Source organism: Thermobia domestica, chromosome 8 (assembly GCF_964235325.1).
Source record: "Thermobia domestica chromosome 8, izTheDome1.hap1.1, whole genome shotgun sequence".
NCBI lineage: Eukaryota > Metazoa > Arthropoda > Insecta > Zygentoma > Lepismatidae > Thermobia > Thermobia domestica.
Genome location: NC_137461.1, coordinates 91,163,614 through 91,235,702, shown reverse-complemented (window position 1 = coordinate 91,235,702; position 72,089 = coordinate 91,163,614).

Genomic DNA, 72,089 nt, shown 5'->3' with positions numbered 1-72,089 from the left:
GCCCTTCCTCAATGACAGATTTTGCATAATCGGATTTTGGAAAAACGCCAGCTTTTCGTTACATGCAACAATCCTTTCCACGGAATTTATATCACATGGTTTTGGTAGCATTTTTCGGCACACATTCACTCTCTTCTGGGCCTGAGTTTAAGTCAACTCATGTAGCACAATGCGGCAGCTCTTGGTAGCTTTACCGAATTCGTGAAGGACGTACACTACATTGGAGTTGGTTTGGCAACTGTTATTGGTGGATGGATTTTCCTCAATGCCGTGTCGCATTACCTCAGAACATGTTGCCCTGGGACCCTGGCTGGTCTTCGTCATTTTTACACCTAGACGAAATTTCTAGAATAAACGAGTTGCTGTGCAGTGGTTAACTGTACCTTACCTTTTCGCATGACAAACGTTTTTAGTTGCTTCCGCAACGTTATATCCGAGTTCAAACTCATTCAGTAATAATTCACGTATCTGACTCATTGACAGTGTCACTAAAAACTGACTGAAGATGTTGACATAGTGGCTGCCTCCATAGTAAATAGTCCGCTATACACACTACTTTCGGCCAGTTTGACTTAGGACATTTTCGGAAGATCACGGCATATGCACGCACCTACTGTTTGAGTTACGGAAGCACTGCAAGACTTATGACTCATAATAATATTGTATAATTTGTAATGCAGAAACGCACATATGAAAAATTGCTAGTACTAAATATTAATTTATTGTGTAATATATAAAAGAAGGGGACAGAAAGCCAAACATACTGCCCTTAGCGCCAACCCACTCAGCGTATGCATCAGTGACGACACCAGAATTAATTTCTTTTAAGAGCACGAGGCAGATACATTTTGGAGGTGACAACTATTTTTTGAATACTAAAAAGAATAGTTTTATGTTACTTGACCTTCATTAAAATACATGTCTTGGGGTAGTCCGGGCGGACGATGCCACTGGGAGGCACCCGCTCCCTTGCCCCTTCTACCATCGTCACTGCTATGCACTAATCCAGACCTGTTTGGATCTCCGTCCGTAAATAAGTTGTAGAACACCCTGTATATAACGTCAGAATTACGGAAAAACATGAAAATAAGGGAAAATGTGAACAGTCAGTCAGCTGAAAAGAGCGTGTGCTTTCAATATATATATATGGAGAAGAAGCGGAAACTGCAGTAGAAACAGAGAGAGATAGGATTCGTGAATGGGAGGAGGACTCATGCGTCACGGTAACAAGATCTTTCCAAGAAGTTAACCTTCTAGCATCTTTACATTATTTTGTGAAATATACACATATCAACTTTTGAAAACAATGTTATAACAACAGAGCTATTGCAAAAGTAAAACCCAAGGTGGCTCTCTCAATTCTACATTTTTTTCTTGATATTGCACCAAATTATGAAGAAATATTGAATCTACTAAAGGTGAGATTAGTGCACAAATTTATCAAAATTCTAACAGATGTGTCAATTTAACCTATTACATTAAAATTCTCTATCTTTTTTTCTTTTAATTACAGGAATAAATTGTTGTGAAGGCTTCCTAACTTTATCCACTTCTTCAAACTAGTATTTATTGAAAGTGGTGTTATTCTAATTTTGGGGGATAGATAGATATAACTCTCTTAGGAAACAAACCACACAACATAGACAAAAGCAAATTTTTTACTGCATATTACAAATGACAAGTTGAAAGCTACAGAGCATGCCAATACAAGGTGGTGTCACCAAATTAAGTAGCACTGCCAATATCTTGGAAACGAATTATCCAAGATAGATGCTTGTCAAAAAGTATTGGAAATACCTTAATTCAGCAATGGATCAACAATTGTTGATAATGGTATATGTATGTTTCAAAAATAAATAACCCACACCGCTACACTCATGTGATCCTAGTTCTCATTCTTGATATCTGAGCATTTGAGATTAAGAAATAAACGTTTATAGGGTAAACCATACAGTGATTGGCACTTTAAGGATTTTTAAAATATAGCTGACTACATCTTTCATCTTTTAAAATAGATTCTCTTGATTTTTTCTCTAAATATACATTAATACATATTGATTACGGAGAACGTGTATTTTTTACGTATTTCAAAAGCAGAAAATGTTTATAGAGCTTACAGTGAACACAAGTATAAAACTATAGTGATTGGCACTGAAAAATACAGTAATTGGCACTTATTCCTATAGTGATTGGCACTGTTAGTAATCTACAACTCAAATGGTTTTTATTTATGGCTTTTATTTAACATAGTTTTACATTATGTGCTGAAATATAATACTATCAGGCTACTCTTTGACCAATAATTAGAATAAATCACTTAAAATTGTTTATAACGTTCTACGAACAATAACATTTAAATTCAGCAAAATGACCAATCTTTTTTAAACCTCTATCTTAATAAATCTTTGAATATGAAAGAAGGAAACGAGGAACAAGGGTCGCACGATTTGCATTACAGAGGCTGAATGATATTACTCACTATCATTATAACCTGGTGTCATGGACGCCCAAGGAAAGATTTCTAGGGGGCTCAAATCCCTGGTTGCTATATTATGTTTTTATTTTTAAATTTTTTATTTGTATTAAGAAATTAACACTGAATTTAATTCATATTCATGATCCTGGAGGGCTCGGGCCCCACCTTGCCCCTCCCCCCTTCGCGCATCCATGCCTGGTATATCTATATCTTCGCTGTCATCGTCCAGAACGTATAGCAAATATAGCACATAAAATCATCATCTTGGAGGTCTTCTGGAATATGTATCTTGTGATCTCTAGGAATGCAATATAAATGAAAACTATTCGTACACAAAGAACGCGTTATCATGTTGTAAGCGTTTAACACATTTTCGACCTGATTTATTGGAGTTCTCACTGACATCCGTTGGACACAGAACAAATTTCTCTTTACAGTTTGTTCCTGTTTTGAATTCTGAGGAGAAATGCTTCCGGTTCTGGCGCTACTCTCACCTATTTCTGGTTCCTCTCTGGCTGTACAATCTTTCGATTCATTTCTGGCTGTACAATCTTTATATCCTATTTTGCTGGCATTTTCCTTCCATTTTCTGCCTTAGATTCCTATCTCTTTCTTTTCCGCTTAGCTTTTTCTTCTTCAGTTTGCTTCTTCCGGGCTTCCTTCTCTCTTATCATTTCTTGCTATGTCTCTGAAGTGACAACAAACGGTAAGCGGTCTATAATGTATTTCTCTTTGCGCTTTGGTGTCTCTGGTCAGTGCAGGATCAGCAAATGACACATGATTTAAATTGTCATTTTTCAACTATCTGCTTGAGCCTTTACTCATCTCACCACTTTCTGAACACGACGCACTCACTTCATTCTCAAATGTCTCTACATTTGCACTCCCAGAAAATAATGGTGGTCTAACATTGTTGGAATTATTTTAATCAGAGCATTTACGTTTGGTTCTTGTTCGTATATGGCGGCGCCTGATGTTTCTTCTGTTTAATAGACTGACGGGTCCTCTGCTAAAGAATTTTGAAGAACATTTGCATTAATTCCCTTTCCTAATGAATATAGGTTACTGCTTTGTGTAGATGTTTTGAAATGTCTCCACAAAAAATATAAGGCTGACTTTCCACACTACGATTCTTTTTCGAGTCTTTCTCCACTTTAGTGCTTTCCATCTTCTCCTACAATGTCTGAGAACTACTCAGCTGTTAAGATAATAGTTTCGTTTGTTTCCGCACAAGAATGTTGAGCAAAAATTGGTGAGGACGTAGATGTGTTCCCAATGCATTTACTATTTACCATAGTCCATACTATTTGGGTCAAAGGGAAACAAGTCAAAGGAGGCAAAGCCATTCTTAATAGTAAATGGGAAAAATATAATTATCCACTACTTCTTTAAGAAGAGGAGCATAATTCCGCTTATTCACATTTCAACGGGATGGTTGTGCCTCCAATTCCGAACCACTTTTCTCCACCCCTTCTTTATAGGTCGAAATGCTGCAACATTTGCTGTTTGAAGTATACGAGTTGCATTTGGATACAAAGCAATAAATTCTATTCGTAATTCACAGCATAGCTCGACTGGCGACTTGACTGGCAGGATACAGGGAGTGATCTTAAATATAAACAATACTGTTATTGAATCTTTAGCTTTAACTTCGTACACATTTTGGCACTCTTTTCAGCTAGAACACTTACTGTATCTTTTTCACTTATATAGGTTCTTTTTACAAAATTAGAGTAGGACCGAACTCATCTCTGCAACTAGGATTTTTTTAACGGAATTACGATGTAGATCTAGGTACACCGTACATCTTTGAGGCTGTTATGATTCCCATGCCTTCTGAAACTGATTGGAGAGCATCTTCAAGCCTTTGCTTATAATATTTAAGAGTTCGAATTATTGGCATATTGCAATATTGGGCTAGATCTCTAACCAAGAGGAACTACTCCAGTACAAGATATAAAAGTTAACATTAACACAACGTGCCGCCATAAATTGAATCGATGAGTTTGAAAAGCAGTCATCCCCACTTTTGGACAAAATTGAGATTCTTGCACGTTCCGGCTCAACTGATGTGGGAACACCACTTAAGCTAAAAACAAGTCATCTCCTCCCACTGTTTGTAGAAAATGTTGAGCATTGAAATTTTTATTTAATTTGAAAACATTCCATGTCCTAGAAAGACTTATTTCGATGGAGATGACAGGTCTTTAAACTCAATGATTCAATTGAAAAAACAAGAAAAATGGACAGTGTTTAGCATAAATAGGCAAAGTGCCACTCCTTAGAATTTTTGTTTTATGGCATACTCTATTTGGAAAGTCATGCAAGTAAAAATTACTACCAATTCTTAGCAGTGCTTGCCTACAAATAATTTTAATGACTAAGCACCAGTTTACTTATATGTGATTCACTTTGAAAACTTTAGACTTAATTATCTCATAATGAGATTCTGGTGCTTGGTCTAGTGTTATATAATACTATACTAATATGCCATGACTTCTGATTCACGCGATCGAAACTAAGAGTTCAAGTGATTAACTTTTTTTCAATTTGATTATTTTTGAATTACAGTGATTGGCACCACAATATAGAGTAATTGGCAGGGGTGCCATTAACTAGAAAGAGTTAACGTAGAAACACGAGAATTTAGAACATTTGTATTTTCCCTAATTGAAAGCTTTTAAAAGCCTTATATCATAATCATATACAAAATATTAATTTGATAGTTATTGGCAGGGGTATGCCAATTACTATCTAGGCACATACTTCTTCATACAGTGATTGGCATCCCCATTGTTTCAACAATGCAGAGATGGATTACAAGGTTGCTTGAAGGGAAAGCACATTTTGATACTTCCTGATCTGCAATGCCAATAAACCAAAACGTAAGAAACATTTAATAAGTCGGCACGATGGTAAATATTCTTTAAACATCCTTAACAAATTCATAAGCAATAAGACCATATTTAATTTTAGGAAAATATATCCACCTATTCCATAAACTACTTCACTCTAATACTAAAATAGTACGAAAGAAACTTTACAGAATATGGAAGAAAAGACCAGTACTGATATTTGTTAGTGAATACCTTCAAAAAACTGATTTGTTTTCTTATTATTTAAATATTAGCTGGAAAACTGCCAATTACTGTCTTGGTGCCAATCACTGTATGGTTTACCCTACCTTGTTCTGAGAGATCAACGTTTAACCTTGTAGCTGTAAGGATTTCTGAAAACAAAGATACTTAAACTAAAATTTACTGATCTTGGGTATAACAGAGTAAAATTTACTGTCATGTCTGGATATAACAAACGGTTCTGCGAACTGGAAATATTTTAACAACTGGTTGTATCGAACCAGTGCGAACTGGCTGAATAGCACCACTGCTTATTGCATATCGCTATCCAGGGGTATGCCAATTACTATCTAGGCACATACTTGTTTACCCGTGTGCCTCCTTCACTTTCTCTGTCTTTCTAGCCTGCAGTTTGTCTTCTCTGAAAAGTTTTGACTCTCATAGAAGTAAATATACTAATCCACTCAAAGCTTAAGTGCCCAACAATGTATATTTACATCGCTAACTTTTAAGATTTTAAATTTAATTCTGGGCAAATTTAATTAATTTAATGTTGCCATTATCACTTGATATGACTTCAGTCACTTATTTTCAACATATCTCTACTTGTATTTCAAAGACACAAGGACATCTAGCTCAAATTGATTTTTCGAAAGAGTTTTGCATTAAATAAATATCGGTAGTTTTTAAAAACAAAAAAATTCTCAAATATGGCCAGAAGTAGGGGATATAAACAGAGCGAAGTCTTAAAGTATTCTAAGTTATCAATGTCAGTAGTTCCTGGATCAATAGTAAACTTGTAGATCTCTTCAAGAGTCGAAACCGGGACCAGCTTGTGTTTCATCAAAGGAAATTAGTTGTTGTAAAAAAAAATGAAATGATATTCTTTTTTAGTTTAATGTCCATTAGGCTAAAGGAGACGCATGATTAATAAAAGTAAATTTTTTTAGAGCTCTTCCACAGGGAATCAAACCCAGGATCGCGTATGTCAAAGGTGGACGCGTTAGCCATTAGACGAGTGGGGAATACGTCCTTGTTGGATGGGAGTCACTTTGAACACAAATAATAATTTGATTTTCTAAAGAAACTCTTCGTAACATAAAATTTAATATGAATTATCGATTTCACTGCCCATTAATTGCGTTATCTGTGTTAATGAACCAAATCAACATTTGTTCAAAGAAGCACAAAGAAAAGCAAACACTGTCATAGTAAAAAAAAAAAAAATATATCAGTGATCAATGTCGGCTCTTGAGGAAAGTACATCAGTAAAAACTAGAATTTTACCTGTAGAAACTAAGGGAAGAAAACTTACCTATGTAATATTTCAATACATCAGGTAAATTAAGATTGAGAGCTATATGTCATTTCAGAAATTACTGGCGATCTACTCATCTACGAAGGAATCATAAAACAAGGATTAATACAGACAGGACCACTTGAGCTATCTCTCGTGACTTGCTGGTTGACTACTAGATCGCAAGCGACGTGTTGGTCATCTCTGTGATAAACATTATACATATCTTATTTATCAAAACAATATTTTATCAATAGATTTGATAAAAAAGAAAAAGAAAAGCGAAAAAAAAACAATTTGAAAGTCAAGCTTGTAATATTTAACGTGAAATATTCTCATCAACATAACCAACTCTATTAAGAACCTGGTGTGACATCATTCATCCAGGACTAATCATCGTCACTATATGTAACCTAGAGCTTTCTTCCCAATTGGCTGTGGTATCTATGGGATATGCTGACAAAGACTTCAGAAAAAACTTATTTGTATCATCCTTTACTGAGTGAAGTGATAAAACATTGTAAATCGGTATCCATTATACAGGGTAAGGCCGAAAAGGACGGACGTTTTTAAAATCAATAAAACTCTTCACTAGATGCAGTGATAGATATGCGGAAGGTGCCATTAGGTTAGTGAAGTCCTAACATTTTTCCTTTATTTTCAGATTAAGTCATGGAGCCGTGGACAATAGATCACCGTGTTTTTGTCTATGACAATTTTGTCAAGAATAACGAATCTATTCCTCAGTTTTTCCCATAGTTTCGCCGTCATTTCAATATCCATAGAAATCAAGCTGTTTCCACTCGTAACACTAGTCTACGTCGGGTTAAAGCACTTCGTACACGTACACTAGTGAACGAAAAAACCCAGGAGCCACATGAACTGCACGTACCACCGAAAATGTGCAAAGAGCAAGACGAGACACTACACAGTCCATATCAATCCACTTGGAGGCATGAATTTGGGTTGAGCATTCGTTCGATCAGACGTATTTTCCATTTACACCTATATTTTCACCCATACAAATTGATCGTTGTGCAACAGCTGAAACTTGATGTTTACACATAGCGACTTAACTGCACACACGAGATTGAAGCTATTTTTTAAAAAGCAAAGTGGCATGAGTAATAAAACTCATTTTCTTCTCAATGACATAATGAACCAAGAGAACTGTTGTTATTAGGCGTCTGAAAATCCCAAAGTAGTACATGAAAGCCCACTGCACAGTTCTAAAGTGACGGTTTGATGTGCTATAAGCAAAACTGCTGTCATAAGTTTTTACTTTTTCGACAATGATGATGAAAATATTGTTATACGGTGAATTCAGAGTGCAATATCGAGATGATCAACAAATTCTTTTCATCTGACTTATGGCAAAAATATTCCAATTCAACGTGTGTGGTTTCAACAGGATGGGACGACAGCCCACACAGCTAGAATATCAATGTCCGTTCTTCGCCCGCTCTTCCTTCGCCTTGTTTCCGGATTTGAGAACATTCATTAGCCTTCTTGGTCCCCTGACCTATCAAAGTGCAGTTATTTATTGTGGGGTTACCTCAAGTTACGTGTTTACAAGCATATGCCCCATACGTTTTAAGACATGAAGAATGTTATTCGCGTGGAAGTCGCCCAAATCGACAGAGATATGTTGGAAAGAGTGGATGCCAACTTCGAAGAACTTCTTCAGAAATGCATCTGAGATAAAAGATGCCACATATCACATGTTTTTCAGACTTGATTTTGTAAAATTCTATTTCAATATCTGTCAATAAATTTTTGTTTTGCAAAATAAATAAATAAATAAATAAATGCATAAAATAACGATTTTATGATTTTTTTAAAACGCCCGTTCTTTTTGACCCACCTTGTGCAAGCTGTTCAAAAGTTATCCAACAAGAACTTAATGTGAAGTAGGAACATATCACAAAATATTAATCTCCTGAGCTTTTTAATTCCAAGGAAAGTAGTATTAAAGTAATATTACTATCTTGAGAAATGATTGTCAATGATGTCTATGAACATTTCAAAAACTATTCTAATCAGCATAGCCACATTAGAAATCTATGAGCAGACACCAACTTCACAGTTGTAAGATTTTTACTTCTTGATTTTCATGCACATCTAACGTTATTGGATGGCAGTATTTAAAAATGGCTGCTTCTTGTAGTCAAGTACACGCCTTACATGTCTAAATAAATCAATTAAGTGACCTCTAAAATTCATAAATAGACATTGTTTTTTATCGTACTAGTTTAAATTCACTCGACACGTTACGGAGAGGCCATATTGAAAAATGGAACGTACTGGCACTCAAGTTTGCGTAAGATAGGTTTTTAGAATTATTCCAATCAACTCAGTAATCTCGAAAACATTTAGACATCAATATTGCTTCTGTTAGATATTTTGTACCTGATTTACACCAACACATAAAATTGCCGAGCCTATCTTGTAAAATGGGTGACACACACACACAGCCATAGTAAATCTTGTATCCTGGTTATTTTCGATTTCTCAAGACCCATACTTACTGCCCTGAAAAAGGATAGACTGTATCCGGAAGTGAAATATTTTCTTAATTTTAGAGGTTTATATATCTCACTATACTGGCGGGCCAAGAACTTGACATACTTGTTCTATAATAATAATAATAATAATAATAATAATAATAATAATAATAATAATAATAATAATAATAATAATAATAATAATAATAATAATAATAATAATAATAATAAAAGTCCCATCTTAGCTAAGCCCTTTGGTGTGAGAGACCGGAGTTCGATTCCCGGCAGGAGCTCCTGTGGTTCGGATTCCACGTTAAGCCGTAGGTAAACGTCTCATATAGTTTCGCTGCTGGAAGGACGCTAAACTAAAAACAAGTCAAGTCAAAATCTAGATATTAATATAAATAACGATAAGGATTTACAGGAAACAAAGTAGTACAACTTTGTTTACGTACTATTATACATAAAATGTATAGTTGGCACGTTAGTGTACACAAAATGTTAAAGGTCGGACATATGTACACAAAAATAAAATCCCTGAAGGTAAAGGCACAAAAAGGTATATCCCACAAGCCAGACATATTTTAGATAAATGATGTGTAATAATCAAATCGATTCAATCTTTTATTAGTATGCGGTTTCTATTCAGAAGTTCATTGTTTTTCCTTAATTCATGTACATCTCTCGAATTGTCTCCTAATATGATGGATCAACATCACAAACTCTGTTCGTTTACTTAAAAAAAAATCAAGAGCCATACACACTTAAAACATTTCATTTACTATATAGCATTCTAGCATCAATTCTAGCATCTAGCTTCGCTGGGTTAAATTAAGTAAAAGTAGTAAGATGTTCCGTTAGTCAGTCACTTTTTACTATTACTAAAGCGCTCTTTGATATCGGTCATTTTCGATCATTTTTATATCTATCCCCTTCCTCTCTCCATGTTGCAGGACACGGTATCGGAAGTGTCATTGTTAATCTCAGCGACCGCGAAAACTGTGAATTCGACACTGATATTGGCAATTTCGATCATATATATATATATATATACCCCCTTCCCCCAACTTACGGGGATAATTTGGAATTTAAACGGCATCAGAAGTGTCACTGTTCAACCCAGCGACCTGAAAATCTATAGATTCGGCACTAATATCGGACATTTTAGATCATTTTATATATCGCCCCTCCCTCTCTGCCAACCTGCGCGGCTGAATTTGGATTTAAATAGCATCGAAAGTGTCACTGTTCCCTACAGTGATCCCAGAAACTATAGATTCCACATATATCGGTCATTTTCGAACATTTTTAAATATCTCCCCCTCTCTTAAGTTACAACGTCGGTTTGAACTTCACCTAGGTTGAAAATTTGATCGAGATCGGTCTGGTGGTTCAAGACTTATTAACATTTATTTATTTATTATGTATTTTCTTCCATCCCCCTCCCATAAGTTCTACCATCAAAGCGAAATGCCAGAAACATCTCAGGACAGAACTTCATTTGTTAAAAACTTGATCGAGATTGATCGTTTGGTCCAAGACTTAAGTTTTATTTATTTTCATTAATTCCTCCTTTCTCATCCCCAAAGTTCTATCGTCAAAGTAAATAGATAATACAATTCTTGGCCCGAGCCTCATCTATGTTGAAGATTTCATCCAGATTAATAGAGTAACTCAAGAGTGATGAAGTCACAAAGACAGTCCCTTTCATTTATATATCTATATCTATATCTATATCTATATCTATATCTATATCTATATCTATATCTATATCTATATCTATATCTATATCTATATCTATATCTATATATCTATCTATATCTATATCTATATCTATATATCTATATCTATATCTATATCTATCTCTCTATCTATCCATCTAAATATATATATATATATCCTCCCCCTCCCATAAGTTGCTCTGTCAAGTGAAATGATAAAGATCATTCCAGGCACCAACCTCTCTATGTTGAAAATTTGATCGAGATTGGTGGTTTGGTTCAAGAGTTATTAAGTTTTATTTATTTTTTTTTTCTATTTGCCCCAACTCCGCTGCCCCTAAGTTCTGCCGTAGCTGAAAACACTCCCAGGCCAAAACCTCATGAATGTTAAAAATTTGATAGAGATCTGTTGGGTGGTTCAAGAGATTAAGAGTCACAAACATACGTCACTTTCAATTTTAGAATATATATTTTAAAACGGGATTCGAGTTCCGGTGTAGTCATTGAAGCCAGATCTATATTTACACTCATATTGTAGGAAGAAAGGTAGCAATTAGAGGAAAGTATGATTCTGATACAAAGGTTCCAAGGTTCGATCTTACATAATGTAATTTTCTAGTAAAATTATTTAACATCCAAGGATTTCTTGAGAGTTCTCTTACTGCCTTCCACTATCGTTATTTCCCAGTTATACGGTGCCTTAGTGATAGTGCAGATCATTTCTGGGACGAAGGGTTCTTGGTTCGATCCCTGTTATGTAAGCTTGTTATCGACAACATCGTGACTGTACGTTTTCCTGTTTCTTACCACATTCTCATTCCACCAATTCCTTCATCATTCGTTTTCATTAATCACCCGAATGATTTAGCTAGTCTTATCCACGAGGCGAGAAGTACATTTTTAAAAATCGAGACGAGACGAGAAACAATAATTCTGGTTTCGTTTTAATACAAGATTTGAGTAGAAAAATTTCACGAGAGCAACACTAGTTCGCCAAAGTCTTAAAGATCTCAAACATTTTTTTATTGTTACATTGATCATAGTTTAAAAGCTATACATTGATAAAGTGTTTCTACAAACACGATGATGAACATTTATCAACGTTTAAAGATGCATGTCATTACATAAAATATTCCAATAATAAACATGATTTAAATGTTAATATACCCTTTCACTCCCTTTGTAAACCTGTAGTGTCGTGAAAACAATCTGATAACTTCTAGGTGTAGGGATGCGCACGAGACAAGATTTGTGGCTGTCTAGTTTCGAAAATGTGCTGTAAAAGTGATGTCTCGACTCGAAAAATGTATATTTTTTTTACTGGAAGAACCGTGTCTCGACTCGAATTTTGTCAGGAAAATCCTGTCTCGACTCGTCTCGTGCGCATCCCTATCTAGGTGAAATGAAGAACAAAATCAGGTCATAGATTTTGTACGTAAATATACAAAACGAGAAGAGTAAGGCTTTTTCTAGAATCGACATTCTAGGTGAGACGAGAAAGAATCTTTGAGAAACAAAAAGAGACGAGATTTCTATAAAATTTTTACAAAGACGAGACGAAAAATGGTATTTCTTGTATCATGGGAACACAATCTTTAGGTTAAAGAGCATAAACATGAAACGTAAAACTAGTTGATTTCGTTTCAGTTTTTGAGATATCCTCGAGACGCCCCACTGACTTTCAATGGAAATCCAAATGTCCGCTCATGTTTCGAGAACGGGATTTCCTATGAGACATTTCAGGACATTTTGTGGGATTATCGCACGAGAAGTTTTATATATATTGTCCTGTGATAGGTACATTCCACTGAGACAAGTACCGTGGATATTTTCATTTCTCAATTTGTAGCGCGATTTGATTTTGATTTTTAGTTCAGCGTCCCTTGCAGCAGCGAGACTGTATGAGACGTGGATCTATAGCTTAACTCCTTAACGCCCAAGAGTAATGTACTTGAGATATTTTAACGAAACTTTGTGTATATATATTAAGAACATTATAATTTGAGCATATTTATTTATTCAGGATAATATCTTATACCCTTTCGGAGATACAGATGCGTACCTTAAAAGGTACACTGGGCTTTTTAATGTGACATTTTTAATATTACATACGTACTTTAAAAAGTTATTCTACTTTGTGTGAAGTTCTTCGAAACAGTCTCTTTCCTGGCACAGGTATACATCACATTTTTGCATTGCCAGACAGTTCTCATATAACACAGGACGCACCTGCAACGATTTGCAAATTTGGCGTCAAAGTGCCCAAATGGGCTAAGGGGCACAGATTGTGGAATATTTCCTGGCAATTTGCTCCGCCCACCTCCATATGTTGCTTGGCGTTTCCTTGTTTATTTTTACATGAAGATCCTCATCCAGAGACCAATATTGCCTTTCCTTCTTCAACGTATGATATTCCGATAAGAGTAAAATAAAAATTAAATTCCTAATCAAGTCAGCAGTAACATCGAACTCATGATTGTTTTTCTGCTGAGTGTACACATTTGTCTGCTCGGCAATATGTTCAAATACTTTATCGGTCAAAAACAAACAAAATATTTCATAGGACGAAAGATTTTCAGGTTCTCCCTTCATCTTCTGAAACCTTTCTTCAGCTCCATTTCTACATTTACCTTCCCAATTACTCGCATAGACAATATCTCCTTTCTTCCACTTTGAGAGAAATTCACTTTGTGAAGTTTTATTCTTATGTTTTGGAACGACCTCTGTGTTCTTTGAATCATTCGTCGTCATCTCCTTCTTCATCTGTGAGCACACCAGCATTAGGCGGCAGGAAAGTGGGGATGCGGCACAGGATCGACACGGCATACGACCGACAATTCAGCTCAGAAACCTGTTTCGGTCCTGTGCCGTGTCGATCCTGTGCCGTTTCGGTCCTATGCCGTGTCGATCCTATGCCGTGTCGGCCCTACGCCGTGTCGGTCCTGTGCATGTAACCCAGGAAAGTCACATCAATTGTATCACACTCATTATCCACAGACACGATTTCTAATTCATCTAAAACTTCTTGCAATGATAGGAAGCGACGCTGGTGAGAAACTCGGCTTGTGCTAGACATTATAAAACATCATCCAATGCGTTATCAAACTGCTGTTAGTGCTAGTAATAGTGTACACAATATGCTCTCACATATATATTACAAAGAGAGAAACCTCAAGCTGATATCGTTAGTGACCAGTGTACCTTTCGAGGGACAACTTTATTTCTCGCCATTCCACTAGCATACAGCACAAGTGAATACTGCACTAACACAACTAATACCACTACAGAGACGTTACACACATATCTTCAATATTTAAAAAAAATGTTCTTATCTTTTTACAAAGTTATTGTAAATTTTCTAAAACAAGATGGCAAAATGGAAAAAGATTGACTGTTAAGGAGAAAGTGTCGTTTATTCAAAAGTTTAAAACCCAAATATTTATTTATTTATTTAAGAAGAAGAACACAACGGGTTATTCTACCCAATTACGAGGTTCATATCAGAGTTACATAGAATAATTGTAATATATTTGCGAAATCTATTCTGACTCATACTGTATATATCCAGAACTTTTTTACAGTTAGTCAGTTTGTTGTACACTGCACCCAAAAGAAATTTCCATTGCCCACACGTATGTTTCCATTGGGTACCCTTAGATGAAAGGCAGAGACCAAATCCTTACTATTTAATTTGTTATTTAATATTTTGTACAAGAATATCATGTCATTTAATACTCTTCTGTGATTGAGAGACATTGTGTTAAAATTTTCATTAAGAGAAGTACTATTTTCATATGTGGGGAAGATGCCTGTTCTCTTGTACACCAGAAACCACAGAAATTTATTTAGAACTCTTTCTATTCTAATAGAGTCTTTCTTCGTGTGGGAGTTCCATATAATAGACGCATATTCTAATTTTGTTCTAACAAATGAAAAATATAATTTCAGTAAAACATTCGACTTATTAAATTCCCTTCCCATTCTCAAAACGAATCCAAGATTTCTGTTTGCGTCATTTACAATTTGATTTATATGATGCTCAAACGATAGTTTGTTATCATATATTACACCCAAATCATTGACAGTTTGTTCCCCATTTAATTGTTTACCATCTATCTTATATTGAAATTTAACAACATTCCGTTTCTTAGTGAAGGACACGGTTTTGCATTTATCTGAATTTATGTTTAAAAAGTTGCTCTTGCACCATTCATTTACTCTGTCTAGATCCTCCTGCAAACTGACACAGTCCTGTGCTGTTGTAATTCTCCTATATAATTTTAGATCGTCTGCATAGAGTAGTTTATGTGATGTTTTAATACAATTAGGAAGGCCATTAATGAATATTATAAAAAGTAACGGCCCTAAATTAGATCCTTGTGGGACTCCAGAAAATTGAATGTATTCAAATGATCTACAGGATTTATAAACCACATATTGTTTTCTGTCCATCAAATATGACTTCATAAGAGCAATTAACTCATCAGAAAAGTTGATAAATTTAAGTTTATTCACTAACAACGTGTGGTTTACCTTATCAAATGCTTTCGCAATATCTGTATAAACTACATCTATTTGAATATGAGACCACATTGAACGGATATTGTATTCCGTTTAACAATGAGACCACAGTGATCTCATTTACGAGATTTTCTAAGGCGGCGACCACTATGGAACACTCTGTGAACCAAAAGATAACTGTACCTTGAAAGGTACACTGGGCGTTAACGAGTTAGTGTGGGATTCAAACCACATGACCTTCCGCCGGAAATTGAACCCGGGTCTCCCACGCCAAAGGCGCGTATGCTAACCGCTTAGCCAGGAGGGGGTTCCAATTTCTAGTGCGATCTTAATTGTCTCAGAAGGTGTACAGTCAGCAACAAAAGTTCCTCCCGTTTGTTGAAATTAGTTTCATAAATAACTTTAGAATGGAAGGACACTTTGAATACAATTTTCAGTAAATAAAAAATAATGTAATTTTCTGTACTTTCCAGCTATACCAACGTTATTTACCAATAAATTTTAAAACATGGAAATAACTTTTGTCGCTGACTGTACAATTTGGGTTTTGTGGGTTACTTTCTCCAATGATTTTCAATTCCTAACTCTTCTATTATGCTTTACTTACATTTTTACTATCCTTTTTTATTATCGGGAAGATCATAAGCGTGGGATGTTCTGGTTTTAATTTTATTTTTTATTAAATTCAAAGTTAATTTCACTGTATACTGTACAAATAATCAAATATTTTGTTATTCAATACTTGATATACTTTTCAACACTTTTCAAGTCCAACCAATCTAAACAATCCTTTATACACATTCCTCCTCACACATTTAACGTTCTGCTTTTCTAGACCTTCTTGAATACTTAAGAAAAGCATCCAATCAGATTTGTGAGGTGTTTCCTCAAGGAAGAGAGAAAGGAAGAAAAACAAAAAAAAAAAAAAAAATAGAAAACAACACACGCCATGATATAAATTAATTACTTGGCCACTTCACATGTCGAGAAAAGTGCCGAGTAACTGGGCTCTTAACATGTCGAGTCACCATGGACGAATTGCCTCTGCATGGCTGTGGACGAAAAACACTGAAAACAAAAGGGCGTTCTCGACCCCCGTAAAAAGAAACAAAAACAAAATACCTCAACAACAACGAGGATGCAAAACAAGAAAGAGTGGAAAATAACAATAAAAAGTCAAAAAGATAAGAAAAAAATCAAAGTACATTCTCCTTGTCCCCTACGACAGACAAGTACAAAGTCAAATTCACTGATAAACTTTTGATAAACAATGTTTAACTTTGAAACAAGCACCAAACCAAGCACCTGTAGCGTCGCTTCACTTACACCCTCTCAACAGGGTTTTTTTTTTTTTTTAGGATAAAGGTCATTTCTCTTATTGGCTGGGGGGTTGACATTGTTTCCTGCCTGACATCAAGGTCATTGCATTTAATGAAAGCTTGATTGGCGGATGAACTAATGACAATTCTTTACTTTTCTTCTCAATACTGTAGGTAGCCATAAAGAGTATTTGGTAACAAGTTCACGACTGAAATTTTTGAAGTCCAAGTTAGTTAGGAAATTTTATAAATATTTTTGCCTTTTAAACCATTTTATAAAATTATATGTGTAGCCAATATTGACGAGTATTCGCTAGGCTCACCTCCCACTAGTGAACGGCTTAAAACAACGAATATATGTGAAGTGAATTCTATTTAACGAACTAATACAGTTGTTTCAAAAATATCGGTGCTGGTATAGTTTTGGCGCAGCACATTTTGGAAGATTTACAGGTGAAATTGAATACTTTGAATGAAAAGTTATATCCATAAGGAACATATTTCTGTAGCTGACAAAATTTTATACAAAATAATACAGCTGTATTTCAGGTTTACAAGTGTAGGGTTGCTAGTGTAAAATCATTACAAGTGCTTTACGGTGGATAAAATAAGTGAATGCATATAAAAGATGACTATTAGATGTTATTTTCTGCCGGCGGTGCATTTCTGCACAGTGTACAGAAGCTGTATTTTATGTTTACAAGTGGAACGTTACTAGTGTAAAGTCATGACAAGTGCTATTGAAACTCGCATATTTGCTAAAATCCACTTCTTTCTCCCTGTTCTCGCTTACGCGTATACCCACGATCGCTGACGTGTCTGGCCTTTCGTACGCCCCCACCCCGCTTGCCCATCAGCTTCGCCCTACCCTGACTTGGATAGATAGTATTCGTGCTTTTTAGTGTCCACCTAGCACAGATTGGTTTGTGTTTTTGCACTGTAGTTCTTATGCCGTATATCCGGAAACCATGTTTATACGCAACTCGGAAAAGAATTGTAATTTTTCAACAATTATCTCTGGTGCCCCCCTTGAATTTTATCTATGACAAGTGAGATATTTTCATGTCGCCCAGCGCAAATCTTTTTGGAGACAATAAGAAGTGAATTAGTGAAAGAATTACAATTATTTCTAGTGGTGCACCAAAACTACACCTGCACAAAAATATATTTCATATAGTGCAGAAATTTGAGTTCAAAGCAATTGAATGTCATTAGTGAAACCAATGATAACCCACACTGAAAACTGACGAACTTCAGTATAGAAAAACTATGATAACATTCATGCGAACTAAGTGAGCTGAACTGTGCAAAGAGTGCAAATTGCAAATAACAGCGTTGTTTCTAACTTGAATTGTTTCCGCAGTTCAGTTCGAATACTTGTAAGCAGAGTTGGCGTGGGTCAATGAAAACTTGACCCACGACCCACTGACCCACCACCCACCGTGACCCACGACCCACATGATCCACTCTGACCCACCACCCACCATGACCCACTGTAACCCATCACCCACCGTGACCCACTATGACCCACCACCCACCGTGACCTACTCTGACCCACCGTGACCCACCACCCACCATGAACCACTCTCATCCACTTTGACCTACTCTGACTCACAAAAATCCATCGTCATCAACTCTGAACACGATCCACGGCCTCTTCTGAACTGACTAAAGAGTTTATACTTGTAATAAAACAAGACTGAAATTGTCACTAATCGGAGTTTGAATTTCTAGTCAATCGCTCAAGCACCACTCTGTTACAATAACGGTGGATCTGACCTTTACGATATAAAATGGTAAAGTGCTTGTCAGTGAGGAAATTGAAACAGTTCGAGGTGGGGGGAAATTAGTGTGTGCCTAAAATATACTTGTACTAAGAGAGTATTCTTGCAAGTGTTAATTTCTGAACGCATTCCCCAAGAAACTTCTATTCGCAGGAAAATACCCCTGTACAATATGGATAAGGTTATGGTTTCTCAGTTCACAGTATTTTTCTCACAAAAGACTTGAAAAATCAGTTTTTCATAGCTTATAAAGGTGCTTGGGTACCCTATGTGAGAGCATCTCCATAAAATATGCTCATAATTGTAATTTGTACAATCACTAAAACACCACGTTAAATTTAAGTCACAAATATGCATAATTGCAATTATTATGAATATTTATTCAAAGTAGTTTATCTAAAGCATAGAAGAGACTTACTAAAAAATAGGTACAAAGTTGAATAACACAAATAAGCCATTACTAATACAAGTATACATTTTCTATAACTCGTAATTTTCCACCTTAAAACAAATCTGAAATCGGGTTTATTTCCTGTTGGTAACTTTTTCTTGGTAAATCATCCACAGCAGAATGATGTCCATCCTTCAGCCAAGAAATAACTAGCTCGTCTACTTTGAGCTTGTCTAGCGGTGAGCCATTAACATTGATGAGCAACAAGTTAGACAATGTTTGAGCACTTAACCTATTTCTAATATCGGTCATCTGTAAATTCATAAGTGGAAATCCCCGTTCGCACTCTGTTGTGGAAATTGATAATACTTCTACCCGATTTTTGCAACTTCTCATCGGCAATCTGCTTAAGTCTGATAACGATTTTTCTTGGTCAGGTTTGAAATACTCAGCAAGAGGTATCATCTCTCTATCACCATACAACATCTTTTCCATATCGACCGTGTCAGTTGGCAATGTCGACCCATGTAGAACAGAAAGTTTATCTATCACGCCTTTGATAGGAAATCTTGTGAATAAATTATCAATTAAAGCCTGATAAACTGATGATTTCTTATTTGTTTATAAATTTATTTTTTGTAATTACACATGAAGGTTTGATACCACTACTAAGTTCCCTCCCCCGTCTAGAAAGCGAAATGGAACGAGGTTTCTGGAAAGTATTCAGAGGTAAATGGGAATTTCCCTCTTTCTTCAACTTCAGTTACCACACTGCTGTTTGCCATGTGCCAAATTACGATGAATTTCAATTAAATTATCATAGTATAATTATTTCCTTGTTGAATTATCAATACTTCTCAGTGGAAAAAAGGATGAAATTTCAAAGTTCCAAATCAAAGTAAGTAGACCAACGTAAAGGAAAAAAAGGGTAAAATTTTCCATACAATTATGCGTACAATCCAAACGTCAAATTTCCGTGTAATTAAGCTTACAGTACAAACTATATGCCTGTTTTTCTCAGAACTTTATGGGTTGATTGCCCTGTGATGTGAGCGCTCCATATAATAAAAAAATAAGCTTCAGCAATTATTATAGCAGAAAGCAATGGATATACGGAGCCCAGCACTGTATTTTTTGTTTCTGATTTTTTTCTTAAATAACATCGATCGTTTTCGATCATTTTTACAAACCAACTCATTACCAATTTTCCATATATAGAAAGTGCCTCCCCCGCATAAAGGAGAATTTTTTAAAAAAAAAATGCTAGGACACATTCTGTTTATTTTCAATAAAGAGTTAATACACTGAATTTCAGCTCTGTAAGTTTAACTGCTTGCGAGATACTCATTTTTTTTCGCAAAAATTCGGATCCTCACTGCCTCCTTAGGATATTATGTATTATAATAAAAGCAATATAACATCCCAATTTGGATTAAGGCCTAACTATATACCAAAAGTAATTTCATTTGACTTTGCAATTGACCGTGATGATCAGATACACATAGTTACATTCAATTTTTTATAAATAATTTATATATTACAGTGATTCAAAAATGTATTTTTTCCAGTAGTTAGCTCTAAAAACCCACAGGTCTCGAAAGCCAAGTTGTAGTGTAAGTCCTATTGCTATTATTACAATTAAAAATATCAATATCCAAAAGTCCTGAAGTTCTTTTTTCACTTGGTTAGATATACTCACCTCAGGTAAGTAGACAGAAACAAGTGGAAAGGAAAGGGAAATGAAGGTCTTGAAAGTAAAACGGAGACAAATTTACCAGTCTTCAGAAGATACTCTCTACAATCCAGTGAGCAGAGAGGTTCGGTAGATCATACTAAATCGGTGGGTCGCAGTGGGTGGTGGGTCGCAGTGAGTCACTGTGGGTGGTGGGTCGCAGTGGGTCATGGTGGGTGATGGGTCGCAGTGGGTCACAGTGGGTAACATGATGTTGACCCACAACCCACTGACCCACTCAGAAAATTTGACCCATTGAGCCACCGACCCACTGACCCACTCCATCTCTGCTTGTAAGTATTCTCGTCGTTTTTCCGTACTCAACTCATTCGTCTTTTAAATGCAGATTACTATTAATACGTTGAATAGTGTGTGGGCGTGTGCACATGTTTGTATCGGGACGAATTAACGAAAACCTATTCATTGCATGTTGAATCCATACCAAAAGTAGTTTCTCGCTATCTCTTGCAATGGCTAGTTCTTACTATCTTCTTCTGTTTGTATAGAATCATAAAGCTGAGATGAGATCTACTCTTGGGATTCAAAATCCACACAAAAGACCATATGATGTCTTCTATTGCCGTTTTCGTTCTGTGTGAAATAATATTATAACCAGAAGTAATATCCTAGTCGATTTCTAACGCTTTCGGTTGTAACAGAGGAATAAAAACTGAGATGAAACCAATTTTTGCGGTACCAATCCTTATCATAAGAAAAAGCTGTTTATCGTTAACTATTACCGTCTTTGGTGATCAGTGTTGAAACTTGATGCCGTAGGTTTCCACCACCTTCGGCTTAATTAAAATTATGAAGGTCGAGATGACATTCATTCTTGGGACACCATATCAAAAAGGCGTTTGTCCCTTTTCTTCCTGTTTGTGCTCTTCGAAAATTACTATTGAAACATGAAATGCTATATAGCATATTCATCTAATTTTATTACCTCTGCTTTCAATACAAATACGGGAAATGATGAATCCTTCAGATGATGAATAGATATTTTTAAAAATAAATAAAGGTAAAATTCATTGTTCGAAAGCAGAGAGATTCAATTTAAAGAAATTAGAAGAGAGACAGGTAAGAGAGAAACACTAGATTGAAGTTTCGAATAGATTCTCGGCTTTAGAATATTCGGAGTGCACTAGTGTTGAGGATACCTGGATTGAAATTAGAGATAGCATTAAAATTTCAGCAAAAGAAAAATTGGGACACGCGGAAATATGTAGGAACAAACCATGGTTCGACCAGGAATGCATAAACCTAGCAAAGAAGAGAAAACAGGCAAAATTACGCTGGCTACAAAATCCGAATGAAATAACTACACAAAATTTCACAGATATCAGGCGGGAAACTTCCAAAACTTTTAGAACAAAGAAACGCGATTTTCTGAAAGCTAAAATTAAGGAACTTGAAGATAATAGTAAAAATAAAAACATCCGGGACATGTATAAGGAAATCAACGAATTTAAGAAAGGCTATCAACCTCGTGCGTATATATTAAAGAAATCTGACTGTACAGTTCTCACTGACACGGATAGCATCTTAAATAGATGGAAAGATTTCTTTGACGATTTGCTTAACACGCAACCAAAAACTAGTGTGCGTGGAGAAAAGGAGATACACATCGCAGAACCGTATATTCCAGAACCCAACCGAATAGAAGTGGAAACCGCTATAAAGAAATTAAAGAAACACAAATCTCCGGGTGTAGATGAAATTCCGGCTGAGTTAATTTTAGCTGGAGGCGAAAAATTGTGGAACAAGATACACAAACTCATTCTCCTTATCTGGAACAAGGAAGAATTGCCACAAGAGTGGAAAGAATCAATCATTGTTCCAATTCACAAGAAAGGCGACAAAACTGACTGTAATAGTTATCGAGGCATTTCTCTTCTGTCAACATCCTATAAAATCCTTTCGAATATTCTATTAGCAAGACTGACCCCATACGCAGATGAAATTATTGGAGATTATCAGTGCGGATTTAGGCGAAATCGATCAACTATCCACCAAATATTTACCATTCGCCAAATACTCGAAAAAAAGTGGGAATACAATACCTCTGTACATCAACTATTTATTGATTTTAGAAAGGCGTACGACTCGGTTAGGAGAGAAACATTATACAACGTTCTTACAGAACTTGGAATACTGAGAAAGCTAATTAGATTAATTAAGATATGTTTAAATGAGTCCCAAAGTAAAGTCCGGGTAGGAAAATTTTTGTCCACGAGTTTTCACGTCGAAAATGGCCTGAAACAAGGAGATGCGTTGTCGCCATTATTATTTAACTTTGTTCTGGAATACGCTATAAGGAAAATCAAAGATAGCAGCCAGCGCCTAGAGTTGAACGGTATTCACCAGGTTATGGCATATGCTGATGATGTAAATTTAATAGGGGATAATAGGAGAACAATAGAAAGAAATGCAGAGATCTTATTAAACGCTTGCAGGGACATGGGTTTAGAAGTAAATGCAGAGAAAACTAAATACATGGAAGTGCGTCGGGACCGGAATACAGCAAGTTATAAATACGTTAAAATATTAAATAATACTTTTGATAAAGTGGATAGTTTCAAATATCTAGGATCAATATTAACAGAGGAAAATCATATTCATGGAGAAATTAAATGTCGACTAAAAGCAGGGAATTCGTGTTACTATTCGGTTCAAAATCTCTTGTCGTCGCGAATTCTGTCGAGGAATTTGAAGCTTAAAATATACAAAACGATAATCATGCCTGTTGTTTTGTGTGGCTGCGAAACATGGTCACTTACTCTGCGGGAAGAACATAGACTGAAAGTATTTGAGAACAAGATCCTGAGACGAATATTCGGACCCAAGAGGAACGGGAATGGGGAATGGCGGAAACTTCATAACGAGGAACTACATAATTTATATGGTTTACCCAACATTGTTAGAGTCGTCAAGTCTAGGAGGCTTAGATGGGCGGGTCATGTAGCTAGAATGGAAGAAAGTAGAAACGCTTTCAAAGTCTTGACTGAAAGACCAATCGGAAAACGACCATTAGGAAGACCTAGGCGCAGATGGGAGGACAATATTAAGATGGATCTCGCAGAGATACAAAGTAGAAACTGGATGCAGTTAGCTAAGGATAGAAGTCAGTGGAGAGCTTTTGTGAACGCGGCATTGAACCTCCGGGTTCCATAGGCCATAGAATTAGTTAGTTAGTTAGTTAGCTTGTCGCTATATGTAACCATTTTCGATATATGACAATCAATGATTATCAATGAAACCGAAAATGATTAACTTTTATTATTTCCAGTTTGAATAGAAGATTAGTCGCAAAGATGAAAATTATTCTTGGGATGCTCAATAGATTAAAAAAAAAAGTTTTCGATATCTCTTAACGTTTTGGCTCTGATACCTGTCGACCTAGCCCTCCTAGGAGACTTCTAAATTGGGTACAAATTAATGAGAACTTTTAAGCTTTCTGTTATTCGTGAAATTTACGGCGTTGAAACAAATGTAGTAGTTGCAGATATTTGCAACACAAAATGGACAATTTTTGTCTTGCCTAACCGTTCATTAACTGACAATTTTAAAATAATGAACATCTTTAAATAAAATCTTACAATAAGGATATGCATATTCAAGAGGTCTATTTTACGTTAGTTTGATTATTAAATAGTTTACCTAAAACTTTTGGAAATTTTTTGAATAAATTCTTACGGAATTTTAGTTAAATTTCTTAATTAAATTTTTACAAGAATGCAAATTTGATTAAATTTCTTGCAAAAGTACAAGAAAACAGAAAATTATTATCGAATTTCAACTAAATTTCTTGTAAAATTACAAGAAAATAGTAAATACTTATGTAAGTTTAATATAATTTCTTGTAAAAGTACAAGAAAACAAAATTCTTATCGAATTTTAACTCAGTTTGTGGTCAAATTGCATTGAACACTATAAATTCTTATAAAAATTTAATTTATGTTTTGAAAAATTACTAGGAAACTAAATTCTTATGGGATCTTAGCTTTTTTTCTAAAATACAAGAAAATAGTAAATTCCTATGGATTTAACCAAACTCCTTGTAAAATTTAAAAAGAACATTAAATTCTGGAACTAAAATCTTTTTTTTAAAAAAAAATAGTAGTATTAAACGAATTCAACGAAGGTGCTAAAAAGCAGAAAATAATAATAATAATAATAATAATAATAATAATAATAATAATAATAATAATAATAATAATAATAATAATAATAATAAAGCGATTGAAATCAGAAAATAATTTATTACTGTTATCTATTAAAAATTTGAAGTTTGTGCCAAGCCAAACAAATTAATACCTAATATGAAATTTGTTTCGATGATAACTTTATGAGGCACTAACTTGTTTGGCTTGGCACACACTTCATTTTTTTTTAAAAAAAAATAGATAATATTAATGAATTATTTTCTACTTTTAAGCCCTTTATTATTATTATTTTCTACCTTTTAACACGGTTATTATTTTCTACTTTTTAGCGCTTTTGTTAAAGTCGGTTAATATTATTTATATTACAATACTAGCAGCGTTCACCCCGCTTCGCTGCGGTCACCCCGGAACGCAATAAACTTTGTTACTTAGATAATTTTTACTTTTTCGCTTTCAAGTGATATGATAAAAACCATAGAAGATTGCAGTAAATGTTAACATTATATCGCCTGTCATTTATGTTAACCCGCCCCGCTTCGCTGCGGTCACCCCGGAAGTTTTCGCTTTCAAGTGATATGATAAAAACAATAGTATATTGCAGTAAATGTTAACATTATATCGCCTGTCATTTATGTTAACCCGCCGAGTTACACGGTCATGCGGGTTGCATATAAATAGGTTTATTTTTACCTATGATGAACTAACAAAGGATTTGTACGTTATGGACACTTGAATGGTCAATTATCTCAAGACACTGGTAATTAAAAATTAAAGTGATATGATAAAAACCATCTAGGGTCCAAATCCTAATAACCCCCCAAAAATAAAAGAAATTGGTTCAGCCGTATTAGCGTGATGAGGTAACAAAGGATTTGTGCGTTCTCTTTTATATATATAGATAACTATTTTCTGATTCGTAATTCATTATTCAAGCCGGCTATTTTTCTTCGTTACCCTAGTAGTTTAGTTAGATCCTAACTAAAGGAAGGGCAATAACTTCTATAAAGTGGGTCGTTCTCTAAAACATACATGACTATATATATGTTGGAATTACACGTAAATATAATCATGATATTAACACTACTATCTATTAAGAAGTTCCATGATCTAACTCCAAGGACTAATCAGATCATTATAAAATTAGTTGGGATCATGATAAAGATTAATCAGATCATGATAAAGTATAATCTTTAAAACTAAAGAAGTAGCAATATCACGTGTGCATTATGTAAAGGAACTATTTTAGGGTGTGATACATTCTCAATTATTATTTAAACCGGAAAATGTTGTACACTGAATGCCACTTCCGGTTTCAGTAGAGAGATTAGAGTGAAGATGTAATTTATATATTCTTAGGACGCTTAATTGAGTGCAAAAATCAGTTTCTCACTATCTGGTACCGTTCTGAGTCTATCATGATCTACATTAAAACCGGAAGTAGTTGATTTCTGTCACTTCTGATGTTAGTACAGAAATTGGAGTGCAAATGAAATATATTCTTATGACGCTTAATCAATTGCAGAAAACCGCAATTCTCACTAGTTATTACCGCTTCTACTCTATATCGGCCAAAGTTAACACTTTCAATCCTACTGTAATTCTCGAACGACAGGCAAGGTCTCATTCCGGCAAAATTAAAATACCGCTAATTTTACAGAAATTATGTGATATCTTCAAATATATAGAAGACAATCGAAATGTGGAACAAGAGCGCCCTAGACAATATTATTTTACGTGAGGTAATTTAAATTAGCGGTATTTTAATTTCGCCGGGATGAGGCCTCTTAAATCCGAGTGCCGTCCGGGAACGACACGACCATTTAAAATTTAAAATACCAATCAAAAATGAATTTTGTATGTTCATTTATTTGAGAAAGTAATTTTGAGTGCTTTGTGGATTGTCTACTGGCAAACCTGATACCAAGAATGCCTTTCAGTAATTGTAAAAAGAGAACTAAAGAAGGTATAACATTAACACTCAAGCATTATTACTTTGCAAGGAATAAAGTTATTATTTGCAATCATTAGCCACATATGTCTTGTACGGAAACAGGTATCTTCTAGTAGATTGTTATTTTTACTTTTATTTCTGAAAGTTTCAACCGCTTAGATTAAAAATTTAGGAAGATACGATTTTTTTTAAAAATAACCCTTATTTTCTCCAAGACACAGGACTTCGTCAATTTATTTACCCCCTAGGATTGAAAGTGTTAAAACCAGAAGTGGTTGATTTGCGATATTTCTGTTTTTTTATTTAAAAGTTTTACGTCCTACGGTTATGCCGGCTAGGCTAAGGAAGCCGGTGATGATGAGCAATGAATGAGATGGTGGAATAAAGAAAGTGGGAGGAAACGGGGGAACCCCGAGGAAACCCACACACACGGTGTTCGTCCACCACAAGGTTCACTTGGCGGGGTTTGAACTCGGGACTCCATGCACCAGAGGTGAACTCTCTATTACTGAGCCACCGCGGCCCCCATTTCTGGTTTTAGTAGACAGGTTAGAGTGGAAATAAGATATACTTTTGGGACTCTTAATTGATTGCAGAAAACATTTTCCTATTTATTACGGTTTTTGCTCTATGGTGATAAACGTTAGAATCGGAAATGGTTGATATCTGCCACTTACGATTTGGATTGATAGTTAAGCAAGAAGATGATAGCTATTCTTAGAACATTAAATCGATTCCAAAAAGCTGTTTTTCGCTATCAGTTACCGTTTTTGTTTTATGTAGATCAATATTAAAACCGGCTGTTGTAGTGGATTTAAACCACTTCCAGTTTTAGTAGAGGTTAAGAATGGAGACACAATGTATTTTTGGGACGCTTAATCGATTGTAGAAAACAGCATCGCTCTGACTAATGCTGTTTCTGTTCTACTGCCATGAACGTTAATACCGAAAATTGTTAATTTCTAGAACCTCTGGTTTGAGTATCAGGCCCAAAAACGAATTCGATTCCTAGGTTTTGATCTTCGACATTCTGACCAAATTTTGGTGATGATTGGTAGAGTAACACTCGAGATTTTTATGTCCCGGGCGTATGGGTGGATATCGTAAATATAGAACGGATTTACGCCATATAACGGATATAGGCCTATATGGTGGAATTAAGTATCTCCTCTTTTTTAAAATAGGTTAAATATCAAACTGAACTTCTTGCAAAATTACAAGAAAACGACAGATTCTTAAGGAAATTTTACTATTTTTTTTTTAAAATCACAACAGCAAATTTTTAAGGGAAATTAACAGTAGTAGGGGTCCCGTTATATTGCGCCGAGTCAGCAAAAATTTTCTCGATTCTGATTGGCTGAGAGAGGTCACGTGACGTTAGGCCCCGCCCACGCGGGAAATTCAAATTTTCAGGTCACGTGGTATGACGTCATGAGTCACCCTGCGGGGAAATCCCTTCACCAAGGATTTTTGAAATTCGTTCCCTTTTACGGGTAAGATGTGTGTTTATGATTGGTTGACAAATGTCACGTGATCTTAGACCCTGGGATATTTGAAATTCGTTTCCTTTTATGGGTAACATCAATCCTTTGGTACCACGATGCTGATTGGTTGATAGAGGTCACGTGATCTTAAGCCCTGTGACTTTTGAAATTCGTTTCCTTTTTTACGAGTAAGATGTATACTTTGGTATCTCGATTCTGATTGGTCGACAGAGGTCACATGATTTTAGACCCGCCACACGGTGAACAGATTACATGGGAAAACCCCTCACTCATTTGTTTCTATTTTAAGGGTAAGATGAATGTTTTGGTACCACGATGTTGATTGGTTGATAGAAGTCGCATAATCTTACCCCAACCCCCAATGCTAGAAATTCAGAGCGATATGACGGCGATCCACCCTAGACCTGGATTTTAGAATTTTGTTCCCTTTTATGGTTATCCTTAAAGTTCCCATGAAGGGTTCAACCTCCTCCTTAAATAACACTTTTTGGTATCATGATATTGTACTGAAGTTTACATTAAATATTATCATTCTCTTTGACAGATAAGATGATTACCAGCTTTCTTACCTTGATGGAGATCCTGTCCTTGAATTAGTAGCCTATGTCTCTGGAAGTAACAATGGTGAAAGAGGGGGTGTCGCTTGTAGATTTCTTATAACACATTGTTGTGAGTTTAAGCGATTTATTGCTCAGTAAGCGCTTCATTAATAAAAACAGTGTTGCCAGATTTTTCTTACCGAAACTGCTCCGATTCTTTTCGAAACGGTTCCGCAGAGTGCAAAAATTTTAAACTAAAAATTTTTCGAACTAAAAAAATTTCAAAACTAAAAAATTTTCAAACAAAAAATTTTCGAACTAAAAAATTTTGAAACAAAAAAGTTTCAAACAAAAAATTTTCGAACCCAAAAAAAATTTCGAACTAAAAAAAAATTGAAACAAAATTTTGTCGAACTAAAACATTTTTTAAAAACAAAAGTTTCGAACTAAAGATGTAAATCACATCTAAAAATTTTCAAATCAAACTTTTTATCGAACTAAACTTTTAAAATTTTCGAACTAGAAATTTAAACCAAGTTTTAGAAAAATCCTAAGAAATGTTTCTCCAGGAATCGAACTCAGGTCTTTCAAACCAAAGATGTGTATGCTAACCGTTTAGCTATGAATGAATTCGGTTTTAATCGTGGTTGGTGGGTTTCGAACCATGGTTCTTGAAAAGGATACACATATACTTTAAGAAAATAAATCTGACAGTGTAACGCATCCGTTCATGGATTAAAATAAAATGCTGATAGACTTCTTTGTGTGTAGACATAGAAGTACATATGATTGAAAATGCAAACGTCAGCGGATCGCATTACTTTTGTTTTACTACGAACGTGTCAGCATGATTCATGAAAAAAGCAAACATTGACATTCTCGTATGGAATATGAGGAAAATGAAATGTCGTCACAATTTACGACAAGTAGTGACATGATCCTGGCAGAAGGGAATTGGCATCGGAATTGCGATACTAGATGTTGTAACTATTGAGAAACATGAATGACGTCACGATCGATTGTTACACATCGTTTTGGTTCGTGATTCATGACAAAAGCAGCGAGCGTTTTGATTGGTTCGTTGTGATGTCATTTTATAAATTTCCTCGTTTCTGATTGGTTGACGGTGACGTCGTTTTCGCAGAGACCTAAATAAAAATCTAAATTTCATTTTTCAAATCCTACACCGCTCTCAACTGTCAAGTGAGAAGGTAGACTTTTTTAGAAGTGTCTTCATTTAAACTTTACTGCACCGATTTTTCGTTCATTGAATTTGAGGTAAGTTCAGTGAGATTTTATTTTTCACACAAGATTCGAAAATCATTTTTATTTTATATTTGTGGGGGTGGATCACTCATACACTGTTTTACTTTTGGTACGAAATATTTATGCTATGAAGGAATTAGTGGAATGGGAAAGTGGGAGTACGAATCAGGAACCCCCACACATTAGAAGTAAGCACGAGAAATGATATGGTTTAACGTCCCTTCAGCTTAATGTTGAATGTGAACTCCCGTCGGGAATTGAACCATGGCCAGAAAAATGTGTACGCTTAGTTTTGAAAAGAATACATTACAAAATTTCAGAAACTATGCCTGAGAATAATATGGTTCGATACCCTTTGAAACCATTAGCGTCCCCTTCAGCTTAACGTGATATTCAAGCAATCACCCGGGATTGAACCTGGGCCAGAGGTGTGTACGTCAACCATTTAGCTTAGTTTTGAAAAGAATGTATGATAACGCATGAGAATATTAAATTTCAGAAAGCTTGACAGTGATCCGATGTGTGAAAGCAAATCCCACCGAGGATTGAACCAGGACCTTCCACATCCGAAGCATGTACGCTAACCGCTTAAATAAAAAAGAGTGCATGAATATTTGGTTAAAAGATTTACGCTATACATATTTTGTTTTGACAATTACGTATGTGTTACGTTAATGTTCGGTGAATCTCTTCAACTTGCAAACGCATCATTTAAAGGTCGTTGTGAGTAGAAAAAATGCTTACGCGTGCTTTATCACATATCAGAAAAAACTTTAATTTCTAGTACACGTGCTTTCATAATGAGATTCTGAACGTCACCGCCGGGGAATCAAACTCAGGACCTTTACATGAATTACTTAGTTAAGAATTTATCATGAATGTTATGATTTCCTGTTTATCAGGTGATTAAGATTTTTCTTTCTTCTTTTCTTTTGTAGTAAATTCACGCTGCTCAATTCCTTTTTTCCCATTACATATTTGTTTTACCGTACCTGTTTGTTTGTTTTCATTTTTAACCATGGTCGAATCGGGTTTTACTGTTTGTAATGAAATCACTCGTCATTATAGACGATTTATGTACGTTTATGTATTATGAGGTGTGTACGTCAACCATTTAGCTTAGTTTTGAAAAGAATGTATGATAACGCGTGAGAATATTAAATTACAGAAAAGGCTTGACATGCCCCCGACGTGGAAAGCAAACCCACCGAGGATTGAACCAGGGACTTCCACGTCCGAACCATGTACGCTAACCGCTTAGTCACAATAAAAAAAATACACTATACAGATTTTGTTTCGACAATTACGTATGCGTAACTTTAATGTTCGATGAGTCTCTTCAACTTGCAAACGCATCATTTAAAGGTCGTTGTGAGTGGAAAAAATGCTTACGCGTACTTTGTCACATCTCAGCACTGTTAAAACATTCATTCATTTCATGCATTCTTTTTATCACTATAGAATGATAGGTCAGTTACATGCTGATGTAATGGTCTCGAGTTTGACGACAATAAAACACTCATTTCAGTAACATAATTATTTAAAAAAAACTTTGATTTCTAGTACACGTGCTTTCATAATGAGATTCTGAACGTCACCGCCAGGAATCAAACTCAGGACCTTTACATGAATTACTTAGTTAAGAATTTATCATGAATGTTATCAGATGATTAAGATTTTTCTTTCTTCTTTTCTTTTGTAGTAAATTCACGCTGCTCAATTCCTTTTTCCCATTACATATTTGTTTTACCGTACCTGTTTGTTTGTTTTCATTTTTAACCATGGCCGAATCGGGTTTTACTGTTCGCAATGAAATCACTCGTCATTATAGACGATTTAACATTGAAGGTAGAATGCTCGAAATTCAATTCAACGCACCACCCGTAGGAACCGATATCATACAGTATGTACATAACAGTTTCCAAGCAATGCTGGACCATTTGTTAGCCAATGTCGACGATGAGGCGATGGTTGGTTTATCAGTAATATCGCCACGGAACACGAATAAACCATTTTGGGTGAGTTTTCGCCAAGCGCGAAACCTAACACTGGAAACGATGTGGGCCTCGTTCGAAAGAGTTTTACAAAGTAACAATGCGTTTCTCCTGCACGAACCATTCACGGTTCATTTCCATCGTGTGGATATTCCAAGAGGATACGGATATGGAGATCGTTTAGCACAAGGAATACTTCAAAATGAAGAATTGTTACGTTGCAAGCGTGGGATTGTACGTGTAAAAAATCAAGATTCAAGGTGTCTGGCGTACGCCCTTGTTATTGCTATTGGCCTGAGAAAATACAAGAATGTAGATATGAAACGATATACACAGTATCAACATCAGAGAAAATGTATTGTAGATCAAGAAGTCGATGCGTTATGTGCAAATGCAGGAGTCAATTTGGATCATGGTGCCAGTGTAAATGAAATTCGGCAATTCCAGTCATACCTCAAAGAATATAAAATTACAGTCTATACCAGTTTCTCAGGCCGTGACATCATGTACGAGGGGCCCAACGATGAAAATCGCACTCCCATAAATTTGATTTGTTTGGCTGGACATTTTGACATCATTCAATCTTTAACTGCTTGTTTTGCAACCAAGTTCTACTGTGAAGCGTGCCATAAAAAGTATAGTGAACGTAACAGACATGTGAAAAATTGTCCTGTAACATGCTCCAAATGCTTACAGAGACCTCTATGCGATAAGAACCAAACACCGATATTGTGCAACGACTGCAATCGTCAATTTTACGGCGAACAATGTTTTAATAATCATCGTAATATTGTATATCATCGTGGGGAACCTGTATGCAAAATGGTGAAGCAATGTACTAAATGCTACAGAGTTTATTCTTTTGTACGAAGTGGACAACGGATTCATGACTGTAATGAGATTTTTTGCAATGTTTGTAAGAAGATTGTTCCGGGATCACATCAATGTTTTATGCTTCCCGATCGACAATGCTTGAAACCTGGTGTTCCTTCACTCATGCACGCAAAGAAAGCCTTATTGATATTCTATGATATAGAATCTATGCAAGACAAGAATATTGGCGATAATACGTATGTACACGTTCCAAATTTATTGGTTGCACAACAAGTATGTTACGCATGTGTTGAAAACAATAATATCCAGCAGTCTTGCAGTACGTGTGGTCAGCGCCAGCATATTTTCCAAGGAGAGGATCCAGTTTATGATTTTCTCCAGTACTTGCGGGAACGTCGTCCCAATATAAATAGGATTTTCTGTCTTGCTCATAACTCAAAGGGCTACGATGGACATTTCATCCTACAGACCATGGTAGAACAATGCCAATGGAGACCTGACGTCATATTAAATGGGACCAAGATACTGAGTTTAACCTTGAATAATCTGACGTTCATTGACTCGTTGAACTTCCTACCTATGGCATTAAGTAAATTGTCAAAAGCGTTCAATTTACCCGCAACCAAAGGCTACTTCCCGCATTTCTTCAACACCAAGGAGAATCAATCGTATATTGGACCACTTCCAGAAACAAAGTATTATGGTGCAGATGAAATGACCGTCGAAGACAGGAACAAGTTCATGCAGTGGTACAACGATCATCGTAATGACACGTTTGATTTCCAAAAAGAAATTATCAAGTATTGTATTCAAGATGTCAATGTACTGCGACAAGCATGCGTTTCGTTTATGACGTCATTTGAAACAGAAACCAAAGTGAATCCCTTCTTGGAGACGATCACGATCGCCAGTGCTTCCAATTTAGTATTCCGCCGGAATTTCCTTAAACCCAACACTATTGGAATTCTACCGGCACATGGCTATCGATGGAGAAGTACCCAATCAATCGCTGCAATGCAATGGCTGGCCTACATTGAAAAAACCGAAGAAAAACAAATCTTACATGCGGCCCGACAAAAAGAAGTGTTTATTGCGGGATTCCATGTTGATGGTTACTACCAAGATCCTGAGACGTTAGAGGAGCACATCTACGAGCATGCCGGCTGCTTTTATCACGGGTGTAAAGTATGTTTTACTACAGGCCGTAATCAGCCCATCTATGGCAATCCAGAAGACACTATGGAATTCCGTTATGAACGAACGCAACGAAAAAATGCAAGACTGCGTGAATTGGGGTACATTGTACATGAAATGTGGGAGTGTGAATTTAATCAGTTCTTGAAACAAAATCCTGCAATGGCGACGTATCTGAAGAATCACCCGTACATGAACCGCAGACCATTAAATCCAAGAGATAGCTTTTTTGGAGGAAGGACCAATTGCGTGAAATTGTACCACCAAGTCGACGAAAAAGCAGGAGAAGTAATAAAATATTTCGATATTGTTTCACTTTATCCTTACATAAATAAGTGTGCTAAATACCCTGTAGGACATCCTAGAATTTATCTACAGGGTGATGAAAATATACCACCAATAAATAAAGTCAATGGTCTGATCAAAATGACGATATTACCAAGTCAACATCTTTATCATGGTCTCCTGCCTTACCGATGCAACAAGAAACTACTCTTTCCACTGTGTGCTGCGTGTGCCGAAGAAATGAACCCAGACCCTACAGCAACGTGTACGCACAACGACCAGGAGCGATGCCTCACTGGAACATGGGTATCATATGAAATACAGAAAGCAATAGAATTAGGATATCAACCAGTGGAAATCTTTGAAATTTGGGATTATGACATTGAACAATATGATCCCATCACGAAAACAGGTGGCTTGTTCACGGAATATATCAATACATTTCTGAAATCGGAAATGGAAGCGTCTGGCTGGAACAGTTCCTGTGTGACCGAAGAAGACAAAACAAAATTCATACAAACCGTCCTGGAGCGTGAAGGTATTGCATTGGATCCGACCAAAATTGAAAATAATCCTGCACGAAGAAGTTTATCTAAGCTTTGTGTTAACGCTCTTTGGGGAAAACTTTCGCAAAGATCAAACTTTAGCCAGACCACAATTATTGATCGGCCGGAAGAATTTTATGAAAAACTCACTTCCCCCGACATTAAACTCCATCAAATTGTACCCATCAATGATACGATGTTGTATGCGTTCTGGGAGTACAATGAACATGTGCCTGTTCAAAACCGAAACACCAATGTCGTGTTAGGCGCATTTACAACATGTCAGGCACGTCTGGAACTGTACAAGTACCTGGAAATGTTGCAGGAACGTGTTTTATATTTCGACACGGATTCTGTGATATTTACAGAAAAGCCCGGGGAGCCAACCATTGAACCTTCAACGTACTTGGGATGCTTATCGGATGAGATGGAGTCTTACGGCCAACGAGCATACATCAAGACATTTGTCAGTGGAGGACCGAAAAATTACAGCCTAGAAATATACAATCCGGACACCAACGTCACCAGCTACATATGTAAAATTAGAGGATTTACATTAAACTACAATGCAGGACAACAATTAAATTTCAACACGCTAAAAGAAATGATTACAAATCAATGCCGTGGACAAGTCACCATCACTATCCCCCATAAAATATGCAGGACCAAAGACCATACCATCGTCACACACAAAGAAGAAAAAATGTACAGCATCCAGTACACAAAACGTCGATTTAAAGAACTCAATTCTTATGATACGGTTCCGTACGGGTATGTTAAAAAACAGAAGTTGGAACTGGAAAAAGAAGATGAAGAAGAAAAAACTGTAAACACCCAATAAGGCCGCCATTTCTTTTTTTCCTTTTCCTTTTTCCAATCCTTGACCATAAAGCAGCAACACCAAGAAGAAAAAAAAATGAAGTACCCACAAGAGTTCATAAACCATCAACATCACCATCAGTGGAAGAAATGTAGTCATCTCGTACCCAAGGGGAAATCTTGACCATAAAGCAGCAACACCTAGAAAAAATGCAGTACCCAGAAGAGTTCATAAACATCCATCAGTGGTAGAAAAGCTGTCATCTCGTACCCGAGGATGAAGATGAGCCTAAACAGATCCATCATTTACGAGTAAGTTCTATTTCTCTCTTATCAATATTGACTCATTTTTATTGTTTCAGGAAAAAGAAATTCCTAAAGTAATCCGTTGTTTCTTCTTTTTCTTTACAGGATACGTCTACAACATTCGAAGATGATGACACGTCCAACATATTCATTAATTAGATCCTGCATTTATTATGTTAATAAATTGTATGAGAAGACCACATACCTTTCGTTAAAATACAACAAGTTGAAAAAAAAATGTTTTATTATTTCTTGAAACCCTGAACACTTGTTTTCAAATCATGGTAATCTTGAAATTTTAAGGTGGAAAATATATCCAAGATTTGGTTTACACGATTTTGTTCGAAAAATTAATTAAAGAATTTTATAGTGTCCAAAATTTGGTTTTTAATTTAGTTCAAAAAAAATTGATTTGAAAATTTTCAAATGTGGTTTACATCTTTAGTTCAAAACTTGTTTTAAAAATTGATTCGAAATTTTTTTTTAAAAAATTTTTAGTTCGAAAAATTTTGAATTGAAAATTTAGTTCGAAAGTTTTTAGTTTAAAATATTTTTTTCGTTCGAAAATTTTTAAATTTTTTTAGTTCGATTTTTTTTGGGGTTCGAAAATTTAATTTTTTTAGTTCGAAAATTTTTTGATTTGAAAATTTGGTTCGAAAGTTTTTAGTTTAAATTTTTTAGTTCGAAATTTTTTTGAAATTTTTGTTTCAAAATTTTTAGTTCGAAAATTTTTTGTTTGAAAATTTTTGTTGAAAATTTTTTAGTTCGAAAAAATTTAGTTTAAAATTTTTGCACTCTGCGGAACCGTTTCGAAAAGAATCGGAGCAGTTTCGGTAAGAAAAATCTGGCAACACTGTTTTTATTAATGAAGCGCTTACTGAGCAATAAATCGCTTAAACTCACAACAATGTGTTATAAGAAATCTACAAGCGACACCCCCTCTTTCACCATTGTTACTTCCAGAGACATAGGCTACTAATTCAAGGACAGGATCTCCATCAAGGTAAGAAAGCTGGTAATCATCTTATCTGTCAAAGAGAACGATAATATTTCATGTAAACTTCAGTACAATATCATGATACCAAAAAAAGGGTTATTTAAGGAGGAGGTTGAACCCTTCATGGGAACTTTAAGGATAACCATAAAAGGGAACAAAATTCTAAAATCCAGGTCTAGGGTGGATCGCCGTCATATCGCTCTGAATTTCTAGCATTGGGGGTTGGGGTAAGATTATGCGACTTCTATCAACCAATCAACATCGTGGTACCAAAACATTCATCTTACCCGCAAAATAGAAACAAATGAGTGAGGGGTTTTCCCATGTAATCTGTTCACCGTATGGCGGGTCTAAAATCATGTGACCTCTGTCGACCAATCAGAATCGAGATACCAAAGTATACATCTTACTCGTAAAAAAGGAAACGAATTTCAAAAGTCACAGGGCTTAAGATCACGTGACCTCTATCAACCAATCAGCATCGTGGTACCAAAGGATTGATGTTACCCATAAAAGGAAACGAATTTCAAATATCCCAGGGTCTAAGATCACGTGACATTTGTCAACCAATCATAAACACACATCTTACCCGTAAAAGGGAACGAATTTCAAAAATCCTTGGTGAAGGGATTTCCCCGCAGGGTGACTCATGACGTCATACCACGTGACCTGAAAATTTGAATTTCCCGCGTGGGCGGGGCCTAACGTCACGTGACCTCTCTCAGCCAATCAGAATCGAGAAAATTTTTGCTGACTCGGCGCAATATAACGGGACCCCTACTACTTTAACATTCTTTTTGCAAATTCAGAATTTTTTGTGGAAATTAAATTATTATTATTATTATTATTATTATTGCAAAATTTAAAAAATCAATAATTTTTTAAGAAAATTTAAATTTGGGTGCGGAGAGGAAACTAGAAGAGCATAATGTAAAATGTAATTATTGAAAATTTTTCACTGTGCAAATTATATTTTGAGGGTTTGTCTGTCTTATGTCCCTTTTTAGGATTTAATCAGTCCTTATATATATCGTCATTAACGAGTTGACCGAGTTTTATTTTGCGCTTTCCAAGAGAGTCAAAGATATGAAAGGTTAAATAAAAGAAAGAGAGACAAAGAAATTAAATTAAGAAAGTTTCATTCAATTCTGGGCGTCTTGAACCTGCAACCGAGGACATCGCCTTCAAAATTCTCGCAGGTGGTGGTAACACTGTGCATAATTCTACATCAATACTACCGTATGTCAGGAAAAATAATTGTCCAAAAGTGAGTCATATACTAAATACCTCGTTCAACTAAATAAAATAACATAGGTTGAATGTAAATTATCATGCGCAGTTTTCGAGGAAATCAACAAAACATTTTTATGTAAATCTAATAGAGACCGACATTCATTCAAAACCTGTACACTCATGTCCAAAATTATGGTCGCATGTCTATAAATATGTTGTTGTAAGACTATACAAACGAATTCGCCCGGTATTTCTTATAATGTTAGTGTGTGTGTAATCGGCAAAGACATGTATGTGCCAAATTTCATGTCAAAAGATCAGTAAATATGAACCATATAACGAAAATAAAACTTTCTTGTCCATTTAGCAACATTTTGTTTTACTTATTCTAATTTTCGTATTTATAATTATTTTCCTAAGAAATTTATCACAAATATACATTTCCCAATTATACGCACACTATCAATAACTTACACTAAAATACAAATGTTGAGCAAAGTAACGTTTATTATAAAATAATAAATGTAACAGTTTCGGATATCTAACATATCCTTCTTCAGACACTATTGAAAATAAATTAAAACACAGACTTATATATAGTCATTGTTATGACAAATTTTAAATTCTTTAACAAACATATATATAGTCATTGTTAAGAAAAAAAATTAAATTCTTTTAACAGACATATATAACAGAAACACAGAAAAAGGTTCTGAACGCTGATTGGCTGATCAATAAAGAATCAGCCAATCATAACATAAGTTGACCAAAATTGAAACTAAACACCAAAGATCCATTTCCCTCCCTGGTCCAGTGGAAAGTCAAACTACAAATTAAGACTTCCCAATAACTTGCCCCACTGTTCGTCAATTTTATGTCCTGTATTCCAATTCATGAAACAGCTTTTCTCTTTTTCAATGAACCTGGCCTCCTCCCACTTTCTTATTAACGTCCTTTGTTTCCGTGCTAACACTTCAATCTCGCACCAATTAATATTAAGCCCCGTGTCCCTTACATGTTTAAATGATTCTTTATTGATCAGCCAATCAACGTTCGGAATAGGATGGCATTTCAAATTTTGCTTGGATGGGGCAAGACCCCTTGATATAAGTAAAATTTAGCATTTTTCACTGATTTACTACTATTGTATTGGTGAAATCTATATAAATCTCAAACTCATGGGGGGCAATTGCCTCTCCCTGCCCCCTTAAATGACGCCCCTGGTTCAGAACATTTTTCTGTGTTTCTGTTATCTACAGTATGTCTGTTAAAAGAATTTAATTTTTCTTCTTATATGTTTGTTAAAGGATTTAAAATTTTACATAACAATGACTATATATAAGTCTGTGTTTTCATTTATTTTCGATAGTCTCTGAAGAAGGATATGTTAGATATCCGAAACTGTTACATTTATTATTTTCTAATAAACGTTGCTTTACTCAGCATTTGTATTTTAGTGTAAGATCTAGTATCAATATTAAAAGTACCCTGCGAAATCATTATCAAATTATATTCTTACAAGAAGACAGTTATAGATATGTGAGAATCATTTTGGACATGAGTGTACATAGGACAACGAATGAAGTTCCGTTTGAATGAAGGAGAAACCAATAGTGTGGAGATTGGGAGGGGAGTCAGACAAGGATGTAGTATGTCGCAACAATTATTCAACATTTACAGTTAGTACTTAATGAAGAAAGCGTTAATGGGAATTGGGGATTTCAAGATTGGAGGGCAGATCATTAACAATATTATGTATTCAGGTAAAACGGTTTTTATAGCTAGAAGCGAAGAAGGATTGCAGGAGATGATGGACAAAATAGTTGACACTGATAAATTATATGGAATTAAAATCAACATCGAAAAATAGAAACTCATAAGAATATCCCAAGGAAACGCGACTTACGGGTCAGAATAGAACGAAGAGAACTTGAAGAGATTAATAATTTCAAATAATCTGGAAAGAATTTTGTCGAGAAACGCTTACTGCACCAAAGGGATCAGATCAAGAATTGCCATAGCCAAAGAAGCATTGAACAAGAAAATATCACTCTTAACTAGCAGGCTCAATGTTTGACTAAGGAAGAAATTGGTCAAATGCTAAATATGGAGTATTGGACTGTGTGGTTTAGAGACTAGGGGAATTAAAGAAGAAATATTTAGAGAGGTTTTAAATGCGATGTTGGACCAAGATGGAGGAGATAAAATGCTCGAAAAGAGTAACAAACGAGAATGGATAGGAGAGAAGAGAAAGGTTTCTCATTATTCCCAGGACCTGCCAACGGGCAGAACACTTATAATAATAATAATAATAATAATAATAATAATAATAATAATAATAATAATAATAATAATAATAATAATAATAATAATCTAATAATTGATGATGTACGATGACTATATCAATTATTAAGATGGAACCAATACTGACATACAACCTCACAAGCTTTTCGTTCTGACACTAGCAAAACAACAGTACCGAGTGTGTTAATAAGATATTGCCTAAAATTATAGTTAACTCTTAAATTTTACTTTTTTAAAATTATATTATTCAAAAATAAGACAAATAAGACATGTATCAATCCATTGATGACATGAAATGGAACAAAATGGATAAATTCTCATGCGTAGCTTTCGAGAAAACCGAATTTTTATGGGGTTACCTGGAAAGCATGGATATACGCAGAGGATGGGTCTTTGCGGTCTGGAGCCCCCTTTCTCGAGATTCTGACTTTTCTGTAAACTTGGTACAATGTTGGGGTGATTTTACAAATTTTAATATAATTTATCGTTATATTTAATTTGAAACCCTGAAAAGCTTCGTATTCTACTCCCCCCCAAAAATTCTTGCTTACATGCCTACTGAAAAATATGTCGTTCATTGTCAATTATAATAATCGATAATATCTGCTCTGTTTAACGCATCATATACTTAGTTATGCACTGTACATATACTTAAAAATTCATTGATAATTAGCAGATTATATTTATTGTAGTTTGCACGGTGATACACATGCTAATTTGTAATAGAAACAACAGTGTTGCCAAAAAGTTGACCCAAAAAGCTACTGAATAGGAGATGAAATATTTCCTATTTCGGAGTAAAGTCGCTAACAGAAATTAACTAATGCAATGAGACTACTTTGGGCTACGGCATTATTTTAATTGCTTTTATATTCTTTAACATGGTAAATCAACTTTTAGTTTCTGAAATCGACGTCTGATTATTTACTATGATGTTCACGAAGTTTGTTATGTGCCTGAAAATTTAGTTGGGTGAGTCCAAAGTTAGGGAGGAGGGTCCAATACTATAAGACATTACATCTATGTACTATTGATCCGATGTAATTCTACACCCGAGAAATGATATGCAATTGTTAAGTTCTGCCATCTTCTAAGAAAAAATATAGAATTAAACTTTATTTTAAGAAAAGAAAGAGTACAGATGAAGTGTAACATCAAATCTTTAGGTTACAACAGCCATTTCTCTACAAATAATTATAATTTTATTATGAAAGTGTACAAACGTATGTCGAGTTAAGAAGTTTTAAGGGGAGATTCGAACCCGGTAGATATCATGTGTGGGTGCGCCCCTGATGCTCACACTAGTCAAATTCAACCTAGTTTTAAATGTATTTATTACAGTTATACTTCTTTACTTTTTCAACCAGATGACTCAAGAATATTACACAATTCAGGTCCACTGTTAATTCCCTTCATACACGACCAAAAAAAAAAAAAAAGCAAAACAATGATATTTTCATTTCATAATCTGTCAACCATTTATTGCTTTAAATCAACTTTTGAAATTTCGACACAATTTAATTTTCCTTCAAGTTGATAGTTAATTGGTTGATCGTGTCCTAAATTCTTTCTAAACTTTCACAATTTGTCAGTGCACTAAATGAAATACAGTAGTTTGTAATCGCTCAACAGAATTCTCTACAAAATAGGGTAATGATAAGATTTTTCTTACAAGAAATCTTCCCAAAAAATGCTTCCGTATCGAACAGGCCTTAGATTCACTGGTATTAAGAAAGTATTTTAGAAAAGCCTAACACTACAGATCTACTGAGGAGGATATAATGGAATATACGGCATATACCCACCTAATGTCTTTAAGTTCAGCATATATTCACTTTAATTGAGAGATGTAATGGAGATATAAGGATGAATATAAGCTATAATTTTGATAACAGTCGAGCGTATAATTACCAAAATCCTAGCAGTACATAGATGATGGAAACTATGGAAAAGAAATAATAAATACTAGCAAACATATTTTTAAATCAATCAGTATACAACCACACAACACGTTTTCACTTTCTGCCACTTAGAAATACACTGAGAGAATAATGTCTCTGCGTGTAAAGTACAATCTCCAATCTGTACAAGTTCCGAGAATACAATCTCCGAAGTAAGTTACGCTCCCCACCCCCAAAGAAAAACGTTGCCGCTTTTTTTTTTCAGAAGTGTTACAGCTGAATACATTACTGCAAGTAACAATATTCATCTTTTTCTATTTCACCTGTGTTAAAAATGAATATTGAAATAGAAAAATCAGTTACAAAATTTCCTTGAGGTTTTCACTATACAGAACGTAAGATTTTACAATTTTAACAATATTACAAAGTAAAGTATGTTTTGATAAGCTATTCCCTTTTCTTACAATCACTTAGTTTCTTTAGACATGAAAACCGTACCCTAAAGAAAAATCAGAGATTATAGGTATTTAAAAATATGTCTTGAAAATAAATTATTATTTTTTTTCTGCGTTAAGTTAAGAATCTCTAGGGAAGGGTTCCAAATCTCTAACACCCCTCGGTACAACCTCGGAAAACCGTAATTTTGTTTGTTCCATTAGTTTGTTTTCATTACAAGAAATTTAGATAAAAAGAAATGTAAATAAGTGATTTAGAAAATGAGTTATATACTACCATATTTTTCAATTTCCAATTACAAAAGATCATTCTCTGATTCTGTTTAAAGCGTTACATTACTGGAAATTAGTCAACAACAGTTCTGACTCTATTTTAAATTTAAAAAGATAAAAGAAAGAAACGAAACGATAATATAATAATATTATTAAATATCTTAAGGAGCAATAAACAGCGCACAATATTTCGTGGTTCACGTGCTCTTGTGAACTGCATAAGGCGACGCTACTGCTCTCTCTTTCTATATATGTATATATATACAGGAGCACGCTCATGCGGGTATCTACCGGCTTCAGACCGCGTTCCAAACTTTGTAACTCAGCATACATTTTTACACTTTTTTAATAAAATTGTAGCCTATAATTGTTTGGCAGAGAAATAATTAATTTTGCCTAAACATTTCATGTATACTCCTTTTTTTTTTCTTCTTAGAAAACAATCTAGTTTTTATGTTTTCTTCTCAGAATATTGATGAAAGTACTGAACAATTACTTATTATCATGTAATATTGGAACCCTCCCAACAAAAATTTCTGGGTGAGCGCCTATATATATATATATATATATATATATATATATATATATATATATATATATAGGCGCTCACCCTGAAATATATATTTTATATTTATAATATATATATATATATATATATATATATATATATATATATATATATATATATATATATATATATATATATATATATATATTGCGCCTTACAATTCGTAAGTAGATGACTAACCATACTTATATGAAAAAGCAGCTGCCTACCTCTAAAGCACACACAGGTTCCGAATAATAACGAAAGTAACTAAAAGTATGTATGATCGCTAGATGGAACTTCTTTATTTCTTTTGAGTATTTCTGTATGATGGTTATAGACTGCACTTGTAATCGTAATCAGTAGTGATTTCATTTGTGACCAGATGGCTAGTGATGGAGGTGCTTTTACATGAGGAGTACACGGACATGATCCTTATCTACGGTGAAAAGCGGCGAAATGCGTACGAAGCTCGCAAGTTATATAAGGAAGAATTCCGAAATTAGACGGTTACCGTCAGTACGGGTATTTAGACATACAGAAATAAAACTTACAAGGGACCATTCCGATTTGGCGAATTTAATTGCTGAAAATGATCGCTAGCACTGGATTCAGCACCAAAAGAAACAGAAAAAAAGAGTGTTTAATGGCAGACCATACAGAAGGTGGGAGATAAATTAGGGCAAAGTGCGAAGATAGTACGTAGAAAATGTCTAGAAATGCCATGTTAATTTTGAAACGAGTAGAGGGGTTGAGGTCAAATGTTGGATATGAGAAATACATGTAGAGCTCCACTGAATAGGCGTAATGTGAACATATGGGGCATCTGAAGAGCCGTCATGTTGGACTTAGCGCAAAAAAAATATACGGGAAAGGGGTTATGTGACATATGGATCTTGACGTTTAAGATGTTAATGCTCATTCTCATTCTTTGCTTTGTCTTTCTCTCTCTCTCTCTCTCTCTCTCTCTCTCTCTCTCTCTTGTAAAGCAAAAATAATTCAATGTTACATGTCTCTTCGAGAAAGAATCCTTTCTATCGAACCCTAATTCAATGGCTGTTCAATAAATTGTGTATGTACTTTTCTGAAGACCTTGTCCAGTACAACTGGATCCCTATCTTATGCGCTATTCTCGTGGCATATCATTTCGAAAAACTGAAAATGGGCTTGGGTATTGCAGATGTCGATTAACCTGGAAAACATTATTCGTAAACTTGCTTTCAAACGAAATGTTAGATTCACACGTGCACAATTTCCCTGCCGTGGAGCTTGAGCACCTATGCCTTTTCAACTGGAAAGATAGGAAAATGCGTATGAACTGGAAAACCAGATGAATGACTAAACATATCAAGCAATTAGTCACCTGTACAAGCAATTAGTCACCTGCTATTGGGAGGAACAAGAAAAGAAAATCGTTGGGAGTTATTGGAGACTACAGCGTTGCTGGACTTTGGCAAGATATAGAAAACGAATAACGCATGCATGAAAAAGCTAGAATTGATCAGAGAGCCTTGCTTAGTGGTAAAGCAACTATCCCAATATGCAGGAGACTGGGCTTCGACTGCCGCTAATTCAGCATTTAGTTTTTGTCTGTTTATTTCAGCAACTGCACGCACAATGAATTGTCTTTATAATTGATAGTAATTTAATCCAATTTTAGTATATCTATTTGTTATTTCTGCGGCCCGAATCTTGTAAGATTATTATTATTATTATTATTATTATTATTATTATTATTATTATTATTATTATTATTATTATTATTATTATTATTATTATTATTATTAATCGACTGTTGTCGATCCACTTCTTCTTTACCACACTATTTACTTCATTTACCATAAAAGTAGATTGTTGTTAAATCCATAGCTACATTTCTTCGAATAGTAATTGACTTTTAGACAACTTCCACGCCTCTTATGCTGTATACCTTGTTTCTTGTAGTATAGGTGAAAGCGATTCGCATGATACCTCGAACATAATTCTTCAATGTATGATATACATTTGTTTATACGAAGACAAAGGGCTTTTGTAATAAAGGTCCTGTGTACTTGTGTCAAATTTCAAGTTTCCATGTGTTCAATAGGTTTTGATGAGTAAATGCCGAAAGTTGATACATTTTGAGGATTTGATGATCGTGATCCTCTATCTTGTAAATGACTAGATACAAAACGTTGAACTTTTATGAAGAACAAGACATAATATAGGTTAGCGAAGCAGCCAATTTTCGTTGCACTATCTTAATAGAAAGCGAAGTTATTCGAAAAATGCTTGAGTTGCTTCGTGTAATATACACACTGCTTGCTTCAGCCAGAAAATTTGGCTAGTGTGAATTAAATTGTACAACTAAATTTTTATAATAACCGATCTTTCCTTCGCATTTACAGATTGATGTGTTCTATTTCCTGCGAAATTTAACATTGGAACAATATTAACATTAACAGTTGTTTACAAATACATGCCAATCGGTTATTGTTAAAAGATTTTATGTACAACAAACATTCAAATGGGGCATACCCTCCATTTAAAAATGACCAATTAAAAATAACACGTAAAATATAGGGTGTCCAATAAAGGATTTTGAAATGTCCACCATTTTTGTTCTATGAAGTTGGCAGCACTGGAGCGCATGATGGCTATCTGTTTTCTGTGCGGGTAGGAATGGAGCGCTTCAAAACGGAACAGCTTGCTGTCACAGCGAAAACATTACAAATGAGGTGACATGAATGTTGTGCAAAGATTGTTTGTAAGCTCAGATTACAATCACGTGCTATTCGGGGATCCCTGACTACTAACTACAAAAGCAACAGATGAAAATCGTGTAATGTTCAGTGCTGCCAACTTACAAGAACAGAAATGGCGGACATTTCAAAAGTTGCGTTCTTCACGGGACACCTTCTACGAATGTTGAACTTGAGACAATTGTCTGCACTGTACCATCTCACCCCCCAAAAGGACATTTTTCTATTTTCCTAAAAACCCTTTCGGCCATTTTTTAGAGTCCTAAAAAGAGGACATGTTCGGGTAAAACAGGATATATGATTACTCTAAATTAATACATTGTCCCAGAGATAAGTTAACCACTCTACCAGTTCTCCATATTGTTACCTTGAAAAAAAAAATCCCTAAACCAACCAATGAACTTAACACTGTCCGACATTTTCTTCAATTTCATTTTTTTTTTTTTTTTGTTAATGGCCGCTCTGTTTTTTTTTTTTTTTTTCTGGGAGCAAGAAACGCAACAACCATCAGCTTGGCTAGCCAGTCCACATCAGCAAAATGCAAATCGGGTGCTGACAATGGCAGCGAGGAAAACGAGGCCCCGTGATGGCTTCTCTACAACAATGGACCGGGTTCTCGGTTGATTAATCGTTGTTTGCTATCAGCCATCTCATGGGACTAGCACGGCGGGTGGGAGGGCACGGGATGGTGCAAGGAAACACGGCGTCTTCTCCTCTTTCCTCTTCCCCTACCATTTCACAGACACATACTACAACCCCTTTCTTGTATATATCGCATCACTACCTTTATCTACTCTTGCATCGCGTTGAGTTTGGTTTCTTTTTAATTTTCTTGTGTTTTTCTCTTCTTCTACTCTTTTTATCAACTGGCGTCATTACAACGATCTTTTATTTTTCTTGTCGTTTTTGCTGATACTTCAGATGATTTTTTTCTTGTTTCTTATTTCTTCAAATATATATATTTGTGTCCGAGTATTCACCTTCTGATGCATAAATAAAATTTTCTCTGAGGTACCTCAACTTCGTTAGGTGTTAACATTCAATTTCTCATAATTGCCATTCTAGACAAGAGGTACATATTTATGTCACAGCTAGCGTTTCTTCCAGACATGTTTTTGGGGGCACTGCCCCCCGAAGCTCTGAGAATGGCCCCTTCCACCGAAGGAGACCAAAATAATACGTGTGAAAATCATATGTGCCTCTCCGAATACTAACGAGGAAGGTTATAACGAAATACTTTAGTTAGTATAATATTTACCTGTACCGTGGGCAAAAAAGTGTTCATAAATATGTAATATACTTAGTAGAATGTTCATTTTAAATTAACAGAAAAGAAGAATGTTTTTAATATCTGTAAGAGATTATTATGGGATAGTTGTGGCTATGTACATGTTATGTGTTGACCTAGTCAAGTGAATTTATGTATTTTACGGTCTTAAAAAGAATATTTAAGACATATCAAGCAATAAAGGTGAGACTAATAATCTTTGAATATCTGAGTTGATTTTTGCATAAAGAAAAGTAATTATCGCTTCGTAACTTATATTTTACAAGACGAACCAGGTTGACGACGCTTTTCTATAGAGTCGTTATAAAAATTTGGTTTACCAAACCCGGGACTTTTGAAAATTCAGTTCCCGAAGAAGGAAAGTAGGGCTGAATTTACTTGGATATTACCATTTATGAATACGAACTTAACCGTATTACGAAGCGGTAAGGTCATCAAAAGAAAAATGGATAGTGAAATAGTGCAACAGGAATCTAATACCAGTAATCCAGGTGAAATTAGTGCAACACCAAGTTTGTCATCTGAGGATCGACTTTTGTTAGCTGTGCAGCGACAAATTATGCAAATGACGACTGAGATAAAACAAACCATGGAACAGAAGCTCAATGAATCTAACACAAACATGGAACAGAAGTTCTATGAAGCTAACCAAACCATGGAACAGAAGTTCTATGAAGCTAACCAGACCATGGAAAAGAAGATAGAACTGAAATTTAACGAAGCTAGCAAGCAGTATGAAGAATTAAGTAAACGAATAGAACGGATAGAACTGAAATCAGACGATACGAAACAAACAATCGTCCATGTGATGAACGACATATCCTCGCAGTTTGAAGAGAAGTTAAAAAGGTTAGCCGATGAGTGTCAAGAAAAGCACGATCATCAAAATCATGAAATCTGTGCTGTAAAAAAGGATTTAACGTTAATAGAATCTTCCGTTAAACATCAAAAGATCCAGTTGGCTACTATGCAGGAAGAAATTAAAACGTTACAGGCTAGAAACACCATTTATCGCAATAATCTGGGCAGTGATCGCTTCGAGTTTCCCCAATCACCGGATATAAATACGCCTTCGCCGGAATCTGAGGAGGATATTATATTAGAGGAAAATTGTCCGAAGATCACTGATGAACGAAATATAAATGGTATCATGACACAGCACGCTACGGACCGGAACAATCACACCACAAGAACAAGGAGTGAGAAAAGAAAGGTAAAGTTAAGTGTCAAGATGAGCGAAATCAAAGCCATGAGTAAATTTAGTGGTAAGTGCAATGAAAATGCTAGTTCTTTCTTAGAGAAGTTCCAAGACGAATGCAGTATAATGTCTATCGACCGATCACAATACATGAAATTAATACCCCATGTATTACTCCCACCTTGTTCCTTATGGTTTAAGGCAATACGTGATCACATTAGTACATATGAGGAATTTAAAGCGGCATTGATCGCGAATTACGAAAATGACTTTTTGCTGGCAAACAGAGATGCCACTCTTAGAAATCAACATTTCAATCCTCGATTGCACAAATCTATTGTAGAGTTTGTTGTAAATGTCTATAATGAATTAAAGGTTGTTAATCCCTTGCAATCGGAATCAAGAATAATTGCATCGATTCGCAATTTGCTTCCATTTAAATTACAGCAGATCTTATTTTCCACACAGTGTATGAGTTTCAGTCATTTATTAATGCTTGTACAATGCTACGAAACTCAATACCATGCTATGAATCTAACACAACCAGGAATGGGTAAAAATAAGAATACTTCAGATCATTCGGTCCCTGTTCGGAATTTGGATATCCGAAGTGTGAATAATACTGAACCGAACCTAAGACGAATATACTCTAGCAATCAAAATGAACAAAATAGACAAGGTTATGTAGGGAATCCGCCTAACCTAATCAACCGAAGTAGACACAAAATTAATAGAAATACATATCGAAATCCTAGAGATGCTACCAATCCTATGTATAGATATAATCATTGTTCACGAGATGGTACTTCGTATCCAAATTCAAATCACGATGAAAGACATGTACAACCTAATGTAGAACCTAACCACGATTGTGCGGTACAATGCACTTTATTAGATTCATATGCCAGTGCGAATGTAACATGATTACCGTTAACGAAATTAGGTTAAACCCATGTTGATTATAGATTCTTGTGAATTTTCGTTTTAAAGTTTGTGTTAATATTAATAATGAAAACGATGGTTATAAATATTTGAAATGCATCTAGTTAAAGAGTTAGTAGCACCCAACATTCTTGATCAAATAAATAAGAATGAAAAATAACAATAATAATGAAAAATGTGTTTATTTAATAACAAAAGGGTGTCTTTTGTTTCTGTAAAATAAATTTATTTACTTCCATTTGATTATTCAAACGTAGGTTATGTTTAATTTTTATTCTTTCTTATTAATATGAAGAATCATAATTCAATTTATAATTAGTTAAAGGCAAAAATTATTTTATATTAGATTGATTTGTGTTTAATTATCAAAGATTATGTTAAGAATAAGATCCATTCTATAAAATCAATTATTCAATGACTACCTTGAGTGAAATTCTTCTTTATTTTGGACATCTTAGTGCTACTATGTATACATTACAATTGCAACATCTAACTAATTTGTTATACAATGCGCCCGAAAAGAACAAATATTATTTGTCACATCATCGTTTGTAATGATGATCGAAACTATTAATCTTCATAGTTTGTGTTTCACCCTCGTTAATTATATTTCTAAGCGACGATGTTTTTAATGATAAAGAATAAATAATAATGTAATAAAAGAGAAATATTAATGAAATCAAAGATTTATTGTGAATGTATTTATGTGAATGATAATAACTAATATTTTATATATATATGAGGGTTAACCAAAAAGTAATGAAGATATATACGAGGTGTGATCGAAATATAAAGAACATACGTAATGTACGAACATTAATCTAATCAGACCAGTGGTTCTTGAATATAAAAGCCAAGCCCACTCATGACTTTTATATTCAGTCCCTCTGTCGGGCGACATTTTCTATAACGAAATACTTTAGTTAGTATAATATTTACCTGTACCGTGGGCAAAAAGTGTTCATAAATATGTAATATACTTAGTAGAATGTTCATTTTAAATTAACAGAAAAGAAGAATGTTTTTAATATCTGTAAGAGATTATTATGGGATAGTTGTGGCTATGTACATGTTATGTGTTGACCTAGTCAAGTGAATTTATGTATTTTACGGTCTTAAAAAGAATATTTAAGACATATCAAGCAATAAAGGTGAGACTAATAATCTTTGAATATCTGAGTTGATTTTTGCATAAAGAAAAGTAATTATCGCTTCGTAACTTATATTTTACAAGACGAACCAGGTTGACGACGCTTTTCTATAGAGTCGTTATAAGGTCCATAAACCGTGAGAGTTGAATTTTGATGAAAATTTGTGACAAGATTCAGTTCGAGTTGCTAAATAACGTAGTAATAGTCACTCGATGCGCAAATGCTTCGTTGAGCTGCTACACCGACGCCATCTTGAAATCCTGTAGGCAATGTCCAAGAATACCCTTTTAGCACAAAAATGAAAAAGCTTTTGATATATCTGACTTCAGTATTGTAAACCAAGGTAAATCATCTATATGTGAGAGTACTTCCAGTGCATGACCGCCATCTTGAAAGGCGCCATATTGAATCGTCGTCAAATATGATAAATAGCAAGGGGGTCATGTGGGATATCAAATAGCACTGGAATGTACTCCTAAATTCATTTCCGTAACCAAAATTTAGATATCTGTTTTCACTTCAGAGTTAAGAGCTCTCTCGCTCACAGGAACATACAAAAACTAAGCAAGTAAAATTTGTGATATGAAATGCGGTCGTGCAAACACTTGCATGATTTTAACTAATGCAGTAGTTAATGCAGTACAATAGCAACTATACCAATCAGATCTTGAGACTAGTAAGACTAGTAAGACTAGAAATTGTTAATTAAATTGAAATTTCTGTAGTGAAAAATGGAATATCAGCATGCTACAAGTTATACCTATTTCAAAGTGAGATGGAATACACTGTTGGTCGATGAAACAACACATGCCTAATAGTACTGACAAGCAGAGAATACCAAAGGGTTGTTCGGATATATATTAGAAAAATTATATAAACTGGTACATATTAGTTGAACGACCAAAATGGTTCGGATTCCACTATAATCAGTAGGTCCACGTCTTCTTTAGCGTAGCAGGCGTGTGGGACGTTGAATTGTATCAAACCAAAAATCTCTTTTAGGCAATTTTACGTGGTCCATTATAGTGTGTTAAGTTTTATTCTCCAATCTAGAAACCTTACGCAAAGACCATCATTGTTGCAGAATATTGCGTTCCTTTTCAATACTCATATTTGACGACCTATAATTTACCGTGCATATTACGAAGTTAAAATACTTTAATGTATTTATTGACAGTTTCTCTAAATACAATCGATTTATTGCTGCCACATTGAACAATGAAAGAGATTTAAATTACCAGTTCACAGCTAATTCTTAGAAGATACACCTGGAAACTTAGAACTCACTTTTCTTGTGTCTGTTCTGCTATTAGTGATAAGAGAATGCATGCACAACTGCTAAGAACATGTGGCAGTAAAGATTATTACAAGATTCAACTCCAAGCTGCAATCCATAAAACAAGCCTCTTTCTTCCTTTTCCTTTCAATATAAAATAATTAAATATCTGCATCTTTCCACCTTTAACGATAAAACACTTGCTTATAATAAGGGCAAGACTAGTTTTCATATCAAAACTGTGATAAATAACTGATTGTAGCAGGTGTTCACTTGTTCGGTGTACAAGTTATATGGCAGAATTTTCATAAAGAAAATGCATTCTGTTGTGTATCATCAATTTTGTGCACCAGTCCTAAAGGACATGCTTGCATATGCATGGCAGAAATGAGAGTACGTAACAGGAGCAATAGTTGGTTCATTTACAAATGTTCTGAAGACTAGTAGAAAATAGTGTCTGTGGTCATGAAGATTGTGACGAAAGTGCATTTGTTAAGTGTTTGCACTGCTCCATGATGCTGTGTGCTAATCACTACGTTTTGGATCTCCATCATCACAATTGAAGAGCAAAAGGTTAGTAGGTTAATATTTGCTTATGTGCAATAGTTTATATTATTTTTCTAATTTTTTCTATTAATTTTCTAATAGCTTGAAAACAGATTCTTTAAAACCATATGTGCCGTTCCACCTAACTTATATTACAGCATTTAAATGCTATGCATAATCGCAACACACACAGACTCATATATATAGCGATTTTGAAATAGGTATAATTTGTTACAGTGCTGCTATTCCATTTTTTACTACAGGCATTTCAATTAAATTAACGATATCTCTAACTAGTCTCAAGATCAGATTGGTATAGTGGCAATTGTAGATCAAATAACTACTATTGCATTAGTTAAAATCATGCAAGTGTTTGCACGACCGCATTTCATATCACAAATTTTACTTGCTTAGTTTTTGTATGTTCCTGTGAGCGAGAGAGCTCTTAACTCTGAAGTGAAAACAGATATCTAAATTTTGGTTACGGAAATGAATTCAGGAGTAAATTCCAGTGCTATTTGATACCCCACATGATCCCCTTGCTATTTATCATATTTGACGACGATTCAATATGGCGCCTTTCAAGATGGCGGTCATGCACTGGAAGTACTCTCACATATAGATGATTTACCTTGGTTTACAATACTGAAGTCAGATATATCAAAAGCTTTTTCATTTTTGTGCTAAAAGGGTATTCTTGGACATTGCCTACAGGATTTCAAGATGGCGTCGGTGTAGCAGCTCAACGAAGCATTTGCGCATCGAGTGACTATTACTACGTTACTTAGCAACTCGAACTGAATCTTGTCACTAATTTTCATCAAAATTCAACTCTCACGGTTTATGGACCTACCTCGTAAGTATGTCCTCCCGGAAGGGATGGTATCGAGACGAAACGAGACTGTACAGTCTCGGTCTCGTCTCGGTTGATAAATAGCGGTCTTGCTCTCGATCTCGTCTCGAGTGTAAAATCACCGTCTCGGTCAACAGATGCTTGTCTCGATCTCGGTCTCGGTCTCGAGGGCCAAGTCTCGGTCTCGCCTCGAAAGTCTCGAAATAAATTGTGTGAAATTAAAATTGTGAAAGTAGCGCTAATGTTTTTTATGCGTGTGTTCCAGGTTCAATCATCAGTGGGTATATCATACTTGGGATAAAACCCTAATAGTAACCCATATTTCACTTTAAGCAATAGACTGTCCCATATAGCCTCACTACTGCCTATATAATTAAACTCTATTAAATTCACTCCAGTACTATACAGAAATTTACTTCCATCCTTTGAATCAGAATTGTTCAATACCTCCTAACGGATAACGCAACACATAGCAACAGGAATGTATTTAATCGTACCAAAATTGAAATTTTACAATTTCTCATTTATTATCATATATATATATATATATATATATATATATATATATATATATATATATATATATATATATATATATATTTATATATACTACTTTAACTGTCATTTTAAAAACAGAATATAATGTTCATAATCTTACCAAATAGGATAAATCATTACTACAATACATTTTGTTTCAAATGTTTTATTACGGTTTCACATCTCCGTGTTTAATTGACACTTTATAACACGAACTTCCTGAACCTTGTTGTGGGAGTTACGGCACTCATTTTTACTATGTGTGGTCTCTGGTTGGATCACCAAACAAGTTAGATTCAAAGTTCGATGTTTCGCATAGTTCGCGTCTCACTTTAAGTAATAAAAAAGTTCATAAGGTCGTAATGTATTATATAAGCATATATATAGTACCGTAACATAGATTAAGCTTATTTCTGAGCTCTCAGCGGTGCATGTTCTTTATTCGAGAAAACTAATCGTGCGTTCATTACGTTGAAATTTTATATTAATTGAAAATTACTTGCGGAACATAGACATACATATTATATAAGTATATAGGTAATTTGAGCTATCTGTACTTATTTTCTCTCTCTCGCCAAAACAAGAATTTTGGAAATCCAACGAGAAAGGCTGGGGAATAAGGGTGCCAAATGCTGTTAAACTTATCCATATCTCTGAATCTCTGAAAGTTAGAGAGATGACACTTGGTATATGGATACATGCTTATTTTTCATTTACAATAATTAGATACATGTTTAAGCGTTTTTCGATATTTGATCTAGAAGGGAAGAAAATAAGATGAAATCTTTCAGTTTAACGTCCTGCAAATATGCCCATTAGGCTAAGAGAAACGAATGACTAAGGTATGTGAATAATGATGGAAGAATAACTGGAATGAGAATGTGGGAGGAAGCGAGAGTATCCCGAGAAAATCGACAGACACGATGTTGCACACCACAAACTTACTTGCTTGGGAATCAAACCACGGATCTCATGCACACCTCCTACACTGAGAAAAAATTGTAGGTGGCGTACTTAAAAAGATAGCTTACATGCGTAATTCCTGTAGTTTTTGGACTTAACGTACAGCAGATGTATAACTGAAAACGCATGTTTTATAATACTTTCTGTATAAGTGTTCCATCTATACATACTTTCCGTATGAAACAATGTAGGCGGTCAGGATCTCATATACAAATGGACGTATATAACATATAGCTGACGAAGGTAACATAAGTATATGCATGTGATATACGGAAAACTGTTAGATGTCAGACATCCTGCAACGGCATGATGTAACATCTAAGGGCAGTGCCTATGTAGCATACGGGCAACGAATGCTCCGTACTGATTTCTATAGTAAGCAAGAGGATACCGTATATTTGTATATACAATATACCGCTGCCTAGAGAACGGATTTTTCTCTGTGTAGAAGGGAAGAGAAGGGTGAGATCTAAAACTGGGATGATTACAGGATTTCAACTATTATAACAAGCATAGATAGAAATTCTGATCTAGAGATATGAAATTTGGCATTGTAGCCTCTCGTTTAAAGTAATTAAGCACTTACGTCAGCATTTTTTCATACTTCATCGAGAAAAGAAGAAAAGAGGTTGGGAAAAAAAACAGCGACGGCTACAATTATTATAAAATAAGGAATTATAAATCGAAGTCTCTTAAGGTTAGAGACATAAAATTTGCTATTTGGACCGTTTATCTATAATAGTAAGACATGCGTTTCAGCGTTATAGACTTTGAATGGAAGAGAGAGGAATAGGGTTGCTTCCATAAGATGCCCATATGCGATGTTCTAATTTTCTGCGAGGCTTTGAGTTCAGCCGAATTTTATATGAAAGATGTAGAAGGAAGAACGCAAAACATTGTCCAGAATAACATGTGGAGGTCGTTTGCTACTAAACGATATATATATATATACGTGTCTTATTATTATAGATAAACAGTCCAAACACCAAATTTCATGCCTTGAACTTTAAGAGATTAGAAGATATGAATATCTTATAATAAAAATTGCAATCCTCACGTCTCTTTCTTTCCATAATTCTTCTTCCCTCCTAGGACGTATATCAAAGAAACACTAAAACATGTATTAAATTATTTTAAATAAAAAAATCCAAAGTACTAAACTTCTTGTCTCTAAACTAAGTGATTCCGAGATATGCCCACTTTATTATAATAATGATAATCCACACCTATCTTCCTGCCCACTTCATTTTCTTCCCTTGTGGATGAAACATCAAAAACGCTGAAACACATTTCTTATTATTTGAAACGAGAAGTCCAAATAGCAAATTTTATGTCTCTAACCTTAAGAGACTTCGATTTATAATTCCTTATTTTATAATTATTGTAGCCGTCGCTGTTTTTTTTTTCTCCCAACCTCTTTTCTTCTTTTCTCGATGAAATATGAAAAAATGCTGACGTAAGTGCTTAATTACTTTAAACGAGAGGCTACAATGCCAAATTTCATATCTCTAGATCAGAATTTCTATCTATGCTTGTTATAATAGTTGAAATCCTGTAATCATCCCAGTTTTAGATCTCACCCTTCTCTTCCCTTCTACACAGAGAAAGATCCGTTCTCTAGGAAGCGGTATATTGTATATACAAATATACGGTATCCTCTTGCTTACTATAGAAATCAGTACGGAGCATTCGTTGCCCGTATGCTACATAGGCACTGTCCTTAGATGTTACATCATACTGTTGCAGGATGTCTGACATCTAACAGTTTTCCGTATATCACATGCATATACTTATGTTACCTTCGTCAGTTATATGTTATATACGTCCATTTGTATATGAGATCCTGACCGCCTACATTGTTTCATACGGAAAGTATGTATAGATGGAACACTTATACAGAAAGTATTATAAAACATGCGTTTTCAGTTATACGTCTGCTGTACGTTAAGTCCAAAAACTACAGGAATTACGGATGTAACCTATCTTTTTAAGTACGTCACCTACAATTTTTTTTTCTCAGTGTAGGAGGTGTGCATGAGATCCGTGGTTTGATTCCCAAGCAAGTAAGTTTGTTGTGTGCAACATCGTGTCTGTCGATTTTCTCGGGATACTCTCGTTTCCTCCCACATTCTCATTCCAGTTATTCTTCCATCATCATTCACATACCTTAATCATTCATTTCTCTTAGCCTAATGGACATATTTGCAGGACGTTAAACTGAAAGATTTCACTTTATTTTCTTCCCTTCTAGATCAAATATCGAAAAACGCTTAAACATGTATCTAATTATTTTAAACTAAAACTAAGCGTGTATCTATATACCAAATGTCATCTCTCTAACTTTCAGAGATTCACCGATATGGACAAGTTTAACAGCATTTGGCACCCTTATTCCCCAGCCTTTCTCGTAGGATTTCCAAATATCCATCGTTAGTGGCAGCTTACATTACAAATCTTATGCACTGTCCAAATTTGAAGTTTGGATTGCGAGTTGAACAGTCATTTATTCACTCAGAATTTATTTTATGTACCTAGATATAGAGATTAACAGTTTTGAAATATTCTGACAGGAAAAATAATATTTTCAATACACTGTACATGCAGAACAGCTTTTAAACGTTTCAAAATTGAAATTAAGTAATGGAGTGAAATTAAGAAATGAAGTATATTTTTATTCGATTTGAAGAGTAAAATGGGAATATGTGTAGTTCACCTGGATATTTCTTGCTCGCTTGTTCGCTCGTAACTTCTGTTCTACAATTTAAGCGAAACAAGAACGGAACAAACATCGAATTATTCAGCTTCAGTATTTCTTCGAGGCATACAACCTGGGGATATCCCAGAGTTGACAGCCGGTATCATCACAAAACCCTCGGGAATAGTTCTTGATATATATATATATATATATATATATATATATATATATATATATATATATATATATATATATATATATATATATATAAACCCTTGAGGGAGCGCCAAACACCTTCTATATCTGTCACGAAGGTTTATATTTCTTCATTCTTCACTAAAAGAATGGGAGGTTCGAAGAGAGTGCAAAATATTCCCCGCTGCTATAATATACTTATTGATACTATTTGGATGTGCTAACAGTAGATTGGGAGCAGATCATCGGGCTAATATCTTAACACAGTCACAGATACAAACTTTTGTTGCCTCGTTGAAATAACAGAAAAAAAGATTATATTCTCCTTTCAGGGGCGCCCCAGTGGACCTTCTGGATCCGCCACTGCTAGCGTAGCTACGAGAACGTTTTGATCGATATCATTGTGCGAAAATAAATCAAAGAGAAACAACCATTACCAGCTGTATCCTATATGATAAAAAAAACACTTATTTTACACTATGAAATATTATTATCACTATTATTATTGCAATATGCTATGAATAGGTATGTTTAATGTTATTGATCGTCTATGTCTGTCTATCGACAAGTATTGGAGCGGAGGAGATAAGAGATAGCGGTTTTCTGATACGGGTAGTTGATTATTTTGGAGTTTAAAGCTCCTTCCAGCACCAAGGATATATGAAATATGAACCCTCAGCTTAATTTCGGATCCAAGTCACATGAGCTACCATCGGGAACCGAACTCGGAGTTCCAACGCTAAACGCATTTATGCTAAGGACATAGCCACGAGTAGGTTCTTTTTGATAGTGATTTAATATCAAATTGCAGTATACACTAAGGTAATTAAGTACGCTTACGAATATTCAGGAAAAAGTAACTCGATAACAGTTACCATTTGTGACGTCAATTTGTGCATAGCAACAGTAGACTCTTGAATGTGGCGAGAAGGTAGGCACGCTTACAAAAGCGCTAGAATTCCATAACCATTTTTGACCCACTCATTCCATTAAAGAACGTGTGTTTTATACCAAAGCCCGCTCTTATTCGTATTTTCTGTTCTATTGGTATAGACAAGTCTAGTACAATACATAAAATTGAAAGTGGCTATGTTTGTGACTTCATAACTCCTAGCCACCCGAACAATCTCGACCAAATTTTCAAAATACATGACGAGGTTTGGGCCTATGGGATGGTTTTTGTCATTTCACTTTGACGGTTCAATTCTGGGAAGAGGAAGGGGAAGATATTTAAAATTGATCGAATATGACTGATATTAGTGTCGAATCCATAGTTTCCGGGAACTCTAAGATGAACAGTGACACTTCAGATGCCGTTTAAATTCAAATTCAGTCCTGCAACGCGAGGAAGAGGGATATATATATAAAGATGATCGAAAATGACCGATATTAGAGTCGAATCCATATTTTTCAGGGTTGCTGAGACGAGTGACACTTCCGATGTCGTTTAAATCCAAATTTATACCCTCATTGCTTTTTTATGTCCAACATGAAACGTATTCTTCCAGTGCGATAAACGGGCAATCTGCCAGTATACTTTATAAATGTTTTCCATATACTGTACTTTACATTTTAAAAGTTTATTACAGAAAAAGAAAGTCCAGAAATAGAAGTATTACAAATTTTAAGGTAAATATTTCTATGTATAATTTATAACTTAAATGCAGGAAACATAAAATGATGTGCAATGGAGACCTAATTCCTCGATTAAAAAAAAAATGTAAAAGGTAGGTCTCAAAGAATCAAAACTTACAATTTTTAGTTTATGAAAATGTCCTTGATAGATAACTGCTTCTCGTAGGGAAATTCGCCTTTTTTTTATGAAAACGGGCAAGTCGAGTAGATTTTCCAAAAAATTATTCCCAATTTTATTACTTTTTAAAAAAGTAAGCCGGATAGTGGTGAGTCTACTGTATAACAGGCTTGCCAGATGTCCCGGTTTGACTGAGACAGTTCCAGCTTTGAAGGGTTGTCTAGACGTCCCGGCCGGTTTTGAGTTTCTAGCCAGAGAGTTATTTAACAATTTCTAGAGCTTTTTCCATAGGGAAATTTAATGAAAAAGTCAACAGTGAAACGACTAATGCTGTGCAAATGACTTGCAGTGAATTGTTTTGATAAAATAAATAACAAAAACTGCTTTTTTTGAAATGAAAAGTATAAGCCTGAATAATGTGCAGTAGTTCTTACTTTCTCCCTCGTTTTGCGAATATTCAATTAGTTTGTTGTTAAATTTTGTCTTCCTAAAAATTGTTTTTCTTATGCGTATGTATATTTTCCAGCAGAAACACATCTTGAGAGAAATTGAACTGCTTGAGAAATTAGAACACCAAATTTGACCACTGAACAGCAAATTTTGATACTAAAATAATTCAGACTGATTCCTACATTATTATTATTATTATTATTATTATTATTATTATTATTATTATTATTATTATTATTATTATTATTATTATTAATATTATTATTATTAATTGGTAGTACAAGTCAAAATACTCCCTTTGTGCATATCAATATTTATGCAGTGTAAATTTCTTTGAATTCTGAGTAGTGTGTCAGAATAAATCTTACAGGGGCTATTAAAATTTTGAAATACATCCACAACGAATTTTTCATTGTGCATGTGTCTTGTTAAGTTGACAATTTATCACGAGATTTTTGATAAAAATATTAGCATTAAGAATGTCCCGGTTTGGAGCTTCAGAAATCTGGCAAGTCTACTGTATAAAGTAGTTCAGTTTATCAGTTACATGCACATTAAGTGAATTATTTCGCAAATTTACATAAGAAAAAAAATACACATCCAAGCAACAACATTTTAACGAAATTTAATTTGAACAAAATACGTAAATTCAATATTTGCCAGAACATACCAGAAAATATTTGAATAAGCACATATAGCCTTTTTGTAAAGAAAAAAAAGGAAAAGAAAGAAGGAAAGTTGGAAAATACTTTGTTTCCATTTTAAATGAAGATAAAAAAAGAAAGAAAAAGAAAAAGAAAATCTACCTTCGTAAAATAAACAAGTTGATACACGTTTGTTTATGTAATAATTGTTCCAGAGTATTTTTCTTCTCCGTTTACTCCCCATATTGTGTTTATAGAATTTCAAAACAACCAAATGAATTTTGATTGTAGTTGCAAAAATAATAACACTTTTTCTAGTTCAAACATATAACATCTGTGCTTTCTAACACACATTATATCTATCTATACTTATATATATATATAGTGTATTGCAGTATTTGTTTATTTAAAATTTTACAGTCCCTCTTTAATACATGTAACAAGCGCACACATAACCAAAGGAAAAAAATAACTATACACAGTTGTTTTTTGCAGCATACAATCCGGAATTATCAGTAACATCGTTGTTAGTTTTTCCCACAATGCACCTGCGTCAAAATTATTTTCCCCTCTAACATTGAAACAACAAAAACACCGATAATAAGCCAATAAACAACAATAATGAAAACACAACAATACCGTTGGGTACAAAACGAAATATTATGGTGGTTTGTAACAACGAAAAAAAAGAAACAGACATTTTTATGTATGTACAATTTTTAATTGTATATTTTTAAGAAACAAAGGTGCAGATGTTTATTTTGTTTTATCGATAATTCTGTGCTTTTTCCTGTTTTGGTGATGTGGTAGGGTGTGAAGGTACATATATGGTTGTAATATTATACGTATGTAACATTAAATATGTATACATTATATTTTATTTGCTTGTGTGGCATATGAATATATATGTATATATATAGTAGGAGGAACATGCGTAGGAAGAACATGGGAATCTAAACATGCCTTGGTTATTACAATTCCATCGAATTTTCATTACTGAAAAGATAATGATGATTAAATCACCTATTAGACTCACTATCAATTGTTCTAGAGTTAATACTATTATTGTATGAGAGAATGTATGTTTCTAGACAAAATTGTTTCTTTGTTTTTCTTCTCGTCCTTTTTATTTGTGTACTCATCTAATCCTACCTGCGTATTACTAAATCAATAAAGTACTTATCTTTTTGCAAACAGTATCCTAAACACATTTGGAAACGGTTTTGTAATTAGAGTAGCCTAAGCGTTACGGTTGCCATCTTTCAAAGTAAAAAGTAGGGATACTTCAATGTAGCTAATGGGGAGAGGAATACCAGCGGTTCTTTGCTATGATATTGTAACTTGGGAGGTGTGTTTTTTTTTTTTTTTTAAAAAAAAAGACTGAATTTTTGCTATAAAACCTATATTGATCATTTTACAACATTCTAAGAACTGTCACCCTCAGAGAGTCCCTTCTACTGCCAATATATCGTTCCCAACGTTTCTTCCATTTTTAGAAAACATCCTGGAACGCACTTTCTGTGATGGCCCGCAGATCTCTTCTAGCATTGTCTTAAATCTTCTTTATGGTTTGAAAATAACATCCTTTCGAAGTGGTTTTAAGTTTTGGAACAGGATAAACACTGCTGGAGCTAGATCCGGAAAACATGATGAATGAGGCACAACGGGAATTTGATATTTTGCCAGATAACTACGCATGAAGAGCGCCTCGTGAGCTGACACATTGGCATGATGCAATATCCGAGTCTGGTTTAACGCAGGAGAGAATCCCTCAAACGCGCTAAAATGTAACGGTACACTGCTTGTTTATCATCTGATCACGTGGTACAAATTATGGTGGACAATGCCTTGTCAACATCACCTTGATCTTTAACCGACTCATGCGTGTTTTTATTGGACGAGGAGACCATGAATGAATTGAAAAGCTATAGAAATGTGTGTGTAAAAGATTTGCCAAGTTTGTAATGAAGTTTCGCATACACAATATAATAAATATTATAGAGGTATATATATATATATATATATATATATATATATATATATATATATATATATATATATATATATATATATATATATATAAAGAATATGGTCAATTGATGTAGTATGTAGCCTATGTATACACTATATGTTATTAGGTTTTATATTCCTAAATATAGTGAAAGTAAAAATAACGTATTCCAATACTCTATTTAATACAATAATAATGAAAATCGGGACGAGGGACATTTGGGGACTGTTCCGACTGTCCGAAGTGGGGACTGTCCCGACAAAGGAGGAACATTTGACAGGAATCTACTACGCATAGCACTACTTTTAATTATCTCATTAAATATCATAATTGCTATGCTTATGAGTGAACTAGATAGTATTAAATTGTGTTGGAGATTTACTGTTGTATGGATGACCAATATTTTAAACTGAGATTTACTCTAACACTTGCATTGCCACTTTTTAATTGTTTTTAAGAATGCAATATAAACATATTTTATTTTGCATAAAATTATAAAAATAGTCCTCAACCCTTTCAAAATCGCTGATTTTTAAAGGAAATTGTAGACATTCCCTTATGTAGATGCTGCTCCTACCTTACTTACCTCATGATTCATATCTTTGGAACGATTCATGTTTTCGAATAACATGATACGCATAACTCCCGGATGCAAAATTCCGAAGGAAAATCAATAATATAAAAACTGTCTTACACGATAACCATCGTAAAATATATTTAATTCTTATGCAATATACTGCTTACCCTTTCTTAAAAAAGCTTCCTGATAGTATTGCCAATTTAGCCATTTTGTGGCTAAATCAGACCATTTTCAATTGAACATTATATTTCAAGTGCATCTCTATCGAATAGAATACAAAATTGCAAACAGAAAAAAAATATTTGTCCCTGTATTTTACCACTTGAAAAATTGTAGTTTGGCATGTAATCTTATAATGGCCGTAAAGAAAGTGTTCTTTCTTTTTTTTTATCTTGCCAAAACCATTTCAGACACATACCTAATTTGCTAGAACGCAGCATTCATCTGTCAAAAGATTTTCCCAAAAATGAATATTTAAACTATTTACAGCATATGAGGGAAATAAAATATTACTCAATTCTTAACATAGTATTGAATTTTATTTGGTAATTTTCCTTCCATTTTATTTCCGCGATTTTTTTATTGTCCGCCATTTTAGGAAACTTTAAGGATAATTACTACTCCTAAAATGACAGACACAAACCTTATCTTTATCTGTTCCTAAATGTATCAGATAATTAGTTAGGTGAAACGAGAATGAACCGAAAATGGTTTAAGATCTTTTTGTCATGTTACTTTTGTTAAAATTCATATCCCAAGGGGAAGGGGGATTACAATGTACACCGAAATTACAGTAAATTTACGAGCCTTTCACGTTAGAGAGATGAAACTCGGATATTAATTATTTATAAGGCCCGGATTTATATGTAAAAACATATTTTTATTCTGAATAAGTACAAGCCCAAAACAAAGTTTATTTTCCCAATTCAACAATCTACAAGTGTAAATCACAAATTTTATTTCACATAAAAATACATATTTTCTGAAAAAAAAGAAGTTTTGTAAATAAATATTTTGGACCTTTTGGTAATAAATGCATATTTTTAACAATTTCCCGTTATTTTATTCTAAATTTCACAATGATTTTTTTTTACTTTCTCTCGAAAGAAATTATCATCGGAAAAAGAGTAGGCTACATAATTCTATGAATCGTATTTATAAACAATTTCCCACCTGCAGAAATAGCGTCGTCATAAATTCTGCTTATCAACAACGCTGGGCTAACCTGTGCCAAACAAAGAGCTTCTGAAGGAGCGCTTTGTACTAACGTGAACAAGTTAGTGTCAAATGGAGAAAAAATTCGTAAAATTGCCAACTAGAATTGAACTTTTAAAGAAACAAATCCCGATCTTTCACTTCCTCCAACACCCGCAATCACGCGGTGGGATACCTGGCATAATGCAGTATTATTTTATGTAGAGAATTTGGAAGCATTTATATCTGTACTAACTAAACTAAACCCACACGATACTTCATCCATTGAAATTGTTCAAATTTTGGTAAGTGACTTGGCTTTCATTTCTGCTCATTTCGGTTTCTTGACTCTATAAAGAAACTAGAAACTACGAGAGTTTTATTGAGTACTTCAGTTAAAAGAAGTACAGGAAATGCAGTGCATTGAAAAAAAGCTGAATGTTCTTTCTGCATTGAAAGCTGAAGTCGTAAGAAAAAAATTATGGATTTTTATAAGAAAAACATTGGGTATAAAACTCTATGTAAAATACATATATGAAGTATTGGAAGGCCAAAACACAAGTGAAGTTGATGGTGTGAATATTCGTAATATGCCCCTTTTCAAATACGTGAGGTTAATATCGTATGATGTAGAACGTTCCTTTTCTCAATATTAACGCATTATTCCGCAACAATTGGTATGACTTTACGATGGAAAATTTGGAAAGGACGTTAGTTATTCACTGCAATGCCCATGGAATTTCGACAACTGATGAATAGGAGCTATTGGTGAGTACCAGTATTTATTTTTCTTACGTTGGGTGTCTTTTCATTCTTTTCCTTGTTATTTCTGTTAAATATTTTTTTTAATTTTTAGCATTTTTTCATTTTTAGCACATAAAAATAAATATTTTACAGTTATTTAGCACATAAAAATCCGGGTCCTATCTATCTATACTGCAATGTTCTGATCGGTAGAGTCTAAATAATGTATACGGAGTTTCAACACTTCAACTTTTATTGTAAAAATAATTGTCTTATAAAATTTTTGTAAGTCTTTTCTCTAAAAAAATGTTTTCAGTGTACAATAAATTTGATGTTCCTCGGCACACAACGTGGCCTCGGTATAAAGGATAATTGTCTTAGCCCATAGCGACCTCAGATGGGAATCGGCAATATTCCGTAGCTCATAGCAGTTCCGGGAGTAGATATTAGAGAAAGCCTCCGTAGTCCATGGTGGCCTCGGGAGAAGATTTTGGTAGGTGAGCGATCATCACTGAACTGATAATTTCCTCGTCTCGTAGTGTTCTTTTATACCCATGTTCTTGGAGGGAGGACACATGAAGGGGCAGTCGGCTTTCTTCGTAGCATTCCGAATCACCTTCGTTTCTTCCCGGAGGTGTAATGTCCTTTAGTTGTCTGCATTGTTTGTTTTGATTGTAAAAAAAAAAAAACACGTCTTTGTAATAAGAACATGTGGCTTGCAGTGCGTATGGGTATATGAATCCTTACAATATTGTAATATCCTATGTGATGTCGTAAACAAGCAATTCCACGCATCAATGTTTACAAACACCACCACATGGTTCAGCAAGAGGATCTCCCACCAGAGGGACCTATAATCACATGCAGACGACGGCTTCTGGCCCCTCCCACGGAGCAGAAGACGACATCGGAGCAGCAGCGCCACCGCCACCCAAAAGGACCCTATAATTGGATGGACGAAGGCAACTCGACACCAGTTTTCTGGTGACCCTCCTACTGTCTGTTTCGGGACTTTAGGAGTAACCTAACCCTAGGGCCTCTAGTCTGCTACGGGACTACGCCTATCCTTTCTCCTGGCATTGCCTGCTTCGGGGATCTGACTGGGAATTCCAACCTCAGCCGCTTTGCCTACTTCGGGGCTCTGTTGGCCATCTAACCTACCCACTGCTTGCTTCGGAGTTTTGGGCACCTAAAATCCACTCCTCTTTACCTGCTTCGGGGCTCTGTTGGAGATCCTGTCTGCGACCTTACGGTCAAAGACCACCTATAACTCACCTTGATCCTAGAGAGATCAATTTGTATAGTATTTTGTGAAAATACTTTTATAGAAGAAAGTTTTATAATAAAACTGGTACTGGGAGTCGATTCCGGACGCTCTTTTTATTAACTGCTCTACCCAAAGATCCTATATGAGACAAAGCTTTACAATATTAATAACTTATATAAAATAACATATATGTGTGTCCGTCATCTTATTTTGGTCTAGAAAAAAGTCGCCTAGAAGCACCAAATTTTGTACACAGGGAGATCTCCACCAGATGTGATAGCGTATGACGCAGTTGTTTCGATTTTCGACTCAAGGGGTAATTGGAAGGAAGTCACTCGTTCTAAAAGTTCAAAAAAAAAAAAAAAAGTATAGTGTGACTCACAAGTAAGGGACCATATGGTTGTCGCGCAAATCAGATGCAGGCATACGCCATCTGATTTAGCATGAAAAGATATGGAGAACACATAAATTTAAGGTGCTAAGAGCCATAGGGAGCGGAGCGAGGAAAGAGGAAACATTGAATGTCGGCAAAATTGAAGAAAGTCAGGAATGACGGGAAAGGTTAATTTCGTGCAAACAGGGAAAGAAAGTTAACCAAAAGAAAGAAACTAAACATAACAAGGGCATCAAAGACGAAGAAAATACATAATCAGGGTTGCCATCCGGACCGCAGTGTTGTCAGCGCTGCATAACATTGATATGGAAGATATAGCACTGTATAGCAATTCATGCACAAGGAAAAATATTAGTAACACAAAAGACAATTGAAAAGACTCTGTACACGTGCGTAAAAAGGTTTAACGTAGTCGTGAGTGAATATTACACCCGCGTGAATACAAATGGGGGGAAATAGAGAATAGTACGTACCATTTGTAGTTTAATTGCAGTTGACGTGAAGATCACGAATGAATACGTGGTCAACACACAAACATTTCTCGCGGTGAGCACAGCGGATGAAATCAAGCTGGTCACACGCATATCTGCAGCATTCCGCTGTGAGTCCTTTTTCAAAGCAATATGCGGAAGGTGTTTCAAACTGTCCAGGATGTTCATTGGAGTAGGCACATTTGAAAAACGCAAAGCGTATCATCTTTTGGAATCGCCTAGAGGAAAACTGGTAATGAACAAATGACTGAAGTCGGAGAAAGTTCTCACGTTGCCACACATTAATACTGGAGAACACTAACGTATCTGTGATGAACTTCACCATATTTTTGAATGGACGAAAGAAGAACACATCAGCAGGTTGTATAAGGCCTGTACATTTCGGAGGAATCAGCTTTTTGTAGAACTGAACACCGTCAGGAACTGTCATGTTGTAAAGAGTGTCATCCTTGTTTGGAGTCCAGGAGTCAACCAAAAGCAAAACACGATCCTTACTCTGAAGATCGGGACACAAAATTTCTTCCAGGAAGATTTGCAAATCCCGTTTGGTCATATTCGCTGATCTGCTTGCATATGCTTTCACATTGGGGAATTCAGCGACCATGCGCGCTGGAAAGTTACTACTGGGTTCCGAAACAATGTACCGTCCATTCCAATCACCGGCATAATAATATAGGAATGCGTCGTTGCGGTAACTGAACCTACGGCACCAAAGATTGGGTTGCTTCCTTTAATGGCAAGGGTTCTGCCTCAATGCAACCCTTTAGCAAATCTCGACTGATCTGTATTAAGGACCTGCTCTGGTGTCAACTAGTGCTCTACAATGAAAGACGATCTCGTTAACAAAGTCCGTGGCGGATGCTTGAACTGCAGCAGTATCAACGGCGACTCGTGTACTAACTTTATGTCTATATTTGTCGTCCCTCATGTACATTATTCACTCATGACTATCGTTAAACCTTTTTGCGCACGTGTACAGAGTCTTTTCAATTGTCTTTTGTGTTACTAATATTTTTCCTTGTGCATGAATGGATATACTGTGCTATACCTTCCATATCAATGTTATGCAGCGCTGGCAACCCTGATTATGATCCTTCTTCATCCTTGATGCCCTTGTTATATTTAGTTTCGTTCTTTTGGTTGACTTTCTTTCCCTGTTTGCACGAAATTAACCTTTCCCGTCATTCCTGACTTTCTTCAATTTTGCCGACACTCAATGTTTCCTCTTTCCTCGCTCCGCTCGCTATGGCTCTTAGCACCTTAAATTTCAGTGTTCTCCATATCTTTTCATGCTCAATCAGATGGCGTATGTCTGCATCTGATTTGCACGACAACCATATGGTCCCTTACTTGTCAGAAGCTTCTCAAGTTAGACAACCCAAACTACTCTACCGTTTTGCAAGTTGCATACTATTCAGTCCGTACTGAGGAACAGTCACTTTCTGCTAGTTAAAAATAAATGATACCAACAATTCAAAAATATTTCTTCTAAGAGGATTGAAGAGTTTCAAAGGGGGTTCAAAGTGCATGAGAAAAATGTAGTATCTTATGAATGTATCCCTCAAGTTAGGCAGATATAACTCGGTATATGAACTCCTTACTAAATGCAAATTGATACATGTCCCACCGTTTCCAGAAATTTCGCTTCTAAAAATGGCGCGGGCTCAGTTCCTGAAGTACTTCAATTTTCTACTTTGTATTCATACAGTGCCAAAGTGAGGAGATGTTTAAACTCTTTAAGATGATTTTTTAAAACATACTTAGTACTTGAGTCAACCTACTGGCTTTATATTATTTCACTTTAGTTGAGATGCATATTCTAACGGAGAAGGGCTGCAAATTTATTTTATCCATAAACCAATTCTTGCCATGCGAAGAACAGACATTTAGCAAGTATATGTATAGTGGTCACATTTACAGAGACGGTTCCATAATGCAGTCATAGTCACTCATCTTTCCAATTAATACGGATAATAGAAATGAAATAATACTAATAAAATTATGAATATTTATTCCTATGTACGAATGAGGAACGATTGAACAAAAATGTTAGTTATTTGAATGTGGAATCTGCAATTGTGATTGATGTCCATGACAGAGTTGGTAACACAACACAATTCACGATCCTTGATATCAACCTTTGTTCATATGTCCTAGCTTGGCTCTTTCTAACGTTTGTCTGACTCACAAAATGATCCTTCAAACGCCTGCTTTTACGTACAACCAAATCACACTTTTACTGTGACTGAAAAAGAACTTCCGCTTTTTTACTTTCTTCTGGCCGGCAGAGAAGAGGAAATGGGGTAGAACATATCATATCTATGCTGATTTTACGCACATCATACGATAACTGAAGAAAAAGGACCTGCTTATGGCAGGGAAAACGGACTCATATTGTTTCAAGGACGAGAGGACTCCGTAGTAGAGTTTCGAAGCATTGATTGCTTTGTGACACTCATATAAAAATTATGAAAGAAAATAATAATTTACTTTCTTAGTACACTTTACAATTTCGGAAATTAATAACATTTGATGTTTATATCCTAAATGATTAAAACAATGATTTATTGTTGTTTAATCATTTAGGGAACGAATAAATATTTTTTAATCATTGTAAATTTATTTAGCTCTAAATTGTTACTATGAAAGAAACCATATTAAGCCACAGACAAAAAAAAAAAAACTGTTATAATTCGAATAAATAATTATAAAATACTAATAAGTATAAAATAGTCAAATGTCTCGATTTAGACCTAAATGTAAGGTAGTTTTAAGATCTAGAACACTCAGGGAGTTAAGTAAATTCTGTATTCAATACACTTAGAGAATTTCGTGCATATTTTGTAGCTTTCTCGCACATATAACTATGGTTAGCAAATGTATGTTAGTCAGGAGATACGGGGGGTTAGATTCCCGATATAGGTACGAATAACTCAGATTCCACGTTAAACAGTAGATTCTACGTATTTGTGCTAAAAATTAATGGTCAAATAAAATATTATTCACTTCCTTTAGAAATGATCGAAATCGAATAAATACTTAAATTTCAATACAATATGAGAGTCCGTGTCCATATTTAGAAGTTAACAAATAGCAGTTAGAAGTTAACAATACAAAAAAAGTGTTATAATCAGTTGCTTAACGCCAAATTCTAATAGCAATAGACAGTCACTTTATAGGTGTCGCTACCTGTACTATCTGTCTGTCTTATGGCAATAGATGCTGCTAATCATGCTGATACGGTTGCCATATTTTAAAATTAGAAAAGCGGGGGATTCTAAACCGTAAATACTGATGTGAACCTGTGTATTACAAATACTGACCTGGGATCCTGTGGACCATTTTTTTAAAAGTGATTTCTTTGTTAAGTGATACTTTCAATGTCCTTTTCTAACTAAACTTGAGTAAAGCAAATTTAGTTTCTGCCAATAATGTTTTATTAAGTTAAACAAATGCGAGTCTCGAATTGTAAAGTAAGTATTACAGTAAGATATTTGTAATTGTAAGGATATCTGTGAAGCAAGCCCCCCCTCCCCCCGAAAAAAAGCCAGAGATATATGGCAGATATTATTCATACCGCTTTCTTCTAAGAAACAAAATAATTTCTAAATTTTTATCATAAGTAAGATGAAACATATTTAAGAGTCTTGGTCCATCTCTTATAAAATTTCTAATCATTTTTTAAGATTGCTACTTGAAATCGTAATAACATACAAAATTAGGTCTACCACGGTTTCACAATATATGAAATACAGCATAAACATTTTAAAAGAAAAAATACTAATAATGAATCTAATCTAAACAAAATACTAAGGGTACCGTAATTCAATTTCCAATCATTTCTGAATATATAAAGTGAACACATAGACTAGGTAAAAAAACAAAGACTTGTTCAGCTGAACTGGACAGAATGGTCATCAAAGAAATATGCACCCATGAGATCATACACTAGTATTCATGGGTTGAACAAAAATGTGCATGATTATGCCATATTTTTCACTCTCTTTAACTTTCTTTTAAAAAATCTCGATTACAAAAATCTAAAAAAAAGAGAGTGCGTTTCGTGATTAAGAGAAGATTAAGTGGATGACAAATATAGAGCCTGAAAATCGGGTAGTACCGCTAAAATCGGGTAATATGGCAACCCTACATGCTGACAATTTACAAATTCTGATGATTTAATTTCAACTTTAGATACAGCATTGTTTCAATTAAATTATTTCAAAATATCATAATTTTGACA